Genomic DNA, 72,089 nt, shown 5'->3' with positions numbered 1-72,089 from the left:
AGTTATCATATAGAGTATAAAATTTGACTAAAAAATATATTATGCAAATATTCATTTCTTTTCTTACATCATGATTTATTATCTATTCCTTGTTATTTCCTTTTCTTGTAAGTACTTGTTCTTGACTACATAAAAATGATTATATTTTCAACATTTGAATAAATATCCAAAATGAATTAACTATATATATATTCTTACAAATAATAAAGCCATGAACCCATAGGATGATTTGGGTTTGAAGGGGGATCATTCTCCTCAAATGATTGTTTGCTCTTTTTTAAAATACAACATTATGAATTTAATTTACAACTAATTAAAGCTATGTACTAAATTCAAATAATTAATTGACAAATATAAAATATTACATATTTGGCTTTCTAAGTCAAGGGCAGTAGGACTGCTCAAAATGGGATAAACTCCTTTTACACTAAGCAATTGTCTAGCCTGCAACATAGTGAGCATAATGATAAAAAAATTAAGTTTTGAATTTTATAGCAATGAGTTTAAAAATGTTTGTAACAAAATGAAGCATTTTTCTTTGAATAATGCACTGATATAAAAAGTATGGCATGCTCTGATTTTCAATAAGCATATTAGTTTTAAGAGAGAGAGATGTAGGGAAGAAGGGAGGGAGAAAACATCTTTGTCTTCCCCTATAAAATTTCAAAACAAATTGAATCGGAAGACACATTTTTCTCACCAAGTAGAGGAAACTTTGAAACTTGAAAAGGTAAATAATAATAATAATAATTAAACAAAATGGCCACATATGATGCGCCCTACACTCACTCCTTTTCACACTGATTACTACTCAAAAAGAGCATATTTTAGATAATAATTCTCATGAGTTTCACATCTTTTGAGTAGTAATTATACCTAAACACTCAATTAACATGTTGTTGCCCTTGCAAGAGTTACTAACAAGTTTTATGAAGTTTTGAAGTCATTTCAATGTATGATTTTGATAAATTGGTGACAAAAGAAATGAATCAAATTGAAGAGAACAAATAAAGTTGATGATGATCCAAATGCACAATGAAAAAAGTAATGCAATTGGTTTGGACCGGGATTTGGAGTTGATTTGAAGGTAGTTGAAGTGGAATCAAGAGGAAGAAATGGAGGAAATGACAAAAAGGAGTTGAAAAATCAAGCATTCTCATTTCACATGAACATGCGAAAAATTCGCATAGTCGTGCGAAATGGAACAAAAAGGAATTTGACTACAGCTCAAAGGGGAAAAGTGAAAACTGATTTCGCATGATTATGCGAAAATTTCACACGGTCATGCGAAATGCTCCAGGAAGGCGAAAATGGTGTTGATGCGTTTTCCACTTCGCACAATTGTGCGAAATTGTTGGAACTCGTGCGAAATTGCATTTTTTCTAGATTTCTTGGTGAGGAAGCCTTTAGAAGACCTCTTAGATGATGTTAAGTGTCCATTTAACCTTGGCCTATAAATAGAAACTTGATTTACTCATTTGGAATTTTTTTTTTACATTTTCTAATTGTAGAATTTTCGAGATTTCCTCTCTCTATAGAATTTTCTATTTTCCTTCATTTTCTCTCATTTTCTCACTAGCCAAACATGCCTTGTGAGACCAAATCTCCAAGCATGAGTGGCTAAATCTCATTTTTCTCGGATGAGGGAGGATCTAAAGGCAAGATCTATGGTGAATTAGAGAAATGAGCTTGAATTGCAAAGGTAATTTGATCCAATTGATTGATTAATTGAAATTTGAGGATTTTTCCCTTCAAATTGTCTTAGATGATTACTATAATGCAAGCTATGTAGATCCATCAAATTCTTAATGCTGGATTTGATGAGATTGAATAGTTGCATTATGTGAATCATTGGAAGATAAATTAAGATAAATTGAATACATGATTTGAATTGATCTATTGGATTAAATGACCTAATTTGAAGAGAAATTAGATCTAGACTAAAGCTAAATCAAAAATTGGTTTAAATGAAAATTTAGGTTTTCAATCTAACTTGATGAAAATTAGATCTCAACATCTATTCACCATGGAAATTGTTTTCTAGAAAATCCTAACTCCGAGAATTGCATTTTCTATTAATTTTCTTCTATTTTATATTTCATTTTTCTTCTCAATTTTAGACCAATGTTAAACTGATTTTTCACTATGAATTCTCAAATCAATTTTACTTGATCACAATCATTTCTTATCCTCTCATTCAAGCCTTAATTACCGAGAATAATCTATCATAGTGGACGACACCTAAAAACCACTACACTACGGTAGTTTGTACTAAAACCATTTTTGATCAGGTACAAGCTACTCTAGAATAGTGAATTAGGTTATAAATTTTGCTTTGATCCAATAAACAACGAAAAAACAAGCGATCAAAAATGGTATCGTTGTCGGGGATGGTGCCAAGGTGATTGAGGCAATTTTTTGGTGAGGATTAGCCCTTGTGATCCACAACACCATATATGTTCATGGGATTACCCACGTGGACTGGACTGTTGCCAACACTATATATATATTTAGAGAAGTCAACACCTCATCACAACTCTATGAATAAGGACAAGACACGTTTCAAAGCCCAAGTCAAAAGCATGCCTAATCTATTAAACTATTCGATCAACTCTCCGCTAATAAACTCTAGAGATTGAGAGACTATTACGTTGCACCACAACATCTTATTTTTCAAAATAAATTATTATTATTATTAAAAAAATCTTCCCTAATTTTATTAAATAGTTTATTATTCAAGAGTTTTTTTTATAAAACAAAAAACAAAAAAATCTAAGTATTAAATTATATTTAGCTCTAAAAAATTATTAAGGTTAAGAAAAATTATATTTTCTCATTATTTTATGAAATATATCAAAAAAAGTCAAATATAATTAAGAGTATATTTGACAGTGATTTTAGAAAGCGTTTATAGCCTTTTTAACATTTAAAAATCTTTATCATTCAAACGTTCAAAAGTTTAGAAACATTTTTTTAAAATTAGTGTCACTCTATAACTAATTAGGAATTTATACATTTTAAAATTATTTAATCATTATATCGACGAGTTAAACTAATTAAAATAAATTTAAATTAGCAAATAAAAATAACTTATTTACTTTAAATCTTTTTATTTATTTATTTATTTTTTCTTTTTCTTGCATTTCTCTCAAATTTTTCAAACCAAATGTAGGCTTAAAATTTAATTTTATATCGTTGATGTAATTTGAGAGATATGAGGTGGTAAAATCCTTTACTTGATTTATTTTTATAGAGAGAAAAAAAAAAAGAATAAATTCATAAATAGGGCTTTGATTTATAAATATTTTTTATTTTCATATAACTTAAAAAAAAAACCAAAAATGATGTAAATAAATTATAGAGTAGGTAGGATGAAATGAACCTAAAATGTATTTTCTCAAATATGCTATTTAGAGGAAAGTTTTTCAAAATATCATTTTCATTCTCATCCTCAAAGGAACTAAATGATATGGCTTAGCAAAAAGGCAATTTTTATAATTATATCAATTAATTTATAGTTTTTTTTAATGTAATAATGTTGTGTTGGATTAGAAATAGAAAATAAAAAAGTTAAATTTGGAGTATGCTATTTTAATTTTTTTTATCTTTAAAAAAAATTCCACAATATATATATATATATATATATATATAAAAGAGATGTCTATAATGAACCTCACGATTAAAAAAGCAAACTTAACATGATTTCATAATCATTGATATCAAACACTGGCCTAGCTTAATTCAAATGCATCAAATTTATAAATATATCAAAATCAATTTCAAACTACCATATATGACATAGGATGAGTGAAGTACATGTTCTCTCTTTTTCAGTTCAACCTCTTTGGCCTGAAGTTCTCTCTCCTTTGCCTTTGTGTCCTATAGTTGAATGTTGAAGAACTAAAAACTTGAAATGCATGCTTGTATAGATAACAAAATGTAATATATAACTTAACATTTTTTTTTCTTTCACTTTTCATTTAAAAATAAATAAAGAAATAAATAAGAAACATCTTTGTCAACTTTGATCTACCTTTGCACCATTAAGAGAAATATCAACTGTTGCACCACGATAATCAGGAGGTTTAGGGGGGAGTGGTGAAAGCCTAGAGTTGGCTACAGAGGGGACACTATTAGGATTCTGGTAATCTTAGTAAGAATCAGAACCGATGATTCAATCTTCGATTGGTTTCTGATACTTGAATTTAACAACAAACCACCAAAGCCTGATTCTGCTATTTATTTAGAAATGAGATTTATTCCTTTCAAGATCAATCCTTTTGTATATTCATGGTATCGCCGATCCGAACCATTTTGGCGTTAAACAAAGTTATTTCCCCTAGTCTACTCCTTTCTTTTCTTGTTCACTCTTATTTCCCCTCCACAATCTCCACTCAGCTCACTCTCCCTGTAAACTATCTTTTCACCATAAAATTCCCTCTCCACACCCTCAAACGTTTTTCTGAAGCTCACCTCTCTAAAACCCAGGAAAAGTTATAAGATCCATCAGTTTACATTGGTTCTCCGTTGAAACGTGACTCTAATAACTACAAAATTAGTAGACCCATCAGTCTACATTGGTTCTCATGTTGAAACGTGGCTCCAACAGTTTCAGTACTCTTATTACAAGCTTTTGGACAAAATATAGCGGGAAAACAAGGTGAGACCGACAACCTGTAGCTTATTTCTTTTTTAAAAAATAAAATAAAATGCATAAGCCAGTTGGGCGGTTCGGATTAAACCACCTTCATCCAATGACCAAGAATGTTTTTTGGGTATGGTACCAAAGTGATAACGTAGAATTTTCCTAATTTAAATAATTCACGGCATCATTCCATTCAAGTTTTTTCATTGATCCATCCTCTCAAACACTTTTCCGATCTCATTTCCCTCAAAACACTTTTCCGATCTCTTTCCTTAAATCAAGGCATCTTGCTTTCCATCCCATGAAATCATGAAAATATGATAAATACGGATTACGGACATCGATAATTGGGTTCAACGAATATATAAAAAATATTAGTAAAATATTACAATAAAATGAAAATTATTCAAAATTATTAAAAATATTTAAAATAATAAAAAAAGTAAAAATACTGTGGACCCCATATTTCGGCTCAATGCATTTTCCACTCGATGACGAACTCGATTTTTATTTGAAAAATTGATTTTATTTATTGTTTGAAAATGACTTGGAGTCGTCACTTATTTTTGTTTTATTTTTAAAAGGGTAAACAAAATAAGAAAGAAAACCCTAAGTGTGACTCCTTGTTTTGGAAAAGGTTGGTCTACGAAAAACCGGATCGGGTTCGGGGGGTCAGGTTACTTATCAAGAAGGTACGATAAAGACCGTAGCACCCCTCTAAGTCCTTAAAGTCGGGTCTCTACTAATAAAATGAAGCTAACATGGCAATCAATGAGAAAATCGATGAATACTCAAATCGATCATGCACATATGAGTATCAAAATATGCATAGAGAATAACCAAAGTGGAAGTGGATGCGTACTTGATCAGCAAACGGCAACGCGCTATCACAAAATGGGGTTAGTGCATAGTAATGAACATAAAGTATATCACGCATATCATCCAACCAGATAAAGAAGCACCAATATCATGCCTGATATTATTTCAAATTCACTTTTATTTTGATGAAAATTTATTTGATGTGGGGCTCCCACCAAAGCCCGTTTATTTTTGTATGAATTAATCCCATAAATTTCCATCATTCGGAATTACGGGAATAAATTCATACTTATTTTAAAACATTTTTAAAAAATTAAAGGAAATTCGAAAGTGACTTGCCGGAAAGAAAATGGCGGCCAAATTTTATTGAAAATGGGATTTTGATACCTAAAACTCTAAGAATGAAAATTTTGGAGTTGAGATTATTTCTAAAAAAAATAAGGATTTGGACAATTATTTAAAAAAATGAGGTCTGAAAAATTATTGTCAAAGTCGAAGAGGATAAAAAGGGAGATGTCACGTGACCAAAAGTGGCCATGCAACTGGATACGTGCATGCATGGGACCGGGGTGGAATGAGGGGATTGGATTCTTCAAGATTGGAGACTGCTTGGAAGCGGTCTGTAGCATCAGTTATTCGTCCATCATCTTTGTGAGCCATTCCCAGGTAGTACCAAGCCATTTGGTTGGTAGGCTCCATCCTCAATGCATCTGAAAGTAGGTTTCTCGCAGCAGGAAATGCCTTCGAGCCCATCTTCAACAACAGAGCACCAATCAAGATCCTGCAAAGCACATAACCCGGATCTAGTAAAAGGGCATTGATATAAGCAGCCAAAGCTTCTTGGATTTGCCCATGACCTTCAAATTTAACACTTTCTGCATGCAGTAAGTCCACTAAGTATTCTTTCAACTCTCCAACTTTTCCACTGAGTATTCTTTCGACTCCCCAACTTTTCCACTGACCACCAGCATAGTTACTACCCGTGAAAAGAGCATGAGCAAGGGAATAGTCCTTTGCCATGTAATGCTCAAAGCTATGTACAAGCAAGGCATCTGTCGTAAGCTCATCATTATTCCATATGACTCTGTGTACTTCAGGTCTTTGCGCATTTCCCTGGCGTGATGGAATGGTGCTGCTAAATTCTTTCTCTCCATCTTCTTCTCCAAGAATATAGGCTAACAACCAAAGAATCACCAAAAAGAGCAACTTCTGAAGTGAAATAGCTGGTTTGAAATGATGCCACAATATCCACCTGGTTCATGCTGGACTTGGAAACATTCCTGTGAGTCCCACTGGTTCCATTGGACTGGTTTGCTTTTATTGAAGCAATCTTCACAGATGTTCCCCAACCAATGACCAAGAGAGTATCATCCTGCCACACTAAGTGGGGAACCAAAATCTCAGGACGTGGGCTTCTCGGTCTCTGAAACTTCCTCTTTCTGCAATTCAGCTATGGCTAAATCTTTGGTTTCTGCTTCTATTGAGTGCTCTTCTAATTGTTTCAAATCTGGAGCTTCATCATCTCATGACGTGATGTCAATTGCCTCATCACATTCATCTTGACTACCATCTGAAATTTTAGCTTCCTCTGCTTCTATCTTTTCATCATTCTCAGACTCAGAAACAGCACATATGGCGGGCTCCCCTTCTGTTACATGTTGAAATAGTGCTTCAAGCTCATGAGTTTCTAGATTTTCACCAATCGAATGTTGCTCTGATTCATTCATGTCTGGAGCTTCATAGTCTGCCATGGTGACATCAGTTGTCTTGACACAGCTAATTTGGTCACCCTCTTAGACCGTATCCTCTTCTGTTTCAATATTTCCATCCTTCTCCGACTCAGGAACAGCATTAGTGGCGGCCTCCTCTTCAATTACCCCTTGTAGCAATTCTGCACCCTCATTCATTTAATGATAAACCCACTGCTACTAGAACCATATTGCTAATTCCGCTGTTATAGTAGCAAGAAATTCGAATCTGTGTGCATGCAAGACACCTTCATCAATTTCGGTACCAATAGATTCCCCTACATTTCCTCACTAACCCAGAACCAAACTCTCACCACCTGAGTGATAATTGAACGAATGGAATCGAAGTGCTTCTGGAGGGTCAAGGCAGCCAAGAGTGTAGGGTATGTTACCAAGGATGGTTTACAGATTTCTTGGGTTTCAGAGATTGATGATGGAATAAAGCATGTATTAGACCAAGGGCATGGAGGTTTAGAAAAAGAAGTGGGTAGATGAATGTGAAGGATGCGTGGTGCAGGAGATGGGTATGAGAAGGTTGAATAATGAGAGCAAAGGACTTTGTGTGTATTAAGTGATGGAATGAAAATGGATGATGTGGGACATGGTGAGGAAAAAAATGGATGAGTTGGGTATTGGAGAGTAGGGTGGTGATTAGTGAGGTATGTGCATGAGAATAGGGATGAAGCATATGAAGCATATATATGGGTAGTGAGAAAATGGGTATAAAGGATATGGCTATGTGGAATGGATTGTAGCAGATGGGTGTAATGAATGGAGGTAATGGGCATTATGGATGGAATGGGTAATGACTATTGACACGACTATGAAGTTCCAATGTCTCTTGATGGTCAGGATCTACAGAGATGACACCTCCATATTCTCGTAGTGCACCCCGACACATCTCCAATGTGCTCATGAAAGGCTGCCCTTAGGTGTAGAAGATGAAGATCTGCCTTGAACGCTATTGCTCTTGACAATTTTGCTATTGCTTTCTTCTCTTTGTGGCTTTCCATCAGAACTGCAGCTCGATATCTACAAAGGTAAACCCGAAGCGGGTCTAATCTAGTGACCATCTCCAGACCTGCCTTTGTGAGTTCACGCTCACAATACTCGAACCTTTTCTCACAGGCAGAAGCATTATTCCTGGCCTTCTCAATCAGTTTAGTCGTTCCTAGGTATGCAACAGTCTTATCATTTTTGAGGAAATGAACCCTAGCAACACCATGGTGGGCTCGGGTGTACTGGATTTTGAGGGCATTGATGTAGCAATCAGCAGCCAAATCTAATATCCCACAGTCAACGTACACACTGCCGGGATTGTTCAGGGTCCGACCTTTGCGAAGCCTATTTGAGGGACACTTTAAGGCATCTTCAATGAGTGAAATAATAGTTGATGAGTAGGATGGATCTTGGCTAAAATCAGCCAATGCATGAGCTTTCAAAAAGAAGGCCTCAAAAGACCTTTTAAGGCAAATAGACTCATTTGCTTTCCAAAGCCCTTCCTCATAATGACCTGTATCATATAAGATCTCTCCCTCATATACTAGACATTCATGTTCATTAGATGCATGTTGACGGGCAAGCTATGAACTTCACATGGCTGCTTCTGGGTAGTTCAACCTCAGGAGGAACAAAGACTGTCTGAAAGTAAAGAATACCTTTTGCAGCATCAGATTTTAGCATCTGGTAGATAACAGAGAGGGACCCGATATCATCAACTGAAGACCACCGATCATACAACTGTAGCCAGCAATCTGCTGTTGTCTAATTCTCAACATGCGCATGTACAGACATGCGAAGTTGGGAGGCTGTGACCCGTCCCTCAAACACCTTATAGTCTAGGAAGAGCGTAAGAATTATCTGAACATCACAAAATGCCGCTTCATAATTCTCAACCGCCATATAGAAACAAAACCGGAGTTCCAATATTCTAATGCTAGCTTGAAACCAAGGACCCGATTGATTTCTGCCAGAGTAGCTTGAACATTTTGTTTCCTCATCAAGGACAGCTCCCTCATTCCATCATACATTAAAGAGGAAGTACCTCAGTGTTTCCATACCTTCTAAGCATTTTCATTCCTTTCCCACCAGTCCACCACATCCAGGATCATCATCTTCTTAGCACATGGGAACCTTCCAATCAAGGATGATTTCAAGGTGTCATTGACAAGCCTAAAGTTACTGAATCACTTGAACTCTGATCTATTCCTTTAATTTGTATCATCTCACCTGTGAGGGCGTGTATCCTTGCAGGACTTAGCAGATGAACCCAAACCCTCTCACTCACTCATAGCCCATGCATAGAACAAGATCCAAAAAGAAAAAAACGAGAATGTAACCACAACAGAGAGGAAACCATGGAGGCAAAGCATGAAAGAAAACTGGTAAAAATAGCTCCAAATGGGTCTTCACTTCACAGGTCGTCAGTGAGCCCTCTGTTTAGGTGAGAAAGACTACCTCACATGCAACTATGTGTGTTTTCACAATTGAAGCAAGGCGTCTTAAGGTTAAAAATGAAAAACATGAGTGCAAGATTATATCTCAACAAGCAACCAGTGGCCTTCATTATCCACCCCAAACAAATCAATGAATACTCCAATATTAACAATAAACACAGGAGAGTGATAAACAGGCAAAAACAATCAATAAACTTGTAGCCTTCATACCTGAGAATATCCCTTTCTAGCAAGACTAGTCTCGCTCCAAGTTTCCTCCGAAGCTGCTCACCTTCAAGTTGGTTTTTCCTTTCCTCTGCTACTCTCCTTTTTTCCACTCCCCCCAGCCAAAACAAAAAAAAAAAAAAATGCTCTGTCCAAAAAATCCCCCCTCTGAAAAGCAGCCTCCCTTCTCTCATACGCTCCTCCTACTCAAAAGGCACCCCCTCACCTGCAGAAGATGCCTCCCCTACTGCAGCTGGCTTGCTACCCCATAACGGCCTACAAAATCCCCCCACTCAAAAAGCATCCCCCCTAACAGAAAAAGATCCCCTCAAAATATCTCTCAGCCCGCAGAAAAAGCACCCCTCTCCTACGCTCCTCTCAACAGCCAAATATTCTTCTGATTCCCTTTTTCCAGGTGTCAATCTCTTATTGGTCCATCAATTCCACTATTTTGATCCCATATTGACTAATCCGGGAGTGACACGTGGCCATGCAAGATGGTGACACTTGTCAAGGCTGCAAGAATGACTCCCAAAAAGGGGGTCTACAAATACATATATTATCATAATTATCAAAATTATCAAAATTAAAAAAAATAATTCCTTTAATATATTTATAATTATTTATTTTAAAAATTAAAAACTATTTTTATTAAAACATGTTTTGTTACATTTTAAATAAAAAAATTAAATGGATTTATATAAAATATTTTATTTGAAATTTAATTTCTAAACTTTTATTATAAATTTATGGTGACAATTTTTTTTCTATTAACATTCATTTATTTAAATAATTATAATTATGTTAATAATTAATCTTATCAAAATAAATTTAATTTATAAACATGAGAACTTCGCTAATTTTTTTCTTTTAGTAATTTTTGATTAAATTTATATTTTTAACATATTAAAATAAAAACATTTAAAATTCAATAAAATTAAAAATATAAATATAAAAAATTTAAAAGTGAAGTGATGGTAATTTTTTAAAACAAGATTGTGGACCCCACATTTCGACTCATGTGCTTCCACTTGATGGCGAACTCGATTTTTATTTGAAAAATGATTTTATTTATTAGAAAATGACTTGGAGTTACCACTTATTTTTGTTTTATTTTTAAAGGGTAAACAAAATAAAAAAGAAAACTCTAAGTGAGACTTCTTATTTGGAAAAGATAATCTGCAAAAAACCAAATCGAAGCTCGGGGGTCAGGTTACTTATTGGGAAAGTACGGTAAAAACCGTAACACCCCTCTAAGTCCCTAAAAATGGGTCTCTATTAATAAAATGAAGCACGTGTGGCAATTGATTGATTAAACGTGGACACCAAAAGATGATCATACACTGAGAGCTAAAACAAAGCGTAGAGAATGGTCAGAGCGAGGGCGGATGCATACCTTGGCAGCAAACGAATAATGTGCTATCATGAAATGAGGTTAGTGCACAAGAATGAACGTAAAATATATCACATGCATCACCAAACAGAATATGAAATCACCTATGACACACATGACATTTCACTCAAGTTCATCTTTATTTTAAGTAAAACTTCTTTGATGTTGAGCCTCTCACCAAAGCCCAATTTATCTTACATGAATTGGTCTGATAAATTTCATTATTTCGAAATTATGAAAAAATCATTCTTACTTATGTAAAATAAAGATAAACAGAAGGTTATTTGAAAACCAGAGTGGAATTGAAGTTGTTCGAGAGAAAACTGGATTTTTGAAATTTATTTGAAAATTGGAGTCTTGGGAATTAAATTTAAGAATTGAAATTTTGGAAATTAATAGAAGGTGGAATTTATTTGAAAAATTGTTTAAAGATAGAATTTTTAAAATAAATAAATAAATGGAATAACAATAATAATATTTAAATGAATGAACATGAATGGTGGAATCTTTTAGATCGGAAATTAAATTTGAAAGTCAGAATTTTGAAGAATTGTTTAAAGATGGAATTTTAAAATAAATAAATAAATGGAATAATAATAATAATAATAATAACGAAAATAATACTTAAATGAATGAACGTGAATAGTGGAATTTTTGAAATCATAAATTAAATTTGGAAGACACAATTTTGAAAAATTATTTAAAAATGGAAATTTCAAAATAAATAAATGGAATAATAATAATAATAACGAAAATAATAATTAAATGAATGACCGTGAATAGTAGAATTTTTTAAATCGGAAATTAAATTTGGAAGACGGAATTTTGAAAAATTGTTTAAAGATGGAATTTTTAAAATAAATAAATAAATGGAATAATAATAATAGTAACAAAAATAATACTTAAACAAATGAACGTGAATAGTGGAATTTTTTATATTGGAAATTAAATTTGGAAGTCAGAATTTTGAAGAATTATTTAAAGATGGAATTTTAAAATAAATAAATAAATGGAATAATAATAATAATAATAATAACGAAAATAATACTTAAATGAATGAATGTGAATAGTGAAATTTTTGAAATCGGAAATTAAATTTGGAAGACGGAATTTTGAAAAATTGTTTAAAGATAGAATTTTTAAAATAAATAAATAAATGGAATAATAATAATAATAACAAAAATAATACTTAAATGAATGAACGTGAATAGTGGAATTTTTGAGATTGAAAATTAAATTTAGAAGCCGGAATTTTGAAAAATTGTTTAAAGATGGAATTTTTAAATAAATAAATGGAATAATAATAATAGTAACGAAAATGATACTTAAATGAATGAACGTGAATAGTGAAATTTTTGAAATCGAAAATTAAATTTGGAAGACGGAATTTTAAAAAAAAAATTAAAGGTGGAAATTTTAAAATAAATAAACAAATAAATAAATAGAATAATAATAATAATAATAAGGAAAATAATACTTAAATGAATTAGTGTGAATAGTGGAATTGTTGAAATTGGAAATTAAATTTGGAAGTCCGAATTTTGAAGAATTGTTTAAAGATGGAATTTTAAAATAAATAAATAAATGGAATAATAATAATAATAACGAAAATAATACTTAAATGAACCAACGTGAACAGTGGAATTTTTGAAATAGGAAATTAAATTTGGAAGACAGAATTTTAAAAAATTGTTTAAAGGTGCCATTTTAAAAATTAAATTCGAGATTGTGGGGTTTTTGGAAAATTAAATTTGAAATTTTGAATCCTAGGAAGTTAAACTTAAAATTAGAATTTTAGAAAATTATTTCGAGAATTGAATTTTGAAGAATTAAATTTTAAAAATGGAGTTTTGGAAGAGTGAATTTCGAGAATTAAGGTTTGTAAACTAAATTTAAAATCAAATTTTTTAAAAAATTATTTCAAAATTGGTATTTTTTTTAAATAAATAAATTCAGAGCTTTGGAATTTTAGGAAATTTTAAAGAGTTATTTGAGGATATAAAAAAAAAGAATAAATAAAATAAATAAAGAGAAAAACTTTTAACATTAAAAGTTTAAAAAAAAAAATGGCATGTGGTTACTGTACATGGTGAATTAAAGTTTGTTGGTTTTGCTTTAACATTGAAATGAATCATTTAAGGAATTTATATGTACAGGAGATAGATAAAATGGGTATGATGGTATTAATAGTGTAGGACATAAATGATGAGGGGTATGGGCAGCTAGTGGGACAGGTAAATTTCTCCATCTCGGGCAAGGTTCAAATGCATCCTGCCCATAAAAAAAATGAGAATGCTTGCAACCCGACAGAAATGAATCTTCTGTAATGGGAACTCCGGTAACTTTGGTTGTCGCGATGACGTACAAGGGCAGATGATCCGTCGGAAATGAGAGCTTGACCTTCATCCTAAGAATCATCCGACTTAAGTTTTGGACCCGTGCCTGGTATGTTTAGTCTAATCGCCATTCTCCAGATTTATCCAACAAGAAATTTCTATCTTTGGCTCGCTTAGACTGGTATTGACGACAAGGTTCCCCAATCATACAAGAAACCCATAGGTGCAGGTCCAAGTCTTACAAGATATATCACCTCATACCATTCATCTAAAGTTTTCCTCATCTCCTACCTCCTCTTCACTGGACCCTTTTGATTGCCTCCAAATTCGTACGAAACAAAACCAATACTATTCTTTTTTCCATTGCTAGTATCGATGACAACCAAGAACAAAAAACCAAACTACTAAATCTATAAAATAAGCAGTAGGCATTGCCAGTCATTATCTTAAAAAATAATGAAACTAAGAGAGGATTGGAAGACCAGGAGCAGAGAGTTAAAGGTTCCAAAAAAACAAAGCATCCATGATCCCAACCCGATTAACACCCCTGTTTCCTTCAAGTTGATAGTGGACTCCAGTTGTTTTATCAGTTATAAGAAGCCAATCTATATTTCCGGGTTTCCATTCATAGAAAGAAACTCAAGTACGAAAGCCAAAACAAAGACCTGGATTGGAACACTCGCGTACAAAATAGAGAGAAACAGAGGATGTAATTGTTGAGGCCTCGCGTCCCTAGTGTTCCACGCAATTGCCAAATGGATGGACGTACGTTCTCAACCAATATAGATTCCTGGATCAGTCGTTCCTGCAAAAGGCGTCCAAACAGGGTGTCCGGACGCACCCTCCGATGGTTTTGTCAGCCATGGTTAGAGAGAATAATCAGTTGGTCTTTTACTAGGTATAGCAAGCTTACCTTCCTCTTTGTGTGAAGGTTCATATATATAGTATCAGAAACTTTGTTTCCCTCTTTAATGGTAGGGAGATATTTTGGCTTGTCATGATGCCTCTAGGTGGTGACAGGGTCATCATCACACGTAGGGCGGCTGACAGAGATCATGGGAGGCGTCGCAGCTGTCAGAAATCGTAGGAAGTGACTTGCCATCATTCTTGTCCTTTCACTCTACAGGTGGCGGAACATGGGCCGTGACAAGCTGTTGGAATGACGTAGTAAGACTTGATTACTTTAGTCAACGATCCGGACAAACATATCCGGATGGGATATTTCGGTCGTCCGGATGTGACGTTTGCGAGTGTCATGTGCCTCTCCCTAAGGAAGTCCGGATAGGAGAAGCGCGCCACATGTCTTCTTTGGGGGAAATCCGGATGGAGCTTACCAGGATAAAAATGCGTGCCAGGTGTCATCAGGAGAAGGGGTCCCTACAATGCTCCCTTTTTAACTTGCCCATTTTGCCCTGGCAAAATGGGCGGGTTAAAAAAAATGATTGTTTCTCTGAAACTGAAGTTGACTTTTTTGCTTGATTGGGCCACGTGGCGAGCGGGGGCGAAGAGGTAGAAAAGCATTTATGATGAGCTGCCGACTCTTGGTATTCCCAGGCAGCGTGTCGTTTCAATAATGGCGCAACTGAACGGTTAGAATACCGAGAGGCTTTGTCTCGCTATAAATAGCAGACTGTTCCTTCCTCTTGCATTTTTTCTTCTGTGTTTTTCTCCTATTAGTGATTTTTTTTCTATCTTCTGCGTATCTTTGTTTTCGAGTGAAGCTCTAGGTTTTTCTACTGGCAATATTTGCGTCGTGATGGTGACTGCATTGTGGTTTTCAACCCTATTTTTCCAGTTTACACTCGGTACGTGCGCTATTCTTGTCTTTCCTTCGTTGTGTTTGCTTTGTGATTTGTTGTTGGTTTGTTGGGCAAGTTGCTTTGCGACTGGGAGTTGGTATTTGGTTTCTAGGGTTTTTTCGAGGGGTATTGACTGTGTTTAGGGTTTCTGTTGCCCCCCTGTGCCTTTTGTGAGCCATCGATTCTTCTTTGGGGTAGAGTTTAAGGTTTGTGGGGTTGGATTGCTGTGTTTGACTGTTGGCCTTTTTCCATGCAAATTCCATTTCAGCCCCAAACTAAAAAAAATGTCTGCGAACAAGGAAGTTGCCTCATCTAGCTCGTCCGGAGATGCCCATGCCGAGAAATCTGTGGATAAGTTGAGTGTGAAGGAGTTTCGTGAGCGCTTCTGCATCCCAAACAGCGTGTCTGTTGAACTTACGGATGGAGAGGTCGTGTCGACTGAGAAGTCGGAAGATAATTCTATCTTCTTTACCAAGGAGCAGTTCAATGCTAGGCTCCAGTTCCCGCTGCCGTCATTGTTCAGGGAGTTCTTTCATTTCACCCAGATTCCTCCGACTTATATTCATCCCAACATGGTCCAGGTGCTGATGGGGTGCATCATTCTGGCCATGTTGTTCAATCTGGATCTCACACTATTGGAGGTTCTCTTCATTTATTCGATCAAGAAGGTGAAAAATGACATCTTCAGCTTTGTGGCGAGCCTTCCATCGCTTCAGTTGGTGACCAGCCTTCTAGACTCAACCAAGGGGGCCGCCAAGGGACATGTGCTAGTCAAGGGCCTATGGATGGGTTTGGCGATGCATCCGGATAGGCCGTTTGGTCCTAACCAATCATTGAAGGTCCCAGGTATGACTAAATCACTTCCTGTCTTTCCGTGGTTCATGAGTTTTAGGTCAGCATTGTTAGGCGGCTAACATACTTTGCTTTCTTGGGTGCAGGCCTGGATAAAAGGGGGAAGCTGGTGGAATGGGTGGAGAAAACCTCGTTCGACCGCTTGAACAGGCTTTTTGAGATTGTGGCGGCCGAGCGGAGTTGTGAAACGCTTCTCTCCGCGCAGAATCTCTGCTCGGTCACCCAGGAGCCCCAGCCGTATGTGCTGAACATACTCCCGAGGCGGCTGCCCAAAAAGGTGGTGGCTGGGGAGCATTTTGTTCTTAAAGACTTTCCATTCTACGTAGCCATGCGGAAGGGGGATGCTCGGTCACGCAAAGCCCGTCTCAATAATCGAGAGGTGAAAATGCAAGAAGGACTTTTGCGGAAGGCTCCGAGTGGTAAACGCGCCGCGTCCTCTCCACCTGCTGGCGCTCCAGCAAAAAAGAAGAAGAAGAAGGTTTTAAATAAGGGGAAAGAAGAAAAACTCCCAACTCCCCCGAAGGAGTTTGTAGTACCTCTTTCGACTTTTGTAAAGGAAATAACAATAAGAGAGCCAGAACACCCCGTCTTGCCCTCTATCTCAAGCGGCTCTGGACGCCTCGTGGGTCTAAACCACTCAGGGCCTTCAATGTCAATGGCTGGACGTCTGGCTCTTCTGGCTGAGGAAGCGACTTCAATAAATCAGTCCGACTCTCCCCATCCGGATGCAGATGAAGCCGGGACCTCTTATGCTGCAACATTGCCTCCTTCGGCACCCCCAACGGAAGAAATGGAGACAGAAAGTCAAGGTTTGCCTCCTTACAAGCCAAGCCCCCTTGCGCTTATACCGGTGAAGGGGTCAGCTACAAGGAGGTCTCGTCCGGCCCGCAACTTAAAGTTTGGCCTCATCGGGCGGCTTCCGGATCACTTTTTGGAAACCATCGAAGTCAGCTGTTCGTCCGTCCAGGAGGATCACCCGGAGGGTAGTGAGACTGAGATGGCAGAAGAGAACCCAGCCGCCCCGGTGCTGGTCCCGGATAGGGGTTCACCCGGAGAGACCCAGCCGGCCAAGAATGATGGGGCCCCGGACCCGAAGGAGGAGTCACTCTCTAATGCCTCGTGAGGGGGGAGTCTTGTTGATAATGCAGCTTGCATCTCCGCTAGCCCTTTCAGCTATGCGAAGTTGGAAGAGAGACTGAAACGAATTCCATTCTGCTCAGATGTTGCTATGCCTTTAGTAAAAATGTTCGAAGCGGTGGAAGTGGTATAGTTTACTTCTTGATTTTTTTTTCTCGCCATACTGATGTGTTTGTCGCATGGTTTGTAACTTTGCTCTTCTTGTTTGTGTGTTTTTCTGCAGCTGGTGAGCGGTATTTGCGGCATTGCTTAACAACGTGATCTCTTTTCTGACCTGCTGCGGACCGCTGATTATACGAAGGCATTTGTCTCTCAACTCAAAAACAATGAAGAGAAGTTGTGCTTGCGACTGGAGCATGCCGAAGCCAGATTATCCGCTGCTCGAGAGGACAACGAGGCTCTCCGGATAGAGCTTGCTGAGGTAAAGAGTCGGGAGGAATCTACAGACGCCCGCCTGCATGAGGTGGAGGACGAGATGACCCAACTGAGAGGGGAGGTGAGGCAACTCCGGACAGAGGTGTCTATTGAGAAAAAACAAAGAGAGAATTTGCAGTTGCGTTTATCAGTGCAAAAAGAAGAGCTGGAGGCTGAGTTTGCTGCGAAAATGGAGGAACTTGAAGCGGATTACCAGAAGCAAGTAGACGAAATGGTCTTCTTTGGCTATCGTTGTTGTATGAAGAAATATGGTATCAAGCGGGATGTCCTTTCGATTCCCCCGGGTGAGGAGGAGAAGCTGCGCGGCAAGCCCTCCCAATGAGAGCTTTTCTTTTTGTAATTTTTATTGCTTATTTTCTCTCTGTATTTGTAGTCCGGAGACCTTTTGTATACAATTTCACAAGTATTAATAAAACATACTTATTCAAATTGTGTTTCGATCTCTCTTTCTTTCATTGGTAATACTACTTTAAATTGGACACATTTCATGGTCTGAGTAATGGGGTTCCGTCTAACTTTTGTAGATGATAAACTCCACTTTCACTTGCCTTAGATACTATATAGGGGCCTTCCCAGTTGACTTGGAATTTTCCCGCTCCTGTCTCAACAGTATTTTCGAAAACTTTTCTAAGAACCAACGTACTATTTTTGAAGCTTCCGGACATTACTTTGCAATTGTAATGACCGGATGCCCTTTGTTGATAGTCTGCCATCCGAATGGATGCAGTTTCCCTTACTTCGTCTGCCCAGTCCAAGTTTCTTCCTAATTCTGCATTTGCATCATCCTGTCTTTCTTCCTCAGTCCGGATAGTGGGTAGCCCTATTTCAGTAGGAATGATTGCGTCCATACCGTATGCGAGGGCGAAATGAGTGTTTCCTGTCGGACGTCCGGGTGTGGTTCGATAAGCCCACAGGACGTCGGGTAGCTCCTCCACCCATTTTTCTTTGGCTTGCTCGAGCCTTTTCTTTAAGGCAGTGATTAGAGTCTTGTTTGTGGCCTCTGCTTGCCCATTACTTTGAGGATAACGTGATGTGGAGTATGAATTTTGGATGTTTAGTTCCGAACAGAAATTCCAGAAAGCAATGCTATCAAACTATGGACCATTGTCGGCTATAATGGATTGGGGGATTCCAAAGCGGCAGATGATGTTTTTCCATACGAATTTGGTGACATCTTTGTCATTGATGTTAGTATATGCTTTAGCTTTCACTCATTTACTGAAGTAATTCGTGGTGACGAGCAGGAATTTTTTTTGCAGCCGACTTGAGGTTTGAAGATTTTCGTCATCAGTCTCTGATAAGTGGCGTCAGCGTTTTTTAGTCTGAATGACATGACTTTGTAGCAATAAAGACCGTGTGGCGTTATGAAGACTGTTTTCTCTTCGTCAGCCGAGGACAAATGGGCTAGACATTCATGTCAACCCATTCTGTGGGCTTGGGCCAGATGATAGCGTGGGGTCCTCGCCTTTCCTATTGGATGTTTGTTTCAAGGGAAAAAATAAATCTCAAATAATAATAAAAATAAAGAACTAGAAAAAAGTGGGTTTTGTCTCACTAACTTGAAAAATGATTTAAAAAAATTTAGTATTTTTTTATAATTTTTAAAATTAATGAGTCAAAACTCATTTTTCTCTATATTCTTTATTATTATTATTATTATTATTTAAGGATATTTTTCTTCTTCACAAACAAATATTTTAAGAAAAGATGAAATTTTGTTTTTTCATAAACAAACATTTAGAAAAGTGAGGTAGTTTAAAGAGTTGGAACATTAGAAGTGGTGAAACTCGTGCTCACCCCTTTTGCTTAGGAGGGCCGTCGACCATCCGTCCTTTCCCTCACGAGTTTGGCCATCTCCGGTGACGTCGAGACCCAAGAAGGGTCAATCATCATAGATTTCGATGTAGTCTTTCCATCCATGGGGTCGACGAGATTATGCTCGAAAAGGGTCGAAAATCGTGCTACAAATAAGGGGGAAAATTGGACTTTTTGGATACTATTTGCACTATTCATAAAATTGTAAATGAGTTTAGATTTTGTAAGGAATAAGATTTATGCTTTTTTTTTCGACTGTATTGAGTATTTTATTTTAGAATAAGTTGAGGTTAATTTCAAATATTTTAATTGTTTGAAACATTTTCTTTGTCTTTTTTTTTTATTTTACTTTCAATTAAGAGATAGAAGTACAAATAAAGTGTAATATATAACTATTTTTAAATTATTTTTTTTTCATGTAAAATTATTGATGTCATGATTGGTAGCGAAGAAAATCTGAAAAGAAAAAAAATCTGAGTCTTGGCGATTGACATTCTGATGACTATCAATTCTAAATGGATATGCATGATCAGAAGGAAAGAGAGAAAAAGAAAAAGAAAAAAAAAAAGGATTATTGGCTACCAATTATGCAAAGTTGGGGGTGGGGGCTGCTGCCTTACTCCCGCTTGATTTTTCAACTTTAAAACGAAATCAGGTCGAGAAACAAAAGGGTGGGGGCTGCCTTACTTCCACTTGATTTTTCAACCTTAAAACGAACTCAGGTCCCGAAACTTAAAAGTTGCCTTTTAACTTTTGTTGTTGAAGGGACTCGAATCCCCAATAAAAAAACTCACCTGAAGCTTGATCTATCAGTGGTTATATATAAGACATTAAACATATTTATTTTCAAATTCATCTTATAAACAAAATATTAAAAAAATATTTTAGAAAAGAAATTAATTATAATTATTTTATAATTAAATAAAAAATTCATTTAATTGATTACAAAAAATATAAAAATTATGATAATAATTTTCTTCATAGTATTTTTAATATCATTAATATATTAATTAAATATTAAAAAATTATACATATATCATAATTTATTTTATATTATTTAATACAATTAAATTAAATTATTCATAATTTTAATAATAAATATATTTTAAAATTAAACATATTATAATCAAATATAGAAATAATATTTGATATAATTTAATAATAAATATATATTTATACAATTCATATTTTTTTATTACAATATTATTATCAAATATGATAAATCGTATATATTAAATTATTTAACAAAACAACTTTAAAATATTTTATTATATTTCTAATTATATTTTTATAATGTTTTTCTTATGTTTTCATAAATTTTAATTTTTTTTTTCTAAAATATCCTAGATATATCCATTATTAACAATATTTTTATCCTTGGTGGAGCTATTATAATCTAGTCCCATGCTGAATTTGAGGGTAGACTGCCTCACTCCCACTTGATTTAAACCTTAAAACCCCTCTCAACTGCACACATTAATAAAAAATAATTCACTTCATACTTCATAGCCTGGATGGTCCACCCCTGTTCTATTTTTCATTTGGATATTTACACCCACCCATCCTTCCAATAATGCCGATTAATACACTACACGTAGCACTGTTAATATTAAAGGGAATTCATTTCCTTTTTTTTAATCCATTTGCAGATGTTTGATTCTAGAAAAAAAATATACATGTATTTTTGTTAGAACTTATTAACCCAAATTCTATTTGGTCCGATCTAAAAAAACTCGGGTTATGAATTTAAAATTATGAAATTTTTGAGGAAGTATGTTGTGGTAGTGGAGGGACTGGGTCAATAGAATCTAGGGTTACCCTTGGGATATAGATTTGCTTTGCAAATTAGTCTCCTACATATAATTAATATATAGTACATGTGTGATGATGTAAATGATTTAGGGTTATGATATTTATATTAGTTGTTTGCATCTCTTCCCTTTTATACCTATTTTTAATATAGTAGATTTTTTTTTTCTTTGTCCGTAGTTTTTCTCGTCCGGGGTTTTCCATATAAACTATATGTTCTTATTCCGCTTATGTTTTTTATTGTCTAATTCTCCTTATTGTGTAACAATTTTAAATTATTTTTGAATGGATAAAAATAATATCGATTTAAAAAAATTTCATATTGTTTTTTTCATATTTTTTTTCAAAATAACGAGTTAAGACCCATTTTTCCCATAAACAAATATAATCATATTGATTCTTTCAATTGACTAAAATTAAATGACAGGATCTTTTTAACATGAAAATTCATTACAATGATTTCGAAGAGTATAAACATTTCTCTATTAAATTCCTTTGTAAAAAAAAAATCATAATCCCGTCAAACAAACCAAACTTATTGTTTCTATCAAAATGAACCATAAACATTATTTTAATGTAACATAGTATTTGTTTTATTTTATTTTTTCAAATGAAGATGTATGTGATGATTTTGGAAAATATATCTTTCTCCATTGAATTACTTTATAGTCAAAATCCTGCAAGTAACTCTATGCTTTAAAAGAACTTAACTAAGAGAGTGGTTGATAAATCAATTTAATGACTTAATAATTTAATTTAAGTCATTAAATGAATTAAGTATATTTCATAACATAATTTAGTATTATAATTTAAAATTATTTAGTTTTAAATATTAAGTCAAAATAATTAACCTATTATTAATTCCATATCCTATTTATCTCATTTACTCCATACCCATGAGGTTATATTTTAGAATTATTATTTCATATCATGGGTCATTGTTTATAATAAAAATTTTATGGTTATCTATGAAATGTTTTTTTTTTCTTTGTGAATTGTCTTTCCTTGGAAAACATCATAGAGAGAAATATATTTTTTTTTCTTTCCTTAAATATAAAAGAAATATATATTTTTATTTTTAAATAAAAAAGTCATTTCTCGAAGTTTTTCCTATTTTTCTTTGTGAAAAAAAAGAAGTTAAAGATCTTATGTTATGAGAAAAGAATGATACTTGTAATTTCATTCATGATTTGAAATGAGAAAATTAGTTAGTAAAACAACCGGTGATGGTTCTGAGTATTTTAAAAGGTAACTTGAAATATTTATTTTTCACCATCTATAATATTTTTAATATGAATGTTTTATAAATAAAATTTTGCTCAAAATTAATGAAAATAAATGAGTTGAAATTTGTAAGATAAATATTAATAAAAATTCATGAAGGTAAATGTGACAATATGATGATAGAATAATTATTAAGTTAACTTCATCAAACAATCTTAATACTTAAAATAAAAATAATTAATAAATTTTAAATGAATAATTAAAACAATTTAACTTAAAATAATCAATTTAATTTATTAAATAATAAGTATTAATCTTTACCAACCAGCCAAAGCTTTGCAATATAAAAGTTCAAATTAGCTTAGGATAAATTGTTTTAAAGGTTTTGGTGAGAAGGTGAACATGGATAATTGGTCAAAATTTAAATTTATATTGATATGTTTGTTGACAATTGACAGACAAACACATTTGTTGTTTAATGTGACCCAGGCCTCCAATTTTTTCAGGCCAGCAATTAATCAGATTGAATCCAATATCTTATAGATGATAATTGTTCAACTAACAGTTCTGTGGAGGTGATTCTGAAACCATTGGATTCATCACCAAATTCCAGCCATTTCCTGCACTTTCTTGTCTTTAAACACACAGGACCACATGTGCTTCTTTTCCCAATGCCTTAACTTCCCACCTACCTTAAGATTTTCTTCAGCAGGACCACCCCCCACCCCCCCAACAAAAAAAAAAAAGGGCATTCAAACCAACTCCACCCCAATTTTAAATCTGTGGGTGAAGGTGGATGAAAAGTTTTGTGACAAAAATTTTGATTTCAACCGTAAAAATGTAAATAAATGAGACACTTAAATATAGATATGATATGTTCAGATTTATCACACTTCTCGATAAATATATTTTCCATCGTTGAATTCTTTTTTAATAAATATTTATTTATTTCATTAATTTCATATGAATCATTTCTATTTTTAACAAATGACAATGAATTAATCATAAAACTTTTTCTAGTTTGGTTTTTTTAAAAATAAAAATAAAAAAATAAATAATATTTAAACAACTTCTATTTTCTTTGTAAATAAAAACACAAAATAGATTAAACCAACATGCTGATTTTTTTTTTGTACAAATAAATTCCTTTAGGTTATGCTGATTTGCATAAAATACTATGAAAAGAAAATAATATTATCATATTCAATTATCCTATAAATATATAAAATCAAATCAAATATAAAAAAATAATTAAAAATTTTTAAAATTTTAAATTATTTAATCTCTATATCAATAAGTCAAATGAGATTAAATTAGTAAATATTGACAACATGCGATTTTGTAGCTTTGACTCTATTTTTAAAAAAAAATTGAAAAAAAAAAAAACAATTGTTTACCTTTTTAATTATTATTTTTGACTTTTTGTATTTATGGTTGGGCTTTATTTTGATAGTCAAAATTAAGGTAACATGATGATGATGTTAAAGTCAAACATGATTTTCTCGCTTTTATCACTTAATTATATTGACTAATTTTCATCTTTGATAATAGTTGTTAATATTAAGAAAGATAATTTGTTTTGAATTCTATGATGCATTACAAGAATTTTGAAAAGGGATTGATCGAATACAATATCTCGAATACGATGGTTATTCCTACAAAGCCGACATTATTTTATTAACACAAGAAGGTATAGTTTCAAAAGGTATCGATAGTTATTATAGTGGGTAAGGTTTACCTGTCTTACTTACCAAGAGTATGCTGGATCAGTCCTAACTATTGATTAAGACAACCTCCATGAATCAATAAGGCTCCTAAAATATGAACGTGTGACCCAAAAAGTTAGAAATTGCCTAGCTAGTGGTAGCTCAAAAGGATGCCTCAAAAATCATGAGATCAACTGGGATTAGACAATATCCAACGATGGTCAAGGTTATCTAGGAAAAGGGCAAGTTTGTACGTCCCCTTACCTTATTCAGCCCTCATCCATTAGGCCTTGTGCCAATTGGTCCTTGTCGGTTTCTTCTTCACAATATCACTTATACTAACTTGAACTTGAGCTTCAAATAGACATAGTTGGGATATCCAAATATCAATTTTTTTTGCAGGAGTTCACCAAGCTGCAGATGAACAATTCATGTGGACTTCAGCTGAGGTGTTGTTGGGCTCGCCCAATAACCAACTCAATCCAAAAGTTCGTCAAAGAGGCATAGTTGAGCCCACCCAACTATCCTTTTCTGCAGAAAGTTTACCTCGATGCATAAGTATATGATTCATGAGGAAATCAGTCGGCCGAGGAGTTGTTACTTGTTATGAGTCGCCTCACTATCCACTCTAACCTATTCAACGTTTTCCCACTGCCCTAGGCCATAGCTACTTTCCCTACAAAGGATAGGTACATCATATTTCACGTGCAATTTTCAGGCATGGACACATCACGTCCCTTGAAAATACAAATTCAACTACTATTTTACTTAACAAATGGAGTTTTAGGGCATAATAACCCTTTTATGTAAAAAAAAAATTTATGTTAAAAAATGCCCCTTTCATAATTTTTTTTTTTTAAATTTAAGATGAAGTTCAGTTGCTAAATGAAGCTTCATTTTTTAACTAAAGCCTCAGTTAGTAATTGAGACTTCATTTTTTAACTGAAGTCTAAGTGTTAATTGATACTTCATTTTTTTAACTAAAACCTTAATTGACAATTGAGATTTCAGTTATTTTTTTTTATTTTAAAATTTAATTAAAAATATTAAATTTTAAATTATTATTAAAATTTAAAATATATATTTTAATAATAATAATTTATATATTTAAACTTAAATATCTAATATTACTTCAATAAAGATAAATTGATAAATATAATAATAAATAAATATTTTATTTATCAATAAATTAATAATCTTAAAATAATAAAGTTATATGAAATCTAAATAAGATATAAAATTATATAATTTATTAATTTAAAATATTTAATTTGTTGTATTTTTAAGATATTAATTTATTTATATTTTGACAAATTTATCTTTATTAAAGCAATAGTATATTCTTAAGTTTCCATATATAGATTTTTTATTATTTTAAAGCATATATTTATAGTGTAAGATAAAAAAAGACTATTATTTGTACGCATAATATATATGCCTTGAAGATACATTTTGAAATTAGTTAATGAAATTAATTAGAAAAAGTCTACTACAAAATGTAATTTTTAGTAGTTTCATCAAAGTCACAAAAAATGCCCATTAAATATTTACATAATGGAAAAAAATGCCCCTCCCTAATATTACATGTGATATAACTTAAATTAATAAATTATATAATTTTATATTTTATTTATATGTCATATAATTTTATTATTTTAAGATTATTAATTAATTGATAAATAAAATATTTATTTATTATATTTATCAAATTATCTTTATTGAAGTAATATTAGATCTTTAGGTTTAAATATACAAATTTTATTATTAAAGCATATTTTTTAATTTCAATAATAATTTAAAATTTAATATTTTTAATTAAATTTTAAATTAAAAAAATAAATTAATTGAAGCCTCAATTTTAAGATTATTAATTTATTGATAAATAAAATATTTATTTATTATTATATTTATCAATTTATCTTTATTGAAGTAATATTAAACCTTTTAAGTTTAAATATATAAATTTTTATTATTAAAATATATATTTTTAATTTCAATAATAATTTACAATTTAAATTTTTAATTAAATTTTAAAATAAAAAAATTTAATTGAAACCTCAATTATCAATTGATATTTTAGTTAAAAAATAAAATCTTAGTTGACAATTAGATTACAGTTAAAAAATGAAATCTTAGTCAGCAACTAAGGTTTCAATTCAAAAATGAAGCCTCAGACAACTGAGGCTTCAACTTAAATTTTGAAAAATAAATAAATTATAACATGGTTCCTATTTGGTAATAAAGGGGTTAGTTTTGTAAAGGGACTAAAGCTTATTTTTTCTTTTTATATAAAAGGACTATTTTGCCCCAAAACTCTAACAAATGTCCTAAAATAAATCTGTATTCGTTTTTTTTGACTTAATTTAAAATAAAATTTAAAATAAAATAATGTTTAATATCAAGTATTAAATTATTTAATTTTTTTATTAAATATTAAAAGGTAAAAAAATCAATAAATTTACTTTTAGTATTTAGAAAAAATTAAATATTTAATTTTTTAACTTAATTAATAAGTCTAAAATTAAGTAATAAATTAATAAAAAATAAAATAATAAGTGGTCTTAAATCTCAATGTAAATTATTTTTAATAAAAAGTGAAAAAAACAAATATAACTTTAGCGTAAAAATTATTTAAAGACATTCAAAGTCAATGATTACTAAATCTAACTAAAATATGAAATATTTATCCAACCTTTCGGGGAATACATAAAAGGAAAAAAAAAAAAAAATTCAAAGAAGGCCCTTTGTTTTGTAGAAGAAGGAACCTAGCTTGCACGGCTGGAGGAAAGACTTGAATTAGCACTGGGAAAATAAAAATTGAGGGCATTGAGTTGTTATCCTCTGCAACCCAACCTATATGGTTATCAAAGAGACACATTCGTTGACCCAAAGCCCATATTCAAATGAGGGCATTAAAGTCATTTGAGGAGATTGTCTGGTCATGCGTCAGGTTCTCATTTGAGCAATCCATACAATTTTATATACCAGTGGGTGTGTATCTTGGGAATGGAGAAGCATTGCATGACCCTTCTCACCTGAACGCCTTCGTAGAGAGAGAGGGAGAGAGAGAGAGAGAGAGAGAGAGCGTGGGTGTTTTAGGGAGTCAAAGCGAGCATTGGAGTTTCCTCCAATTGGGTTGGCATAATCGCCCCTCTTTCTTCTTTGGGGCCTCCGAAGATTGATTCGTTTTGCTCACCAAATATCTATTGATTTCTCTCTTTCTCTGCATTCCCATGGGCTCTATATACTCATTTTTTACATCGTTGTTTTTTCATTTATGAGATAGAGATCCTTTTTCCACTTCGTCTTCTCTGTACACTGATCTTCTGTTCTAAGAGCTGGTGTCAATGGCCAATGCATCTGGGTTCTTTTCTCCTTCAGTTCCGAGTCTGAGACGGAGGGTACAACCGTCTATAGGTTTTTACCGATCTGGGTTTTGCTTTCAGGCGAAAATCAGCAAAAGGGTGTTCTGCTCCAGCACAATCGAAGGTGCGGAGAAGCTTTCCCCTTCTCAATCTCGGGTGCCCAGGTGCGTTTTACCTTTGATTTCTTCGTATTTTGGTGTTTTGTCACTTTAAGGTTTTGAAAATAGGCGCAATTGTTTTTTTTTTTTTTTTCAATTTTCTAGTGGAATGGGTGTTCAATGCCATTGGTTTGTACAGCTGATTGGTTTTTGGTTGAGAAGACGTCAATCTTATTTCTTGATCTGAACATGCAGATTGTATCGATTAGGCTGAGCTTGTTTGAGGTGTCATTTTGAAGCTTAATGGTTTTTCATTGTTGATCTTTATGTAGAGATGCCTTGTAGAACACGTGGGTCGATAAAATGGTATTTGTTTTGGCCTGTGAAGTGGGTGTTTGTGTTTTCTACTTGATCTTAAGTTTGCATTTTATATATGATCGACTGTTATAGGCAATCTAGAAACGACGTGCTCGACAACTTCGGTGTTGTGCTGTCTACTTATTGGTTTCCGGAGGTTTGTGCAAAGTTTTCAATTCTAAGTCTTGTTTCTTTGTTGGGTTTGTTGCTTGTATTTTACAAAAGAAAATATGCTAACTTGATTATTGATGGATGTTTATTAAGGCGAAATTTTATTTTTGATGAATAAGTTAGAAGCACTAGCTATCTCCAATTGTCACCTGGTAATTTGAGAAACATTTCAAGAGGGGTTAAGTGCATGAAAAGTTTAAATGTTAGTATAGGTCAAACACTCTGTAAAGTGTGGTCAATCCTGATTCTACTAACAGGGTTGTGTGGGCAAAGATTGTTCCAAATAGTGGCTAACAGCCATAATAAGGTGTATTAGTTCCTAGATGTATTGATGAGGCCACATTGGGTTGTAAGTCTATAAGAGGACTAAAGATGGAAGATTTGTAGGAGAAGCATATTTTGGAGGGGAATGTGGCTAGATAAGCTTTATTGGAAAAAGGTTTCAGGTTTATGGGTTTTTATGTTGTTTCCTTCTTAAAGTTATGGAATTTCAAGAGATTTGATCTTATGAAGGTAAGGAGAGCTCCAAGCAGAGCCTAGTTGGAGACATGAGCAGATGCTACTTCCGTCTCCTTATCTGAAGGAGGCAGGCATCGAAGAGGTGTCTGTTTTGCACCAAAACATATATGGAATTATTGCAGAAGTTTTGTCCAGCAGATATAAGAGATCATTGCCTCCTGTTCTTTTCATTTTCATAGTGCATTGCAGCTTGCTGGAAATGTTCTGGACAGTGGGTTAACATCCATAAATGTGTTGGTAAGAGGATTAACAGATGTAAGGGTATTCTTACCATCACTCTATTCTGTCCTTTTTCATCATCCTCCAGGGTTTCCCAATAACAGGCATCTCAAGTCATGTTTAAGTTATGCATGAGCCAAATGTAGCCTTGTCTTAGTGCCAATCTTGATTTGTGACCTGTAAGATGCATCCATTTAAGTTCCAGCAAAAGCAGTTGATGAGAATTGCTTCAGCAATTATTTCCATGAAGACTGTATGGTAAACCTGTTGAGGGGTCATCAAACAAATGCATATTCAATTTCAGTGGTAAATAGAAGTCATTCCATCTTCCAACACCCTTAAATATTCCTTACATGAAATATAATTAATATTCAAGTATAATTAAGAAATGCAATTCCTAATTACAGATTGCTAGATGGTGCTAAAGTCGATGGACAATCTAAGCATAATAAAGATGACAGTGTTTTCCCCACTAGTACCTTACTTCTTTCAAGTCTGCTTCACAAATCTATGCCTGAAATTGTACTTTAGGCTTGCTTAAGATTTGTTTCACATTTTGACAATTAGGAATCTTTGTGGAAGTTATTTGATGGGTTTTCTCCTTTGAAATTCCTGCTCGTTTTTTTTTCCTATATATTTGATTTCTTTGAGACACAGATGAGTTTCTCAGAAGTTTGAACTTCTCTCAAGGTAGTTTTTCATGATCGAATCATGGTTTGTCATAAGAAAACTTCTTACAGTACAAGGTTATTAGTAGGAGAAGCAAGATGGATTTTTGGAGCAGTAGTTCACCTATAGTGAAGATTCCTTTAATGATCAAAGTGCAAGCACCATTGCCTATTATCTTGACTGTCATGAAACTGTTTCCTTCCTGTGTATTAAATTGGATGTAATAAGAAAACTTCTTGCAGTACAAGGTTATTAGTAGGAGAAGCAAGATGGATTTTTGGAGCAGTAGTTCACCTATAGTGAAGATTCCTTTAATGATCAAAGTGCAAGCAACATTGCCTATTATCTTGACAGTCATGAAACTGTTTCCTTCCTGTGTATTAAATTGGATGTGAGTGGGAGATGGGTCAAAACAACAAGGGAACAATTGCACATCTCTAACAAAATATCTTGGGAGCAAAATATGTGATCCCATGAAACAATATGGGAGGAACAATAACAGAGAGATTTTGATGTGGATAGGGTCACTTCATTCCTGTTTAGGGCTTGTTTTGGGGGCACATGGCTACCCTGACATGTCATAATAGCGTTGAGATGGAAGATCCCGATCTTCAGTGTTCTTTTTTAAAGTTAGTGCTTTTACTGCAAACCTATATTTTAAGTTCCTCTTCACCAACAAACAACTGAACATTTCCTAGCAAAAGAAAATAAGAAAGAATTGTTGGGGAAGGATGGATATCTTAATTAACTGGTCCGTACCATTCCTAATACCTGGATAGAAGGTCGTGACAACTACAATGTTAGGTTTCATTTTTATTGCAGCTAGTTGAATGAAATAACTAGAAGGCTAACTTTTATTTTATTATTATTTTTTTCAAAATAATAATAGATGCATTTGATAATATGAGAGAATTTAGTATATGAAGGCTCTAAAATATTCTAATATGGCAAAAGTGGCAGATGGATTATAATCTTCTTAACTCTATCTTTTTTTAAACAAATAAAATTAAAAGGAATGAGACTTTAGCATTTAAGATAAGCTATTGTCACTGTTGAATGACGTTGGAAGGAGAGAAATAGAAGAGTGTTTAACGATGTTGAGCAGTCCGACCAAACAATTAAATTTGTTTTTTATATGCTTTTGAGATCTGGGCTAGGGTGTATATAAAGGATCACACTTTGTCATTATTAGATTTTATAGATTGATTGAGCTTAAAGTAAGGAATGAGTTTTTTGTTCCTTTCCTTGAGTGCTACTAGGCGTTTCTTTTGTATACTTTGTGTGTATTTTGCTATGCCTCCTTTAGGCGCTTTTAGCACATGTTTTTCCCATTTGCCTATAAAAAAACAAACAAATAAATAACTAAATAAAATTGGTAAAGGTAGGAAATTGGTGGTAATCTTATTCATGTACTATGATATGCTTTATCATATTCATATTTGCTTGTCCATCAAACTGAGATGTACCTTTGTCGCATTTGAAATTGCTTTGCTGTTGTTTTTTGTTGTTATTTTAGCACTCATAGGTCTGGATTAGCTGTATCTGTGTGTATATTATTTTTCTAAATTTGCGTATATGCATGGATGTTTACTTATATGATGGTAACTAGAAGTTGAGTGGAATTTTAGAGCTGTTGCATTGCTTTTGAATGTTAAGGCTTTATATCTCTGTCACTAATATTTTTTGGGATTCTTCAATCTTCATAACCTTAAAGTGAGGCAGACTTGGGTTTTGAAAAGTCCCTTAGTTTAATCATGGTTTACTCACCCTAAACCCTAACAGACCATGACCAGGCCCCTGGACATGGATGCTATGTATTATAAGCTTGGCCTAGTCATTAGGCATCACTGATGCTGATTTTTCATTTATTTGACTGGAATGAGACTAAATTGGAAATGGCTATCTTTGAACTTGTTCTCCCTTTTCCATTCCCCTGTTCTGAAATAATTTCTACAGGATTGTAAGTAAAGGCTGCAAGCTAGTTGGATGTGGCTCAGCTGTACCAAGCCTTCAGATCTCTAATGATGATCTTGCAAAAATTGTTGAAACTTCTGATGAATGGATATCTGTTCGCACTGGCATTCATAATCGACGAGTTCTCTCAGGTTAGTAATTCTTTGTGGTCCTAATTAACGCCAGGAATTTGGGTTTGTGAACGGTTCAAAATTGCTTTGCTTGCCCTGAGCTTTGCCTGAGGTTGAATGCAACAAGTCTCAGAATCTGAGTCCATGCCTTAACAAAGCTGTTTAGCCTGATAAGTCTCTGCCTAGCTAGGCTTGGGCTTGGATTTGTTGAAGCTTGGCAAATTGTATTTGCATATGGGCAAATTGGTCTGAATGAGGATTTAACTTTTTCTGACTTCATAAACCTGTAGTTCTCAGGTTTGGGCTTTAATCGCCAAGATAATATCTCTGGGCTTAGTGTATCTGGATACGCCCAACTTTGACAAGCCTAGGCTGATCCAAATCCATCTCAATATTAACTCCCCTGAGACAACCCAGAGAAAGCTAGTTCCATAATGGTTTAGCTCCTTTTCTGGCTTCTGTGGGGTTCAAATACTAGATATCAGGAGCATCAGTACCTGCTGAAAATGTTCCAGGCCAAAATTTTGTTCTGTACTTTAATCCTCGAAGTCCAAAAGGAGGCATGGTTGGGTTTGCGCCTGGTTGACTTCTTGTGAATCGAGATGTGCAAGAGGGGGTTCATCTGATGGTGGTACAGAATCACCTAAATTTCTGGATCATTTTGTTCTAAAGCTCAACATGTAGTTTTTAAATGCCGAGCAGTTTTTAGAATTCTTTTGGTCTTATATTATCTGTTACATTGTTGATTTCTATATCAAATAGACAACAGGTGTGTGCAACCTAAAATTATCTCTTCAATTGATTCCTATGTCACTTAAATATTTGAAAATGAGTGAATTACACATGTTCAAAACACTGTCAAATATAGCTTAAAGTGTAGAAGAAGAAATATTGGACATGATGACAATTCAGCCATTCTCCCATGCCCTAAGATTCAGAATTAGAACACCTAGGTGCACATCTGAACATGACATGTGACCCAAGCTTGTGTAACATGGTTGACTTTAGCATGTTGGAATTGTTTTTCCATAAATGGTATCCTAAATGTACAGATAATAAATAGCTTCTCTTTTAATTGTACGTTGACAGGGAAAGATAGCTTGACGGCTTTGGCTGTAGAGGCAGCGAAGAGGGCTCTTGAGATGGCGCAGGTTGATCCAGATGAAGTGGATCTGGTCTTGATGTGTACATCTACTCCAGAGGATCTTTTTGGTAGTGCTCCTCAGGTATAAGACTAAATAGCCTTGGTAATTGTCACCACTCAAGTGAAAAGATCAATGTAACATCAATGTACTTGCAGTTGAGCTCCATGGATGTCTTCAATACATAGAAATGAGTGGACTTTTGAGTTCTAAACGCTGTTGCATGGACATGGACATGGACATGGGAAACAGAATAGGACAATTGTCCTTCCTTAGGTCCTTAGTGGGACTTCACTAAGGACTTCACTGGAAAATTCATTTTCTGTATTTTCTAAAGCTGAAGCTCTTTGAGAAATCAGTAGCACATTATAAGGACTGAGGATTGCAATACTGGTTTTCCCTGAAAAAGTTGTTGCTTAGAGCATTTAGCTAGCTATATTCTTTCTGTTCTGAATGTAATCATTATCCATGCCATAGTTGAAGGCTTCAATTATTTTCTGTAACTACACTGAGCTAGTTTGAAATACACAACTTGGGCTTTACTAACTCTTAAATCATAGCTTGATCTTCTCAAGCGGATTATTAATGAGCTTCACACCTTCTGGGAATACACTTCCAGATCTTCATCTTCAAAACTCTAATGTTTTCCACTTCAGCTTCCATTTTCTTATTCTAACCATTCGAGTGCCTTTTTATGCTCATGTTCTTATGTTTTGTTTCATACATCAGATCCAAAAAGCACTTGGCTGCAAAAAAAATCCTTTGGCTTACGATATTACAGCTGCATGTAGCGGATTTGTGTTGGGTCTAGTCTCAGCTGCTTGTCATATTAGGGGTAACTAGTTTGTTTGCTTGGCTGTAGTAAGGTTCCCTTTCTTGCTTCCATGGTTCATACAACTGAACTCTACTTGTGCAAATTGCAGGAGGTGGGTTTCATAATGTTCTTGTGATTGGAGCTGATGCTCTTTCTCGCTATGTTGATTGGACTGATAGAGGGACCTGTATTCTCTTTGGGGATGCTGCTGGTGCTATACTGGTTCAGGTAGTGTTCTTTAGCGTTAAAATATTTATAATATTTAGTAGAAACATATTTTGGGAAATATTTTGTGTATTGATAATAAATATATGTTGGAATCTACTATTCTAGTTAAGGGTGGTGTGCTTCTTTTTTTGTGTGTATGCATATGTGCATATGATTGTCTGTTCTACTGGGAATTTTCCAGGTTGTCTACATCTTGATAGGTTTCGTCATAAATATTGTCACTAAGGGCATTATAAAGTTTATTAATACCTTCCATCAACTTCTAGGATCCTTTACTATGAACTCTACCATAAGGCTTCCTCATAGAAATTTAGTAGCTGAACAGAAGGTTTTGGTACATGTTTGTTTCTTCTTAGTGGAGAGTATTTTACTATTTTAAACTTCTTTACATTTACATACTAATGGAAGTTTATCTTGATGGACAAAACCAAATAGTTATTGTCCTCATTTATAATAGAAGGAAGCTCATTCCACGTATGAGAAACATCAGTACAAGATTAGGCAATACCAAGGCTAAAATTGGTCTCCTTCCTAAGGAAATGGCCCTCAAACTTCAAAGGTTCATATTTGAATAGCCTCACTATATGTGTACATCTATGATGCCAATTTCACATTGACTTGTAATGAAGCTGAGAGTTACTAAAGTTTTTAACTTTTTATTACTTTTTCATGATTAATCTAGTGTGTGTTATGGTGATGATGATATAGTTCTTAATAATGTTTGTGGCATCTTTCATGTTCTTGTGGTGTTTATCATGCTTTGTTAAGTATCCTTTTTTCTTTCCAGTAATTCTCATGTTTCTTCTCAGGCTTCCCATTGCCTGATATTTCTTTCCTTTTTTGTGTTTATTTTCTTCTTTGTTACCCCTTCTTATCCTGTTTATTTGTTGTTTTTCTTTCTGCTTGTTTCCTTGGTCATTGAAGGAACTGCATTATTCTGTTTAATTTGGTGTCAATTGTTATGAAGTTTTTTTATACCATGCTATCAAAGTGTTTGTATGATATGGGATGAATCATCTTGCGTGGCCAATTTATTTCCAAAATGGAAGCCCCGGCCACACAACCAAACGCCCAGGAATTAATAAATAAATAGAGCATGAGATTTCTTTCATTTTGAAGTACAAAGGCCTAATAGCACATAGAAATGGCCATAGCCAGATAGACAAATCTCCCCCATGCAATTTGATTAAGCATGATATCATGGTTGTGTCTAGTGTCCACATCACAAATGAGATCATCATATATCAAAATTAGTGGGTGAAAAGAAAAAAACTTGGATGGCTCTCATCTGTGATGCCAGGGTGACAAATATAGTCTGAAAGCTATCTGGACCTACTTTTCTTTGATACCAAACTTGGTCCCACAGAATTATTAGAGCAATCTAAAACACTGTTTCTTGAAAAAATGCTAGCAATATATATATATATATATATATATTAATCTTGTTTTTAAAAAAACCCTCAAAATGGAAAACATAATTTGTGAAATCCATAGGTTTCACCTGGAGTGAAATAGTTTGCTCCTCGGGACCTGATGGGGCTTTCAGTGATTTTTTGAGGAATTGGGAAAGAGGAAATTTTAGTGATATTTGTGGTGGTTGGGCTAGAATGAAATTCTAGGGGTTCAAAGAGCAGAAGCTTAAATGTGGAAGAAAATGAGATAGGTTTAGGGATTGGGGTGGGGATGTGGGAGATTCAGTACTGAGTTCCATCAGGGGAAAAATTTGGAAAAAGAAAAAAAGAAAAGAAGAATTACCTATCAGAAGAACTGGGATAGGGCTTTTGGTTTTTTTTGATAGGTAAGAACTGGGATAGGGTTTCATTCCTCTTAGCCTTGTGAAGTTCTATCACTAAAGAATTTAAGGGAGTCCCCTTAACATCTTGTTATGGGTGATTAGATATTAATAATGCTCTTCCCATCAACCATGGGATTCTTAGAACTTGTTGTGAAGGCCCAATCCAGAAGGGAGAGAAGCTTAAATTTGATGGATCTTCTCTTGCAAACCCAGGTTCATTGAGGAATTAGTGGTTCATTCTGGATGCACATGTCCATTTTCTCCCCTTTTAGGCCTTCCGTAGTTGGATTTGGTTATTAAAGCAAAATCCTTGATGGTGTTGGAAGGGCTGAAGGAAGTGTCCTACTTGGGGTTTAAGAGATTCCATTATGGAAGGGGATGCTTTGGACTTGTTGAATGGACCAGTCAAAGTAGTTTTGGCTCCTTGGAATCTCAGCCAATTGTTGTGGAAGCCTAGAGATCTCATAGCAGCCTTGAGTGTCAATACAAGTTTGGGTATATAGAAAGGCTAATCAGGAGGGGGAGCATCTTGGCTGAAAGGGAAGCCACCACATTTGAAGAGTTGGAGATGGAAACGTTACCTTCCTTGATTTGAGTTGATAACTATAGTGGGGTTTTCTTTGTTGTTTTTTCCTCTTCCATTAGGAGTTGCCATTGAGGAGGCCTTAGGTTGGAAGGACTATTTGTCCTTCCTTTCTGATTTTATTGTTAACAGTAAAATCCTGTATCTGTTTTTTCATAAAACAAGAGGGAAAACTCCAGGAAAGGCCTTTAAATGTAGGATACATCTAGTTCAATGGAAAAAAAAGATCAGGAAATCTCTGTCCAAAAGAAAGAAAAAGAAAAAAAGTAAAGGAAATGAGCTGAAGCTGTTGAACTTGATTGCCTAATCATATGTTTTGATGCCATCTTAATGAATAAATTGCATATCAGCTAAATAAGGTCAATTTTTTTGAGTGTATTGACTGATGAAAGACACCCCAAATATAAAAGGGGTAGCTACTTCTCAGCTTGTCTAAGAAGCTTAAATTGTTAGGTCATATGACTCTGCTCTGGCAACAATGAGGAGCCAGATTTCTGATACCTCTCTGTGGATCTATCCTCCTGAAATGCCAAATGGATCCATAATTCCAAATTCTCCTTATTTCTTGTTCCAACATTATGGTAATAACTCCAGTTACTAGATGTTATTATAATGTGGTTTAGTTCTGCAAGATGAAATGTAAGGGGTGTTCCATACATCAAACCTGCTTTCTTTGTATCTGCAGGCAAACCAAGAGGTTTAAAAGAGGATAAGCACTGGAAACTCAAACAAAAATCATGAAAGGATGTGAGTCAAAGCTATGGAATTAGGATTATATGATGATGATTGCAAATGCTTGAAGCCATGTTCATCATATATTCATCCTATTTTTGGGCAGTGGTATCCAATATGGGTTAGCCACTTTCCAGCCTTTCTAAAAAGTCTGGAATTGTGTTTATCCAAGTGCTGATGATATTGCCTGGCTGCAAGAATAATAGTGGGGATTTTCCATTATGGAGCCATAGACTCCCCATACATTTCCTGCTACAAAAATATAAATTGTACAATTTAACAAATATGTGTGTTGTGATCTTGTTCCCTTCCTCAAGGTGAAGGTCCATCTATGTTCTTTATGACCTCAGCAGCAATCAACCCACACAGGACCTGTCCATTCCTTCTATCTTGGGGCAAACAAAGGGTCAGAAAGAGGATAAACACCCCAAACTTTGAGTTCTTTTTCTTGTTCTTCCTTGGGAATTGTCTCTTAGCCCTATCTATATTTTTATGGAACAAAAACTCAACAACAGATTTCCTAGATCTTTTCCTTTGTGACAACCTATAATTTGTCATCTTTGTTGCTCTTTTTTTTTTTCATCAATCAAAATATCAAGTACCAGTTCATGCTTAGCACCAAATCTGATCTGCATTCTTTGTAAGGGAATATGACTTGGTTGTTTCTTAAATGCAATCCTTATCTGTTTCTCTTCCAAAATAAGAGATTTATAGCAATCGAAAATGAATTCTTGCTGCTATGCACTTACATTACCATCATTCTGCAGGCCTGTGATAGTGAACAAGATGGTTTATTTGCTTTTGACTTGCATAGTGATGGTGATGGCCAAAGGTATGTGTTCTCTTCTTTTCAAATAAAAATAATGTGCATCTTTTTATGAGCAATGAAGTTGGAGCCCTTACCTGCTCTTTATGCAGGCACTTAAATGCTTCGATGAAGAATAATGAAACAGACAGTACATTGGGTTCTAATGGTTCAGTACTGGATGTTCCCCAAGCACGCTCCTCTTATTCCTGCATCCAAATGAATGGTAAAGAGGTCTTTCGCTTTGCTGTTCGGTGTGTGCCACAGTCTATTGAGTCTGCCCTTGAGAAGGCTGGTCTCAGTGGATCTAACATCGATTGGTTACTGCTCCATCAGGTATAATTGATAAAAATCTACAAAATAATTATAGAACCTTTTGTTTTGACTTAAAATTATATTGCTCAATCATTTGGTCAACCTTGGATGTCCACGTCAAAAATTTAGCTGATTGAATGTCATATATGATCAGCTTTAGTTTATTCTTTCCCTTGTCTTTACTCTTAACCTTATGCTCATTAACTTGAACCTCAACTGAATTATGAGTTGTCGAATGGTAAAGTTGAATGGTCAGATAGATTGATTGTCAAGTTTAGCAGAATATGATATTTTAAATGGTTCTCAAGAAAGACAGATCTCCTTCCCATATGAACCTTTGGCATGTTTAATGACAACTTAAAGAAGAATGATTGCTAGTGGGCATTAGAGTAAATATATAATGTCAATTTGCACCATGATCAGCAGAAAGGTGAAAAATATAAACACCTTGGTCATTTACTTTTGACATGGTGATGCCTTACAAATATAATTCTACACTTGGTTTTGAAAGCTATGCTGCTTCATTCTTGAGATTGATTGAATCTACTAAGACGAACATGACCCTGTGACTTGGGGAACACCTCCAAGCAATTCTTGCTTGGTTTCTCTATAACAAGGCCTCACTTGTGTTCATATATACATGTTAAACCTTGTATTCATGTATTTATGGTGACAGTAATAAAAAGTAGTGGTAAATGCAGGCAAACCAGAGGATCATTGATGCAGTTGCAATGCGTTTAGAAGTTCCACCAGAGCGGGTCATATCAAACCTGGCACAGTATGGTAACACAAGTGCAGCATCCATTCCATTGGCATTGGATGAAGCTGTTCGAAGCGGGAAGGTACAGTCTGGCCATACTATTGCAACTGCAGGTTTTGGGGCAGGTCTCACATGGGGTTCCGCCATTGTTAGATGGGGATGAACCCTTAGGTTCTCCTAAGAATTCCCAACATAGAGAAAAATAGTTATAAATTGCTGTTTCCCAATTCTTGTTTCCTATTCCATGTGTATTGCAGATGTTTCCAGGAGGTTTTATTCGCATAATCTTTCATCAGCTCTCTTTTTAATTTATTTGGACATGTTACCGTTTAGTTTTGGCAACTCAATAAATTTTATTCTTTTTCCTCATCCACAAATTCCTTTCTTTCTTTTTTCTCTCCTCTGAGAGTCTCTGCTTCACAACTGGATAATGACTAGTGTCTCTGAAAGATGGTCTTATTTTTATTGCAGCATTGTGCAATAAAATCACTCCATCAATAAATTAGTAGACTCAGACAGTGAAGTGGGACAAAGCTGGTGCAAAATTAAATGATTTGTTATGAATGAACTACAAAATGTCTCATATCCACTGCAACTTATCAGTGAATAACTTAGGAAGAAGTGGAAAAACAATAGCAACAACTTCAATAATTACAGCAGCAGGAAGTATAACAGAATTCTCAGATCATTGAAGTGAAACTTTTTCAAGTCTAGATTTGATCCTATCGATAGTACCATCAACAGCAATATCAAATGCATCCTTTCTGGTCCTCAACCCCAGTGAACTCCCATGCTTCCTGTAGAGAATTTTTGGCATCAACTCCATAACTTTTTCTCTCATTCTCCTCACTTCTGCTCGTGGTATGCCCATCAACACATCCAAAATCCTCTGTCCACCGAACACCACATCCTCCTTGGGTATAAACACTGAAAACTCCCCAAACTCCTCCCTGGGCAGATGCCACCCGTACTGAGATTTAGCTGTCAAGTCCTCGAAGAAAACTGGTATGCAACCAGCAAGAATTCCATCAAAAGTAGACCTCCTGGTGGGTGTGTCACCTGGAGGCTGCAGGCAAAAGCTGGCCTGCAACATTGGCTTCATGTACCGAATTGGGTCGTGCTCGCATATCCCATTAGAGCAATCCACAATGTAACACAATTTGGAGTACCCACCTGCGATTCTAGTACTATTTTCAGAATTGCTACTATTTTCGCATTCACTTCTAATGCTCCGGCGAATATTCGGCAACAAGGACGTCCCTCCTCCGCCAGCAAACAGCATCAGCGTGGTCCGCCGTGAGCGGCGGACGCGTTGCACCCACGAGTCCAACAGCACGAGACTTACTGGGTGAAACGACGTCGGATAAGGAATCGCTTGTTCCTGCCACGGCCATGGCCGGGACTCCAATGTCAGCACCGTTATATTATAAAACTCCGGCAATTCCAGAAACGAAGTGCCCCATATCGGCGGGTCATTGTCAAGCGATTGCGAGAAGTCCCAGGCTGGGCGTGCCAAAACTGTGAAATGATCGTGGCCACCATTACGGCTCCACACCTCCGGTGAGTCTTGCTGCAGAAACTCATACAATTCGAGGCCGTGCTCGAAGCTGGAATTGACTTCAGGACCAAAGAGGTACCGAATGGCGTCGATGCCGCCATAGTAAGGGAGGAAGATAGCGTCGGCGGCGCTGGGATCGGAGGTGAGACATGGGTATTCAAGCATCCGTCGATGGAAAACGAGCTCAAGCATCAAAGGATCGGTGCGGTACCAGCTGTGAGAATTGTTATGGGTCTTTTGGCCGAGACCATGGTTGGCTAAGTAAGGGCAGAAGTCATCAAAAACAGGGTATTCAGAGCAGTTGGTGAGTAGATCAAGATTGAAGCGAGTTGGAAGCCGTCTGATGTGGATCCAGCGGTTGGTACACTCCGGAGCATCTGGGTCAACAACAGATTCACAAAATACGAACTCAAAGAAAAAAAAGAAGGCGACCCAGATAAGAATTCTGGGTCTGGACGCCATGGAAAAAAGAAAATCTGGGTTTAAGGGAAGAGAGATAAAGAACAAGGAGTATGAGGATTGAGGAAAGAGAAAAGTGCAATTCTCTCAGTTTCACTATCAAGGCATCACCACTACAGTCCCCTGGGCATCCGGTGTTTTTTCACTGTAGATTTTTTATAATCCTAATTCACGCTGGAGATGGATTGAAGAGGAATTTTCCTTTGTTTTGTTGTGGTTCGTGAATGGAGAGAGATGGAAATGGAAAACGGAGAGGAATGGATAGTGGGGTTTTATTTAATTAACTGTATAACCCACTTGTCATTTGTGGGAAGGTTTGACCCACCATTGTCGGTCGAGGTAGCAACGGCTCTGCCTGACTCCACCTGTAGTGGCCCTGATTCTCACTTTTTGATCAAGCCAAAAGCCCTTTGCCCACGACTTTGTCTATATGCTATATTTACAGCTAAGATCTTTCACTCTTCGGAGGCAGAGTTAGATTTTATATATATATATATATATATATATAGATATAATTTAATTATTATTATTGTTATTGTTATTTATTATTATGGATTACTATGGGATTTTAATTATGACCAGGGGTTAACATATTGTGTGACGTGTCATGTCTCTCTCGATTAAAAGCATACGAGGAGTGGCAAACAGTTAAAATAAAAATAAAAAATAAAATCTGGCCAATGAAAATCAATCACTTGGTGGGGCCAGTTACCTAATGGGAATGGTAACCGACTTTTCTAGCATTGCGCCTGTTTCAATTAATTCCGGAGGGTGGTTATGTCATTAAATCCAACATGTAGATTGGCCTACATACTATTTTAAAACGATTCTTTCCCTATTTTTTCCCAAAATATTCGCACCACGTTTAGGATAAACTTAAATCATAATTAAATCCACAATTTTTGTATTGTAGAGCTTCTCCATTAGTGGAAGATGATGTCTTAAGAATTTTTCCTTTATTTTTTATTTTTCATTTTTCCTCCCTCCGATCCTTGCCTGCTTTGATGTTATTAATAAGAGTTACAACCCACTTTCCTAGTATTCTTCACATCCATATTTCTAAGTTTTTAAGGAAATGGAATGACAGGGAGTGTGTGTACACGTGGCTTTAAGAGGACAAGTATAAGAAGAGATTACAAAAAGAAAGATATTTAACTTCACTGCTTAATTAAACTCATGGGCCTTGCATCAATTTATAAAGGTCAACTTCTAGGTCCATCCTATTCTCCATGGGCCTAGCAATATTTTTAGCATCCCTTTGCATGTATGGCTAAAAGTACCCCTTGAGAGATCGCCTTGGTGGTTACCCTAAATGCCTTGGTGGTTTTATTAAGAATGTTCTAAGCTTGAGCTAGGGAAAATCATTTGAAATATAGTCCATGTAAGGACCATATGTTAATTAATTAAGTTGACCATTGACAATACCAGCTTGGACATTCCAAATTAACAGATAGTTCAACAAGTTGACGGTTTCCCATTCTTTAGTGGGCGAGAAACTTTCTTGCTTCTCCCTCCACCTGCTATAATTGCAATAATTCTACACTCCAACTGGGGCTTGTCTCAGAGAAATGTAGGTTTGTCCGTGTTCGAGGCAGCTCCTTTTGAGGTATTGCTTTAAGTATTAAAAGAACACTTGTAAAAATGTAAATGCTTATTGGTAACCGAAACCAAGTATATCATCAAGGAGTTCTTGATATAGTGGAGTATCCCGAAGCTTAATTGAAGCTTGTGGTTGTGTACATAAGCAGGGTTGTTGTGCCAAACCACCTTAAAATCAAAATTTATATTTCCTTTCCCTTTTATTATTTTCTTGTTATTGTTTTTATATCCTTATAGCAAATAATTTTGTATTTTGACAAAAAATTTTCAGAAGTGACCATCGTAATAACCCTCTGCTTATAGCAACGTTGCACCGTACATATTCCAACGTTGCATCAAATGGTCAATTAGGTCACCTGTTCCATCATAAAAATGGAATATAGACAAATCGGCGATCTTCAAGTTCCTATTTTTAAGGAGGTGGGATAATGGGGGAATATCCTCCGAAATATGCAAGTAAATGCTTGAATTACCCTGACTGGTATTTAAGGACAGTATCCTCCTATCAATCTTTTTATATAAGCTCTTGAAATAAGTTTTGAATGAAATGGAAAACATAAATGTTGGACCTGCTTTTCTCTCCAACCGTGAAACTTGAGTTGAAGAGAGCGTCTGATTCTCTACTTGCAAAAAGATGTCCGGTAATGGCAATGGGTCTATGTTTGTTTGGCCTTGAAGCACTCGATCATGGACCCAAGAAATTTGTTATGGGGCAAGTTCTAGCCTTTAAGGGCTTCTCCCGAGCCCATTGTTTAGGTCCGCCCTTCAGTGGGTATCATGACTGTGTCCGTCCGTGTTTTTTTCTCTCTCTGAATAGGCTGATGTCATGTTTGTGTTTGTGCGAAATACTGAGGAATATGTTAATGTAGTTAGAAGAGATTTAAACAAAATTCCCAGTTCAATTTCTATAAGAATAATCTTGAAAGGATTGAGTATATTTGTGGGGTGGGAGTTGGATCCCTTTAGGGGCTTTGAATTTTGTATTGGATTTGAAGCACAGTAAGCTAGAGAAGCCGTTAAAAGCAACTGCCCTTTCAAAACCTTCTCCCTCCAAAACCACCCTCCCTGTCTTTCTCCTATGCAGCAAAGAAACACACCCAAGAACACAGCCACACACTCCCAGAAGAAGAATTGCACCTATCTACGATGAAGAAATCACTAGGTAAATCTCTCTCTCTCTCTCTCTCTCCACCTTCTTCTTCTCCCTTTGTCTTCTTTTCACATTCTTCAAGAACCTCTAACCTAAGCTTTATTCCTTTCATCTTCCATTGATGAACAGCTCTCTTCAGCCGCAAGAAAGCCTGTCGCCCATTCAAGGACTACTACGCTCAATGGATCCATGCCCTCAACAACACTCTTCTTCCACTTCTTCGCCGCGCCATGCTGTCCTCTTCTCCCAGTAATCTCTCCACCCACGTGGAGATGGTTCACCACCATTTTCAGGCCTACTACGAAGCCCTTGACCTCGCCGCCTCCAACGATGTTGCACAACTGCTCTACCCCGAATGGCGTAATTCCCTCGAGAAGCCTTTCCTATGGCTCGGCGACTTCCACCCCTACCTCTTCACCAACCTGCTCCGATCATTCCTCGATGATGGTGATGACGACGATGATGATGGTGACCATGAAGTTGGAGAGACTTGTAGTTTCTGCGACACACCATGGCAGATTTTGATGGCCTGGAAGAATCCTTCAGAAACCCTGATGGCCCGGATCGAGCAAATCGAGTGTGCTTTAAGGCTTATGGTTCCAGCGCTTGTGGCTCGGGTGAGGAATGCACAGTTGGGGCTATTTGATCGGGTTGCAACTGACTGGGGGCTGTTTCAGGGGAAAAGAGAGGGGGCTAAAGCCGTGATTGGAAAGGCAGTAATGGGTCAGATGGATGAGATGCTGGGAGTGTTCTTGGATGCCAATAGGCTCAGAAAGAGCGTTCTTGCAGAGATCATCGGCGAAACGAATGTTTATCAGGCGGCTCTGTTTCTTGAAGGGCTTGCCCAGTTCTTTGTGGGCTTCAGGGATCATGAATTGCTCAGTGAATTTGAACGCTGCACGGTTCCTATCAACTGAAAATTTTACTTGCGAGTTCAGATTTTTCCCTTTTCTGTTCTTGCTCCGCAATGTGAGATTCTTGGACACTCTTTTGCTGGGTCCTTCTCTTGTCCTCTACTCTGAGCTTTCTTGCATGTCTTGGAGTAGAAGGTTTCTGTTTGGATTTTTTGGGTAAGAGTTTTGCTTTTCCCATTCAATTCTATTTCAAGTTATTAGTCATTTTGTGTGATTATCGGTTGTTTTGATCACCAATTACACTGAACCAGCCTGGTGGTACCTTTTTCTTTAGGGAATTTTCAAATTCATAGTTCGGCATAATTATCTGGGAATGCCTTGTTCAATCATGTCTTGTGTTATTGCAGTGGGTTCTTCAAGAGAGCGAAAAACTATGTTGTCAACTTTCATCTTTTTAGTAGTTATTTGCAATTCTGGAATGCTGCCAACTGGCGTTCTAGAATCTGTTCTGTTTTGAATGTAAGAATCGATGCTCATTTGATGATAAAAATCAGTCTGTTTCTTGCTACATCATCTTATGTTAATAGTTTCAGTTATATTGGCATGGAGAAATATTGTTTTTGAGGCTTGAATAAGAGATTATTCTCATGTCATTAAGCTATTATATAGACTGCCACAACATTGCCAAACACAGATGCAAACTTCAAATTCATTTTTATTCTCATTTTCGTTTTCAAGAACTGAATTTTAATCTGCCTTAAGTGTTTTTAAGGATAGAAATTAGCAACTGTATGAGAAATAACATGCTTTTATCTAATCATTGTAATGCCACAAAGGTTCCAACTTCCAAGAAAGATTGTGTTTAAGTGCACAACTCAGGTTACACTTTGCACTGTAATTTTAGGGTTCTTACCTTGTAAGTACATAAAATAAATACCAAGCGATGACGATATCACATATAAATCAATTGTTTGAATTAGTTTCTTTGGAAAATATTTGAGCAATGGTAGCATCTCTGCTAAAAAATCTTCGGGTTCCTCTACATGTGCTTTGTTTTAAACCTCAGAGATTCATCCTTTATTACAACATTGTTCCTAGGAAGAATGGTATTCTGTGGTTGATTTGAGGAATCACTCTTAGTCAAAGTCTTGTTATGTAAAGCCTCAGTGGGAGAGTGATCAGCATACAGGGAGAATCTATGTTGCTGATTATCTAGCCAATCAGGATATTGGGGAGGCCTATTCCCTGGGGTTTTTTTTTTGTGTTTCTTCCCTTTGCCAATGCTGATTGATTACGCGTATCACTTGAAGAAATCTTGGATATCACAGCTTAGTTGAAACCGTTGTTAATACATTCATGGAATGACCAAAATTGCGAAACTAGAATGGAGTGCAGAGATGCAGAGAAACAATATAGCTGTGTGTTATATGGGAGATTCACTTGAACTAGCAGGAAAATTTTGGAGCTAAGGATTAGATTTCCATTTTTCATTTAGCACCTCCAATGGACTGGGCTTCTCAAGGCACCTTCTCTGAAGTATAAACCACTTGCAACCATGTCCTATCTTGTACCAATAATGTAACAATCATATTACAATAGAAGCAGTAAAAACACGAAAAATAATATGGCAGCTCTCACGTTCTTCCCTTCCTTACTATTAACAGCTGTGCCTTATGCTGGACTATGTGCCTTCTTTTTTTCCTTTTTTTCTCTGTATGTTCTAATTACTGGATGGAGCCGATCAAATTTCACCTGAACTTAGTTATTTACACATTACTGTATTTTATTGCCTTGAAATTTGAAGCTGTTGCCTGAATGGATGCATTGCATGGAAATTTAATAGTCATGATGCTTTGGCCATGCCAATCTCCACATAGAACTAGGCATTGTTTCTAATAAGGAATACTTTAAGATTTTGTGGAGAAAGAGACATAGGGAGTTGCAGAGGGACTCATTGGAGAAGATATTTTAATCATCATCTATATACTATGTTTAATTAGTTGGCAACAAAATATATTATTCCCACTTCCTAATCTTGTCACTTGAGTTCTCCTTATCCACAATGATCACTATTAAAGTACAAATCTAGAACAACACATGGGAATGTGCGTCATTTCCTTATCTGTTCCAAGCCACCACACATGCTTTAGCCAATCTATTAAGACCCTAAAATACTTGACTCTAAGCATAAAATAAGGAGACTTCAGTGCTGTCATGGTGCCAAAGCGATCTCTAAGTATCTTACAAAACGTTAGGTTTGTGGTTTCTGCTAGGCAGGAGACACTGATACTGAAAAGAGGTCTTTTAATGTATGTAAAGGAACATGTGGGGTTGTTGATACAGTCCATGAAAGCGGTTTTTCTGTAAGTGGAATTAGTGATAACACACATGAATAAATACATTGGGACCCCGTGTTCTGCAAGTTTAGTTTCCCCCAACGTGGATTCCAACTCATCCCCATGACAGAGATTTGTGTCTCCACAAGCCAGTCTTCTCAATTGTGTCCAGACCATCTGCAGGTCAACTTGGACAGACCCAGATCAAGATCTTTAATACTGTTTGTTTCTCCATTGGAAAAAGGAAAATACAAGAAACTTAATTTCAATCTCTATGTCAATAATCCTGTTTGACAGTCACAGTTTTGCTCATCAATTTAAGCAGTCGTATCATTCCTAGTAAATCTGTTAGTAAGCAGATTCCAGCTCTGTTCTGCTTGTGATCAAGAAATTTCACTGCATAAATTCATCTGGTTTCCATGTAGAGACAAAGTCTGGAAGGCCGGAAAAGGAAAAAGTGAAATGATATTTTAGTAGCCAAGATAGTGAGGGCCACCATGTTAAGCATTTGAGGAAATTGAATGAATAGTTCAGGCACTGCTGAGAACATGGTGTAAATGGAATCCAAAGCCAAAAGTATAAGGTGGCTCTTGATGCTGCCTAACGCTGGCCCCACCTCTTTTCCTTTGAAGGTTCATGAAATCCTCGTATGTATCAGTCCAGAAGACGGTATAATTAAAAAACACTGTCATTCTACTCACATGTGAGTTTGACAAATCGCCAAGTGGCCGACAAGAAGATATCTAATAATTGATCAAATTAGTTGATAACAAGCTAGGACCAGCCTGTCTATTTCTGAATTGTGAATACTCCCTTTGTATATGGTCAGTATGCTAAATAAAACCATGTTCCTCCGAAAGGTCACATGTCCTTTCAACATTTTGAGTTTGATATATAAGAACTTGACAGATGCACAGCAATGAAAGAAACACAGAAGACGTAGCAGCTTGATATTGTGGCTCTGACCCTTGTGCTACTTTCTTTATGGCAAGTGTGAAACAAACAAACGAACAACTTGCTTTGGACCACTGGGAGAAGCCAACAACAAAAAACCAGGACTTGCTAATTATCGGGTTATTACAATGAGCACAATACAGAGACCCCACTGTTGAGGAAAATGACTGGCTCTGTCTCAATAATTGGCAGCAACTCCATCTATGATAAGCTCCAAGAGGGGCTCAGAAGCACTATGCATTACCTCATATTATACGAAGGGAGATAATTCTACTATTATGAAGTACATGCCACGTTAAAAAGGTGTAAATTTGTTTTTTATTTTGTTGTTTGTGAAAAACTTGAAGTAAAAAAAAAAAACCAAAAATTCATAAAGCGTACAAATCTTTTAGTACTTTCCGGGAGCCCAACATAGCTTGTAAAAGTTACAGAAGGAGCAGTATGTGTGGCATTTTATAACTTTTCTTTGAAGTGACCGAGAAGAAAATTGACACCCGATTTATTGGGAGGAATGAGTCAAACGTCTGTGCGATGCTGAAACAATTTGGATTCATGAAAGCTACTGGATACAAACTTGATGCATTTGAATCATTTGAATAATCTTACTTTGAAAATCAAAGTCTACTGAATTGAAAGACCAAACTGGCTCAAAACATAACTACGAATCTGGCCAATGATAGCAAACATCCATGGAAATTGAAATGTTGGGCACCGACGTATTTTATGGGATGCGGTCTATAATTCTAGATGTTGTTGATACCTCGCGTCCCTGACGATCCACGTAGTTGCCAAACTGGATGAACGCATGATCTCAATCAATATAGGTTCTTGATTCAGTCGTTCCACCTGCAAAAGGCGTCCGGACGGGGTGTCCGGACGCACCCTCCGATGGTTTTGTCAGCCATGGTCAGAGAGAGAGATAAATCAGTTGACCTTTTACTAGGTATCACAAGCTTACCTTCCTCTTTGTGTGAAGGTTGACATATATAGTATCAGAAGCTTTGATTCCTTTTTTAATGGTGCGGAAATATTTTGTGCTGTCATGATGACACTACGTGGTGGCAGGGCTATCATCACCCTACGGGCGGCTGACAGAGATTGTGTGAAATGACTTGTTGTCACTTCATCTTGTTCCTTCTCTCTGCAGGTGGTGGAACGTGGGTCGTGACAGGCTGTTGTGATAACGTGTGAGACTTGCCTACTTCAGTCAATGATCCAGACCATTATATCCGGATAGACTATGCTGGTCATCCGGATGTATCGTGGAAGCCGTTCGGATGTTTTATGCTTATAAGTGTCGTTTGACATTTCTTGAGGCAGGCCGGATATGAGGGTGCGTCATGTGTATCCGGATGGGATGATCCAGATGGTATGCGTGCTACGTGTCACTATGAGGTGTGTGGCACGTGTTTTCAGGAGGAGGGGTCCCTACAGATGCCTAGACTCAAGGACTTGGTCGAGGGCCATGTTGAAGCGCCCATTAAGTCTAGAAAATTGTGTCACTCATAAATATTCAGCTCATTGTGAGGTCACTGATGATGGTGATGGAGCATTGCATCCTCTATGCCTCTGCATGCATAACCTGTTTTCACATTTGGAGCAAAATCCAATCATCCATGCCAACATAAGTCAAAAGCTAAAAAATACAAATATTAGCTTTCAAATCCAATGTTATAACTTTAAAACATATTTATATAAATAAATAAATAAATAAATATCACATTCAAAGTACTCAAGGGTTGGAGCTCTTGTACCAAAAAAAAAAAAAGATTATCAATGAATAAACTCGAACTTATTCTTTGCGTGTGAGCAAGGGCATACCCTTCAAAGATGCTGGAAATAGCGTGTTGGAGGGTGCAATGTATAGTTTTGAGCTGATTATTCTCTCCAACGCCCTAGCTCCCCCGATTTGACTTGCATACCCTAAGAAATAATTCATTTACCCTAGCTCATACTATTTGATATTGTAAACCCTCATTTTTTGTCTAGGTATTATTATTATTATTATTATTATTTTTGAAGCATATTTTTACCACATTTTAAGAAGTTTTGGCAGCATGTGTATGAAAGAGTGGGCTGGAAAAGACATTTTCTTGAAGCAACCAGCATATGATAGGTGGCATAAGGATTCAGAGGCCGTTGGGAGTGAGCTTGGATGGTAAGAAATCTGAGCAAAAAAAGAACCATAAAAAAAAAATTGATAGCTGCAAACCGGTGCCAGAAGAGATTGGGAGGAAAACCAACAAAGATCAGGAGAGTTTGAGATAGATGAGTTGAGTATTTTGGGAAGGGGAACCAATCGTTTTTCTAGGGAGAGTAAAAATGGTGAACTGAGCATTAGGTATAGAGTGCGAGGGATGAAAACCAGAATTGAAGTAGGTTCAAAGGGAGATAGAGTTGCAGGAAGAGATACCTGGTTTTAGGAGGAGGAAACACATAGAGGAGTCGTCTTGAAAGGGAACAACACAGGTATGATGTCTATAAGCTATCAATTCCTTCGTTCTCATACCATTTTATTATGTTTTCTATGTATAATGGGATTTTATTTTGATGCCTGAATGTAAGCATTGGGGACTTTTGCATATTTTTATAGAATCTGAGTTTGCTTGCACTCATTTTATGCTTGATTTCTAACCTGTTTTATGGGCTCTGTTTTGAGATTTTATATGAGATGTTGGCAATCATGTCTTGATTTTCCTTTGAAACCCATTTGAAATCCATTTTGGCCCACCCCTTGCATCTAAGCTCGTTGATTGAAACATGAAATTTGGCTTTTATGGGTCCATTTTGTTCCTACCTTTTGTGCTTTGTTTTGCTATCTTCCTCTGTTCCTAGTACTTGGACATGGTGTGCGTCGGATTTCCCATCTCTACATGAGAGAGCAAGGAACTGCAGGAGATATATTCTCAGGCTATGGGTATGAAAAGTTACAGCATGCCCATCTAGTTGTGGGAATGCTAAAAATGGCTCATGGATGCTGAGGACAGTTGAGATTTATTTGGGTGGTAAGGTTTGAGAAGCTGAACAGAGAGGAAGATGTTAAAGGAACAGGGAAATACTTTGGCTAACTTAGTTACAAAACATCTAGACAGCTAGAGTAGAGAGTCAGAAGAGAGTCCTATGAGGTGGGAATCAGAGCATCATGGTGAAAGCGCTAAACCAAAAGTCATTTCTGATGGTATATATACTCCTGAGGATGAATGGGTTTCTGCTTCAAGGACAGGAAGGTCATCTACTGTATAAGATTCCGCTATTGAAAAGAGTGAGATAGAGCAATGTACCAAGAAAGTTTCTGCTATTGAAAAAAATTCAAGGGAACGAAAAACGGGAAACTCGTCCCATAGAATAGGCTGCTTCATCATCTAGAAGATCTCCAAATCCTAGTCCTCATCTTGCTCATCCTATTGCCCTTGAGCATATTGTCCCACTTTTGGAACTTGCTTTGCATAAGGTGTACCAGCCTCGAGTGAATGGAACCACATCCCAGCTTGCTCATAAACTCGGGCAGACTCCCTATAATGTTGTCATGGCTCAAATCTTGTACAGACTTGGATTGGATGAACAACTACAAGAGAAGAATGAAGGCCATGTTGGTGCCTTCGGCTTTGACCGTGTTAGTGCCATGACTGAGCAGCTTGAGGCTGCAAGGCAGTAGCCCCTCAATTTCTCTTGCACAATCATGGTTCTTGGAAGGACAAGAGTTGTGTACAAAGAAAGTTCAGGGTGTTATGGGAACAGTTCGGGGGAGTAAGGTAATGATCATTGACACTCCGAGTTTTCTACCATCTTGGTTAGACCAACGCTAGAATGAGAAGATCCTTCACTCTGTTAAAAGTTTGATTAAGAAAATCTCTCCATATATTGTTTTGTATCTTGATACGTTGGACAAGCATAACAATGATTTTGGTGACATGCAACCGTTGCCCACAATGACTGAAATATTTGGGCTATCAATATGGTGCAATGCAATTGTGGTTCTCACTCATGCAACATCTATTCCACCACTCTTACCCCAATTCTTTGTACTCATCATTGGCAATTTATCCCACACAATCCCACCATTTTCCCATCTTATATCATTCATATCCTCATCTTTCATGTCCATCAAACCCAAATCTCAAACAAAATTCCCCCTCGCATACTCACCCAACCTATCTCCTCCACTATTCATTCCCCACTCATTTGTTTTCTATCCTACCTTGGTGTAGGCGACTCATGCGTGCATGACCTCCTAAACCCTTTTCAAAGTCCTCCATCAAATCTGAATCCCCAACCTATTTGCTCCACGCTTAAAGCCTTATGACTAGCTCATCATTTTCCTCATCTCCATATCTACTACCTTCAACCCATCCATCAAACCCATCACTACACTCTCACCTTCAACCTCATTCACATGCCCAACCTGTTGCCCCGCTACTCATTTCCTATCCATGTGCACGGGAATTATACATCTATGACCACCCTTCATACCCACCGAACCCGTCTCCATACCACTGCTCACTTCCCATTTGACCACCACCCTCAACATCTTTCCTTCCTCATATTGAGCACCTACCTCTTCTCCACCATTCATATCTCCAATCCACCATACCCATCACCATACCCACATCTCCATCTTTCATACCCACTAATCCCACTTCTCCCACTACCTGTAGCTCCACCCAACACCTAACCCTGTAAACCCATTTCTCTTTCTACCTCTTCCATTCATCCCACATCCAAACCCATTTTTCTCACTATTTTCTCTACTTAAACTTCTTCCCATTCTTTCCCATAGGCGCGCAGCCCACATGCATGACCACTTCAATGCAGACATGTCATGTTTCTTCTTGTTCTTAATCATAACATATTCAATACTTGGAACCTCTCCCATATTATGATGAGAGTTCAAGTTCTATAGTTCTCACACAATTTTCCAATCAACCATTCCATCACGGGCTCGCACACACATGGGTTCAGTTTGCATGGCCACCTTGCAATACTTAGAGTCACTACGCGGGCTGGTAGAATGATATAGTTCCTAAGCATGTTAAATTGCCAAATTTCCATGTGAATGGAGGCACTTAGAAGCTTCACTGTTGTGTCTCTTTCTCTTCCACTTCCCCATTGCTCCAATATTCTTCAGACTCCATCATAAAACTCACTACCACAAAGAATTGGACAGCCTCAACAGTGGAGTCCCTTGTTATGTATAAGCAAAAATGGTATTGATAGGCAAAAAAGTTGCAATCTAGTTGGAAATTATGAGGGAAATTCCAAAGTCAACTTCTTACTTCAGCCAATGGCAAGACTCAATGAAAACTCTTCATTCCGGTGCGGTTTGTTTTCAGTAAGTTATGGATTGCGTCCTAAATTGAGAAAATGTACTACCATTCTTCAGAAAGAATTAAATTGTTTAGAAGAGTTTAAGCATCATGATTGTTCATTTTGTTCGATTAGTTGTTGGAGTGATGCTGGTTATGTCAGTTTCTGTTGACGTTAGTAGGACATCTTTCTGGGCCCTCACTGAAGAAAATCTCTTTTTTCCTTAGAGGCATGGAAGACAATTGACCGTGCATATGTTGACAAAGCATTTAGTGGTCACAAGTGGTTTCACTACAGAGAAAATGCACTACGTAATGAGCCAATGAACACACAAGAAACAACATATATGGCAATAAGGAAGATGTTTGCCACACTTGATGATCATTTCACTCATTTTCTAGAGCCTGACAAGTTTAATAGTTTGTGATCTGCAACTCAAAGTGTTCTTACAGGTGTCGGGCTATCAATTGAATACCCTAATGGATTTGATGGATCACTTGATGGGCTTCTTGTTATTTCAGTTGCTTCAAGAGGTCCGACAAGTAGAGTTGACATTTTGTATAGAGGTGGAAGATGTCATCTCTATGAGTTTGACTGCTATTGCTTTCCTCCTTGAGAAATGCGAGATTGATTTAAAGCAAATTGGATGGCTAGAAATTGGCAGTGAACTGTGATAGACAAAATAACCATGGAGAATATGGTTTTTTTGTCATGATGAAGGCTCTATCGGTTATGATTCATGTTCCAAGTCGCCAAATTCGCCCCAAACTTCATTTATACCGAGATTACATGTTGTTATTAAAGGAAATGGCACGCCAACAGTGCAACCCCAGTGACACCCTAGGCCTAGGGTCATGCATGGCCACCCTCCTATGCTCATTTTTAAAACTCATATGTTTCTTCATCCATCTTCATGCATGTATTTGGAAATTGGTTTTCAAAAAATCTTGTTTTGACTCTACAAATTTTCATCATTAGAATTTTTAGGTCCCAAAAGTCCCATTTTTAATAAAATTTGTTGCTATTTTCTTTTCGGCAAGCATTTTTCACATCTTCCTTATTTTTTAAATGTTTTAAAATAAGCGTGAATAAATTTCATAATTTCAAATAATGGAATTCATGAAATTAATTTGTGCAAGAATAATCTAGGCATTGGTGGGACCCAACATCTATGATTGAATATCGATTGACTTTGATTTGCTCTATGACACATGCGATTATTCTGTATTCGTTTATTAACCCTTGTTTTCCATGAAGCGATTAGCTTGCTACTTAGGTACACACCTTGCCTTTCTTGTTTATTTATTTATTTCTAGAATAATATTCGTTTGGTATCTATGTTTAATCTATCAATTGCTACACTTGCTTTATCTTATTTAGTAGAAACCCATTTTAGGAGCTTAGAGGGGTGTTATAGTCTTTACCGTACATTCCCAATAAGTAACCTGACCCTTGAACCCAGATTTGGTTTTTTGCAAACCATTTTTTCCAAATAAGGAGTCACACTTAGGGTTTTCTTTCTTATAAGTGGTGACTCCAAGTCATTTTCTAAAAAATAAATCTTTTTTAAATAAAAAGTGAGTTCATAATCGAGTGAAAGTGCATGCGCAGAAATACGGGGTCCACAAAATGGCAACTCCACTGGGTCAAGCTTAAACTTAGTTTAAGACAAATGTGGCGTTTGATTGGTCGATCAATGGGTACCCACCTCTCTTTGTGCATGTGTTTGCTTGACTATTGATTATACATTGAGAGCTCTTAGTATCATTATCATTGATGCATGTTTGGTTATTGTATTTGTTTTTAAGGCATTGGCGTGTTGATTATATTGATTGACCTTTTTTACTATCCTCATATATCGACTCTTCTTAATGTATGATTACTCTGCTCACCTTGACATGTACATTCTTCTTGTTGCTTATCTCATTCATCTTGACATGTTTGATTCTCTTGGTTGTATATTATCATGATTATCATGGAACATGTTATTCTTGCTAGATATTCATCGCGATTATCATATTTCTTGTTTAGCTTATGTGTAGATTTGGATGATATGCATGTACTTTGCATGATTGTCTGTTGCATGACTTTTCTTATTTCGTGTGATTGCATGAGTTGCTTGTCTATGTGGGACACACACCTATCCCCTTATCTTTAAGCCCCTAATCTCGATTGACCTTGTTTTCCTTGATCTCGTATTTGATATGAGACCTGTTACTTTATTTGCTCTTCGACTGAGCTAGTGATTAGGAGTAGGGTCTAGTTATGGGTTATATCTATGTTTGGGAGCATTTTGGAGCTGGCCAACACGTTGATGTTAATTGGAGTCCAACCTTTGAAGACTTATATAACTCAGAGCTAGGTTTCAGGACATTTGTGTGGTCGATGTGTTTTCTTTTTAGTTTTATAGGATTTTCAGATGCACTCATACCACTCATTGTGTACCTTAGATCGTCGATGAGTAACCAGAGTTATGAGATACGCCAACCATTACAAAAGCCTTCACCATAAGAGCCCTTCTAGGATGCGAGATAGTGCATGTGTGGAAATGATGATCGTCTTGCATGGAAACGCCTCGTCTCTCGGAGGCGTGCAGAGGGTTGTGTACCACCGAAGGGTATGATCGCTTCGACTAAGGACCCCTGAAAGCCTATATTTCTCTTTTTAGAGCCACCTTAACCTTGTAGGATGAGCTTAGATCCTTTTATTAAGATTTCTTCCTTACACGTGGGTGCATTTGAGAGCCTTTAGGGCTGCCTTAGTCACTACTTGGATTGAGTGTTTTCTCTTTTGGTTTCTAGTTAAGAGTGCTTAGAGATCTCTACTAGTTTCAGTATCGATTGGATCACCTTTTGTCATGTCGCCTTAGATTATTCTTTTCACTCGATGAGTTTAGCATGTTTTCTCATAGGGCTTTTGTCCCCCTTTCTTAACTTGGCACATCCTTTCACTTTGTTGTCACTTGATGCTTTGAGATATGTTCATTGATCATGATCATCTTTTTACATCATACACCTATCATGAGCCCAATACCCCATTCTTTATACAATTCTTGATTCGATTTTCGACTTAATGCTCATATTTTCATTACAGAAATGTGAAAGGCAGGTTTTCACATTTACATTTTTTTTGAGAGATTCGTCTTAATCACCTTATCATTTTTTCTCTTTATAGAGCTCAAGTTGAAGGTTGAGTCAAGGATATGCGGTTATAGATGGAGTATCGATCTCGTGATAATGTGTTTCTCACACCTCTTTCATATTGGATTATTAATAAGAATTATCTAGTCACATTTGTAGTCATCTCACAGTGGACACCTTTATGACTCCAGAGTTCTCATCATACATCCAGATTTTGGATTGCCACCTAAGGACCATATGATTGCATGTTATATAATTGTCTTTTAGGGTTTTATCTTGTGTCCTTCATCCATTTTGTTTGCATTGTAGGGAGTCAGTTTAGGAGTTGGTTAAGTCTAGAGTCACATTCTTGGAGGAGAGTTGGAGGTCGATTGATCAGAGCATATTCATATCAGAGTTCAGATAGTTTAGTTGAGATGTCAAACAAGCTAGCTTCTGCACTTGCTTTTATTCAGGAGTTCATGGTATGAGTTAGTAGACATTTGGATCAGATAGAGAGTTCTCGCCAAGATCCTCATCTAGTTGGCATGGTCACTAATGAGACAGTTCCTCATGCATCTCAAACAGCACAGGCTCTTCCACCTAGGGCTTTACTTGGTATTCCATTCCATCTGGCAGATCATTATGAGACCATTCCACCACCCATTGTCACAATGCCACCTCCCATTGTAACTGTGAAACCAATGTTTGGTTAATCTTGATTTTGATGATAACAAAACAAGGTTTATAACTAATGATCATATTTCAAGTGTGATTAGGCAAGACGATTTCCAAAGTGGCAATCATAAAGACAAATCAAGCCAATGAGAAATCATGAAGAAGAAGACCACCTCAAAGATAAGAGTTTTTAAAGACCAAAGCTTCATAAGATCTCTTTGTAAGGTTGTTGGTGTACTAGGACTTTCATGCATTTCATTCTTTATTTATGCACCAAAATCATCCAAGAGTAATATTGTTTTAAATATCTTAAGAATTAGATAATTTCATGTTTTCAACTAAAACCTTGTGTTAAATGATTTTCAAACTTGTGTTAAAAGGTTCTAAGTTGAAAAAGGTTGGGTATTGAGCCAAAAAATGGCTCAACCGGTTCAACCGATCGACCGGTTGTGCTCGTTCGGTCGAGGATCAGTTGAGAGAGACCAAAAAGTTTCTCTCTCTCCCAGTGGTCTTATCTTCCCTGTCAAGGTTGAACCTCAACCGGTTGAGGTCCAGTTGAGGCCCAACGGTCACCTGCCAAACATTTAATGCTAACGACTAGTCAACCGGTCAACCCCTAGTTCTACCGGTTGAACCCCAAACGGTTAGTTTGACTTTTCTCTTCTATAAAAAGGGTCCAATCTTTATTGTTTCAAGAGCTTAACCTTCCCAAATATTTTTTGATTATATTTGAGCCTTTGAAGAGTATTTTTTAGTGCACCATTATTTCAAAACTTACATATCTTTAGTGCACCATTCAATCCTAGTTTTTCTTGTATTATTTGAGCTTAAAGTTCTTGTACTAGGATTTTTGAGAGATCATTCATTTTTAAATCTTTGAGAGGAAGTTTCTCAAGTGTGAGGTATCACTTGAGAGATTGTTCAAGAGTGAGATATCTCTTTAAAAGTGTAAAGGGTGCTTGGAGCCGAAAGTCCAAGAGAGTGAATTGGAACCATAATCCAATTGTATTGCTTGAAGGCTTGGTTTGGAAGCCTTGGATTAGTGGAACCTCAAGCTTGGGATTGAATTTAGAGGAGAGTGGATGTAGGCCAGGTTGTGCCGAACTACTATAAACTCTTATGTTTGCATTCTCTCTTCCCTACTCTTTAATTTATATGCAATTGTCCATATATTGATTATTATAAACTTGCATATAATTTTCTCTTGCATTCACTTGTTTAAATTTGCGAAAAAGACCATCACCCTATTCACCCCTCTTCTAGGGTTATTGCCATAAGTTGGATTAGCCTCAAATTTCCTAACAGTTACTACTACTGATAATACTAGATTGGTCGAGCAGGAGGCCAAGGTTGAGAGACTTGAACCCATGATGAGATAGATTAGATTGCATGATGGATGTTTTACTTGGGATAATAGGGATTGCATATCAACGGCTAGCTTGCCCGCTAAGTTTCGCATGCCATATATTGAGCGTTATAATGGGATTGGTTGTCCTAAGATCCACTTGAGACTATACAACACAATCATGAGAGCACACATAATAGATGATGCACGGTTAGTGGCCTTCTTCCCCATGTCACTTAGTGGGATAGATCAAAGATGGTTTGCCTTAGTCAAGCCTTCGAGACTCCGCACCTGAGAGGATGTGGCTCATGAGTTTCTAACTTAGTTCGCTTTCAGTGCTAATATTGATGTATCTAGACGAGAGTTGGAGGCCACCAGACACAGGTCAGATAAGTTTATTTCTTCCTTTGTCAGTCGTTGGAGGGCAAAGGTGGTTGGTATGGTAGATCGGCCAAAGAAGCAAGATCAGATTGAAATGGTTTTTTAGAACATACAATCGAGGTTTGCTAGACGCCTTGTGGGCATTCCATTTTAGGATCTTAAGAGTTTAGTTCATGCAACTTTCAGTGTTGAGGAGGCCATCACTCGAGGATTATGGACATATACTGTTCTTTCCCCTAATAGTAAGGAGAAGAAGCTGATTGGTTCATCTAGTAAATCTAGAGAGGTTGACACTATTAGCTATCAGCATCAGAGGCCTGCACATCACTCACCTTATAGGCCTCCTACAGTTAGAGTTCATTCATCTCATCCACAGTATCAGTATCAATCGGTTTATGTTCAACAACCTTACATTGCTCAGACTAGCATGTAGCCATGACTTCCAAATTCAAGAGCCACTACTCTCCCACCACCTAGACCATATGCATAAAGACCCACGAGACAATTCACTCCATTGGGCATGACTTTGACTAGAGCTTTTGAGAAACTCAAAAACACTGGTTTGATTGTTCCTTTGGCGCCACACCCCTTGCCACATCCTATTCCTCATCATTTCTGCTTACATGAGCATTGCTTATATCATCATATTCATGGGCATGATACTGAGCATTGTGCGACACTCCATCATGTAATACAGGACTTGATTGATTCAGGGTTGGTCAACTTATCTGGGCCAAGTGTGACCACCAATCCCCTACCTACACATGCAGTTCATCCTCCTTCTAGTCTTCAATAGATTGATTTGGATATTAATGGTATTGATGGTCATATGGTATTTTGGGATATTCTGGGTTAAGGACTTGGTTCAGTCGACATGGGTACATCACTTGGCAATAGTTCAGCTCAAAACACCCAACAGTAGGCATCTTGTTTATGTCTGAAAAAACCGCTTTCTTCGCTTCGGATTCTTGGAATGAAAATCTCTCGGGACAGACAAAATGGAAAGTTGTGGTTATGTGCCAATTTCAAGTGAGGTAATGGATCCTCTTTCAGAGCTTGTTACTCGTAAGTCAAAAGCCACAGGAGCAGCGGGGCGAAGAGCTGAGCTCAGGGTTGAAGCGCAACAATTAAATGTCGAAGAGTCACGAGCTCTATCTATGAGAAAAGAACTGGGCTTTGCCAAAGACATCTTCATTTTGATTATGGTCCTCATAAGAGTCATTTCCATTTCGTCGAGTCCAGTTTTTAGTTCATCAGAGTTATTTTTGTTTTGTTGAGTCTAGTTTTGGTTTAGAGTTGTTGTTTTTAGTTCATGTTGAGAGTCTAGTTGTTTGTAGTCTTTTATCGCTTCACACATGGTGTACCCATTGGTTCATTTAGTGATGTGATCTTTTTATTCTAAGTATGTGTCATTGTCTTTCTCATGAGTATGCTTTACATGTCTTGTTTTGATGTGTGTTTTGCTTTTGATATGAGACATCTTTTCATTTATACATCATGATCACTCTAGTTTGACTTATCATAGAGGATGTTGAGCCTATTGACCTAGAGAGTTTGAGACTGTGACCTATTTCACATCCTGATCATAGCAGTACCATATCCATATCCATACCTTGCCTTTGTAGAGTTGATGACCCACCCATTTTGAGCTTGATATGACACTACCCTTTGGTACCACTATACGACTTTACCATTCTTATTCTTAGCACACTATAGTACCATTGTCTATTCTTTCCATCATTTTCTTCAATCTGACCAGGTAGAGCCAGAGATGGTTAAACCTGAGGTGAGCTTTGCATGATGATAGATGGATCATGATGAGAGAGTGGTTTGATTGCTTGATAATATTGCTGAGGCAGACAGGTCGTCATGGAACATCCAAATCTAATCCATTGCACATGACTTTAGAGAGTTAGGATGACTAGAGATTGATTTTATGAGACGATGGTGAGTGGATTATGATGATAAAGTGACGTGATTGTCAAAGGACATTGATGATTATCACAGAGCATCAGTGGAAGCTTTCACAAGATCTTAGAAAAGTTGCCATGACTATGTTGGATGGATGTCAGTCTTTAGTAATGACCATGTGAGATTCTGAAAGCACGATGTTCGAGGTTGTGGTCAAAGGATGGGTGGTCATCATTTTATGAGCCTATTTACTTTATCACGACCGCATATAGAGTTACCTGTTGCTAGCCCTTTAAGCCTCACATGAGCACCATAACATTTTCTTTCATCACCTCATTTACCTATTACACTAGGTTAGGGACCCTATAGTGCTTGCATACTTTGATTAGATACCTCATGAGTTTTTGGACCTAACATACATATTCGGGCCTCAACTCTCACTCTTCACTGTGATACTTTCCACTTTGACATCATCTCATCACTTTTTTTGGCATCACATATCACCACTTATTATATTCATCTTCTTTCTTTTTCCTCATCATTACCTACTTGACACTATTCTTGTTGCACCTTGAGTGGTGGTTTTTCACATGTTACTACATGGAGGTCAGTCACATCCTTCCCCTAGTTCACCTTATGGGAGACGATTCAGAGTTCTTATTTTGAGAGGTTGTTTTGTCAGTATGGATTCATGTTACACTAGTACATGGGGAGAGTTTATTCATTTGACTGTGTATTTCATGAGGGGTCATTCATTATTGATCAGAGTATGCGCAAAAAAAAAAACCATAAAAAATAAAAGATAGCGTGTTCTTCATTGTATCATTCTCCATTAAGCACATGTATGGATGTGCTGGTTTACTTCATTGAGTTTATGTGTTAGAGAGAGTTCATATGGGAACTTCTTTCTGAGATTCTATCTTAGTATAGATTTTGGGTAAGAGTATGACTTGCCCATTCGATTTTTATGAGAGATGCAAGCGACCTTTCTTTAGGATTTCTAAATCCTTGCCATATTCGTCATTACATCAATTTTTATGTGACTTACCTCCATTCATTGAAGCAGGTTGATCATCACTCACTTTTCTATCTCTTTGCTTTCTTCTGTCATTATTTTATTACTCCATTTCACTCCATCTCATTTGATTTCTTTCTTTTCTCATCCTACTTGATGTTTGAATTAGGTTCAACACCCATACTTTATTCTTGCTTAATTGATATGTTTATTCCTTTATCGTCATTTTTCGTGTGGGAATCCTTAGGTCTACAACTCATATGGTTTCTACTCATTGCATCTCATGCATGAGGGGTTATGGGATTATATCATTGGGATTATTGAGCCTAGTTTCCTTTCGTTTCTTTCACCTTATTGCCTTAGCTTACTTTACGTCCCGTGTCTTAAGACCACCCTAAGGCCATGACTTCACACATTATGCTTGACAACTCACACATGGGCAATACTTGAGATTGGTTGGGGATTATTTCTTTGAACATGATGGATGGAGAGTTGAGGTGATGGATTACATTGGGGTATACCCCCTTCATCGATAATAGTTTCTTTCAAGATGATACCTTGCATTGGAGCATAGTTAGTTCACCTCTTCACTTGGGTTATGATGGATTAGGAGTTGTGGGATGATCCTACACTGGGGCATAGCCATTTCAAAGAGCATTTTTATTGGAGATATAGTCACTCTACTCGATATTCTGCATTATGACACACTCCACTCGTCAATGGTTGATTTTTTTTTTTTTATGATGGCTTATTTTGAGACACGGTTGCTTTAGAGATTGTGCATGGTAGACACAACCACTCTATTATTTTTTTATGGAGCACGAGGTGATTAAGGTTTGTTGAGATTATATTGGTATATTCAATTTTGGCATTGAGAGATGAGATTGACCTTATTATGATTACACATACTAAAACATAGTCTTTTCATTGGCGATTGACTTTGATTTATCTTGGAGCATAGGCACTTCAAATGGATTATACTGGGGCATAGCCATTTCATTCACATTCATAGAGCACAAGAATTTTGATTCATATGGGTTATGTTGAGATGTTTCCATTTTTAGCACCAAGAGTAGAGATTAATTGATTTGTTGACACACACTAGGCATGATCTTCCTTAGTAGTTGTTGACTCAGATATACTACTTTATACTGAGGCATAGCCGAGATGGAGAGTATTTTTCATTGGAGCATAACCACCTTATTGGATCCTTTACACTAGGGCATATCCATCTTTTGGAGGGAGATCAGATTGGTTATTTACGTTGGAGCATTTAACGAGTGATATGGAGATCATTGGATTATTTCAGGTTGTCTTTATTGCATACTTGGGCATAACCACCTTGTTAGATGTTTTGACATTGAGACTTGACTTTCTGTTTATGATTGCTGCTTTGATGGATTATGGAGCTATTGACACCTTGGGTTTAATCTTCTTGGCATACTTGAATGATCTCATATATACCTACTGATCGCTCGGATTTTGTCGTTTGTTGGATTAAAACAAAATTTATAACCTAATTCACTATTCTATAGCAATTTGTACCCTATCAAAAAGTGGTTTTAGTACAAACTACGATACTATAGTGGTATTTAGGTTTCGTCCACAAGGATGGATTATTCTTGGTAATTAAGACTTGAATGAGATGATAAGAAATGATTGTGATCAAGTGAAATTGACTTGAAATTGCATGATAAAATCTCAAGATAACAATGTATTCAAATTGAAAGGAAAATGAAGTGTAAAAGAGAAGAAAATTAATAAGATGTGAGATTCTCGGAGTTAGGATTTTCTAGAGAGCAATTTCCATGGTGAATAGGTGTTGAGATCTAATTTTCATCAAGTTAGATTGAAAACCTAAATTTTCATCTAAACCGATTATTGATTTAGCTTTATGTTTAGATCTAATTTCTCTTCAAATTAGGTAATCTAATCCAAGAGATCAATTCGAATCATATATTCAATTCATCTTAAATTATCTTCCGATGATTCACACAATGCAACTATTCAATCTTATCAAATCTAGCATTAAGAATTTGATGAATCTGCCTAGTTTGCATTGTAGTAATCATCCAAGATAATTTGAAGAGAAAAATCCTCAAATTTAAATTAATTAATCAATTAGATCAAATTACCTTTGCAATTCAACCTCAATTCTCTAATTCACCATAAATATTGCCTCTAGATCCTCCCTCCTCCAAGAAAAATGAGATTTAGCCTCTCATGCTTGGAGATTTGATCTCACAAGACATGTTTGGCTACTGAGAAAATGAGAGAAAATGAAGGAAAGTAGAGAATTATATAGAGAGAAGAAGTCTGAAAAGTTCTACAATTAGGAAAAATTCAAAAAGTTCTTAAATGAGTCAATCACATTTCTATTCATAGGCCAAGGTCAAGTAGACATTTGGCATCATTTAAGAGGTCTTTTGAAGGCTTCTTTAATAAGGAATCTAGAGAAAATACATTTTCACACGAGCCCCAGCAATTTCGCATGATGGTGTAAAGTGGAAAGTATATTAGCTTCATTTTTGTCTTCCTAGAGCGTTTTGCATGACTGTGTGAAAATTTTGCATGGTCATGCAAAATCACTTTTCATGTTTTCCTTGTGTGCTACAACTAAGCCTATTCTGTTTCATTTTGCATGACTGTGCGAAAATTTCGCATGGTCATGTGAAATTGAAAAACATGATTTTTCGACTCTTCTTTGCAATTTCTCCCATCTCTTCATTTTTAATCCACCTCCACCACCTTCAATTAAGCTCCAAAGCTTGGTCCAAGTGCATTTCATCTTCTTCTTCATCCACATTGTGTACCATTCTCCATTCCATTTTTCATTTGTCACTCCATGCTTCAAAAATCACCTTAAAATATCTCCAAAACTCAACAAAAAAAACCATTAGTATCTCTTGCAAGGGTAGAAATGTATTACTTGGGCATATTAGGCATAATTACTACTCAAAGGGTATGAAACTCATGAAAATTAATATTTAAAATGTGTGGTTTTTTAGTAGTAATCACATACCTACCTTTTATTTTGTACTCAGACATGTCAGCATTAATACTTTCATGATTTCTATTTTACCAAAGCCCGATCATTACCTTCTTCTATCCCACACATATCACCATGACACATGACTTCACACCTCTCTCTTGATTAGGAGAAGATGTAGACCAGTCCTCGATTTCTTTGGTTGTACTTTCATACATCTTTTGAACTTTAGGTTCAACATCTTCCATGATGGCAATACCAGATTGTTGATTTATTATGATAATGCTTTCATTTTGATAGTTGGCATGTTGAGTGTTGATTTGCTTACTCTTTGCATTTTGAGCACTAGTCATCATTGTTTTTATCCATCAGTTAGTTTTGTTTTGTTAGCATGGTATCACAATACATGGTCCTATTTGGCATTACCTATTTGAGATTGGACATTTTCATTACATGATGGATGAGCATATTTCATAGTACAATAATTTTGAGGCATTTTGTATCTCAGTTTATTTATCGTTACATACTGTGGCATGCCCCATTCTCTGAGAGCACCAAACCTTTCAGTAGACTTTCATTCACCTTTTGATCTAGTTGTTGACCTTGGTGAGTTGCATATTGGGGGCATTCCTCCTTCTTTGAGATCACCAGACCTTTCAATAGACTTTCATTCATCTTTTGATCTAGTTGTTGACCCATGCAAGTTGCATACTGTGGCATACCCTCCTTCCTTAGGATCATCAGACTTTTCACAGGTTTCATTATCTTTTAACCTAGTTGTCGATCCTTATGAGTTGTCATACTGGGACATATCCCTTTTTACCAAGTTTGTTTGCATTGTTATCTTAGTTATCCTTTGGATTTGAGCTACTTGATCAGATCATCGTCATGTCAATTCAGTTTAAGTTTTTAGGGTCGCACCTATATCGATCGACCATCTTCCTATCAGTTCAGTTCAGCTTGAGTTTTGGGACCACACTTATATCGATCGGTCATTTGTCTTGTCAGTTTGTGTTCAATTCGAGTTAGGATCACACCTATATCGATTGGTCATTTCCTATAAGTTTAGTTCAGTTTGAGTTTTTTAGGACTGCACCTATATCGATCGGTCATTGTCTCGTTAGTTTGAGTTTGAGTTTTTAGGGCTACCTTCATATCGATTGACCATCTTCCTATCATCTTGTGTTAGATTTCAGTTTTTAGGACTGCACCTATATCTATCGGTCATTCATCTTGTCAGTTCAATTTGAGTTTTCGGGACCACACCTATATTGATCGGTCATTGTCCATATTAGTTTGAGTTTAGTCCGAGTTGGGACCACACCTATATTGATCGGTCATTGTCTTGTCAGTTTGAGTTTTTAGGGTCGCACCTATATTGATCGGTCATTCATCTTGTCAGTTCAGTCAGAATTTTGGAGTCGCACCTATATTGATCGGTCATCTTCCTGTCAGTTTGTGTTCAGTTCGAGTTGGGACCGCACTTATATCAATCAGTCATTATCTTGTCAATTTGATCTTGAGTTTTTAAGACTACATCTATATCGATCGGTCATTCATCTTGTTAGTTCAGTCAGAGTTTTAGGGTCGCACCTATATCGATTGACCATCTTCTATGTCAATTTGAGTTCAGTTTGAGTTTAGGACCACACCTATAACGATCGGTCATCATCTTGTCAGTTTGCATTTGAGTTTTCAGGACCGCACCTATATTGATCGATCATCTTCTATGTCAGTTTGAGTTCAATTTGAGTTTAGGACCACACCTATATCGATCAGTCAACGTCTTGTTAGTTTAAGTTTAGGTTTTTGGGGTCGCACCTATATCGATCGGTCATATTCTTGTCAGTTTATGTTCAGTTTGAGTTAGGACAGCACTTAGATCGATTGATCATTTTTGTATCAGTTTGAGTTTTTGAGGTTGCACCTATATCGATCAACCATTTTCTTGTCTTGTTAGCTCAGTTTGAGTTTTTCGAGACCGCACCTATATCGATCGATCATTGTCTTGTGTTTATTTTGAGTTTTGAGTCCATACCTATATCGATCAATCATTGTCTTGTCAATTGAGTTGAGTCTTGTTCGTCTTCAAGTCGCGCCTACCTAATTGAGTCTTGTTCGATCTTGAGTCACACCTCTTTCTTTGAGTTCATTATTTATGAAAATCGATCATTTCTTACTTTGTTTATCATTGAGCCATTCATTGTGTCATAGTCTAGTGCTACTCATTATACATGCATTATCATACACTCCTCGCGTCATCCACATCTTTGGCTAGAGTTTCCCTTCCCTAGTATGTGCCTTTGATCTTGAGCTTATCGTGTTATGTGTTTAGACCAAAATTCGGGATCTTTTCAATTCTTCGATACAGATCACTTCATTCCATTCATCTCTCACGTATTCGTGATCCATTCATTACACTCATGATCTCTACCGAAGAGGGACATATTTGTAGATCCTCATTTTTTGTCTAAGTTTTTTTTTTGGTTATTTTTTTGGCACATTTTTACCACCTTTTAGGAAGTTTTAATAGCACGTGTATGAGATAGTAGGTTGGAAAAGACATTTTCTTGAAGCAACTAGCATGTGACAGGTGATATGAGGATTCAGAGGTCGTTGGGAGTGAGCTTGGACGGTAAGAAATCTGAACCAAAAAATAACCACAAAAATTTTTTGAAAGTGTTGCAGACCGGTGCCGGAGGAGCTTGGGAAGAAGACAAATAGAGGTTAGGAGAGTTTGAGATACATGAGTTGAGTATTCTGGGAGGAGGAACCAATCGTTTTTCTAAAGGAAGTAAAAATGGTGAACTGAGCATTAAGCATAGAGTGAGAGAGATGAAAACCAGAGTTCAAGTAGGTTTAGAGGGAAATAGAGTTGGAGGAAGAGAGAGCTAGTTTTCGGAGGAGAAGACACATAGGGGAATCGTCTTGAAGGGGAACAACACAAGCATGATTTCTATAAGTTGTCGATTCCTTCGTTCTCATACCATTTTATTATGTTTTCTATGTATAATGGGATTTTATTTTGATGCCTAAATGTGAGCATTGGGGACTTTAGCATATTTTTATAGAATCTGAGTTTGCTTGCACTCATTTTATGCTTGATTTCTAACTTGTTTTCTGGGTTCTATTTTGAGATTTTATATGAGATGTTGGCAATCACGTCTTGATTTCCCTTTGAAATCCATTTTGGCTCATCCCCTACATCTAAGCTCGTTGATTGAAACATGAAACGTGGCTTTATCGAGTCCATTTTGTTCTTACCATTTGTGCTTTATTTTTCTATCTTCCTCTATTCCTGGTACTCGGCAATGGTGTGCATCAAATTCCCCATCTTTGCCTGAAAGAGTAAGGAACTACAGGAGATATATTCTATTCTTAGTCTGTGGGTATGAAGATTTACAACATGCCCGTCCAATTATGGGAATGCTAAAAATGGCTCATGGATATTGAGGGTGGTTGAAATTTATTTGGGTAGTAAGGTTTGAGAAGCTGAACAGATGGGAAGATGATAAAGGAACAGGGGAATACTTTGGCTAACTTAGTTACAAAACATCTAGACAGCCATAGTCAAGAGTTGGAAGAGAGTCTTGTGAGGTAGGAATCAGAGCATCATGGTGAAAACGCTGAACTAAAAGTCATTTCTGATGGTATGTATACTCCTGAGGATGAATGGGTTTCTGCTTCAAGGATAGGAAGGTCACCTACATAAGATTCCGCTATTGAAAAGAGTAAGACGGAGCAATGTGCCATGAAAGTTTCTGTTATTGAAAAAAAAAATCAAGGGAATAGAGAATGGGAAACTCATCCCGCAAAACAAGTTGTTTCATCATCTGGAAGATCTCCAAATTCTGGTCCTCATCTTTCTCATCCTGTTGGCCTTGAGCATGTTGTCCTACTTTTGGATCTTGTTTTGCTTTAAGTGTAGCAGCCCCTGAGTGAATGGAACCATATCCTAGCTTGCTCATGACTCGAGCAGACTCCTTATAACGTTGTCATGGCTCAAGTCTTGTACAAACTTGGATTGGCTGAACAGCTACAAGAGAGGAATGAAAGCCATGTTGGTGTCTTCGGCTTTGACCTTGTTAGTGCCATGACTGAGCAACTTGAGGTAATAGAACAAGAGCCCCTCGATTTCTCTTGCACAATCATGGTTCTTGGAAGGACGGGAGTTGGGTACAAAGAAAGTTCAGGGTGTTATGGGAATAGTTCAAGAGAGTAAGGTAAGGGTCATGGACACTCTAGGCCTTCTACCATCTTGGTCAGAACAATGCTAGAATGAGAAGATCTTCCGCTCTGTTAAAAGTTTTATCAAGAAAACCTCTTCATATATTGCTCTGTATCTTGATACGTTGGACATGCATAGCAATGATTTTGGTGACATGTAGTTGTTGCGCACAATGACTGAAATATTTGGGTTATCAATATAGTGTAATGCAATTGTGGTTCTCACTCATGCAGCATCTACTCCACCACTCTTATCCCCTTTCTTTGTACTCATCACTGGCAATTTATCCCACATAATCGCATCACTTTACCATCCTACATCATTCATATCCTCATTTTTCATGTCCATCAAACCCAAATCTCAAACAAAATTCCCCATCTCATACTCACCTAACATATCTTCTCCACTGTTCATTCCCCACTCATTTATTTTCTACCCTACCCTGGTGCAGGTGACCCATGCGTGCATGGCCTCCTAAACCCTTATCAAAGTCCTCCATCAAATCTGAATCCCCAACCAAGTTGCTCCACGCCTAAAACCTTATGACTAGCTCATCATTTTTCCAATCTCCATATCTACTACTTTCAACCCATCCATCAAACCCATCACTACACTCTCACCTTCAACCTCATTCACATGCCTAACCTACTGCCCCGCTACTCATTTCCTATCCATGTGCACAAGAATTATACATGGTCACTCTTCATACCCATCGAACCTGTCTCCACACCACTACTCACTTCCCATTTGACCACCACCCTCAACGTCTTCCCTTCCTCATATTGACCACCTACCTTTCCTCCACCATTCATATCCCCAATCCACCATACCCACATTTCCATCTTTCATACCCACTAAACCCACTTCTTCCATTACCTACATCTCTACTCAACATCTAACCCTGTAAACCCATTTCACTTTCTACCTGTTCCATTCATCCTATCTCCAAACCCATTTTTCTCACTATTTCCTCTACTTAAACTTCTTCTCATTCTTTCCCATGGGCGCGCAGCCCACATGCACGACCACTTCAATGCACACATGTCATGTTTCTGCTTGTTTCTAATCATAGCATCTTCAATACTTGGCACATCTTCCACATTATGATGAGAGTTCAAGTTTTGTAGTCCTCACACAGTTTTCCAATCATCCATTCCATCATGGGCTCGCACACACATGGGTTCAACTTGCATAGCCACCTTGTGATATTTGGAGTCACTACGCGGGCTGGTAGAATGATGTAATTCCCAGGCATGTTAAATTGCCAAATTGCCATGTGAAGGGAGGCGCTTGGAAGCTTCGTTGTTGTGTCTCTTTCTCCTCCACTTCCCCATTACTCCATCATTCTTCAGACTCCATCATGAAACTCACTACCATAAAAAATTGGACAGCCACAACTGTGGAGTCCCTTGTTGTTTATAAGCAAAAATGGTATTGATAGGCAAAGAAGTTGCAATCTAGTTGGAAATTATGAGAGAAATTCCAAAGTCAACTTCTTACTTCAGCCAATGGCAAGGCTCAATGAAAGCTCTTCATTCTGGTGCAATTTGTTTTCAGTAAGTCATGGATTGTGTCCTAAATTGAGAAAATGCACTGCCATTCTTCAGAAAGAATTAAATTGTTCAGAAAAGTTTAAGCATCATGATTGTTCATTTTGTCCAATTAGTTGTTGGAGTGATGCTGGTTATGTCAGTTTCTGTTGACGTTAGTAGAACATCTTTCTAGGCCCTCACTGAAGAAATTTTTTTTTTCCTTAAAGGCATGGAAGACAATTGACCATGCATATGTTGACAAAACATTTAGTGGTCATAGTTGGTTTCACTACAAAGAAAAAGGCACTGCGTAATGAGCCAATGAACACGCGAGAAGAGACATATATGGCAATAAGAAAGATGTTTGCCACACTTGATGATCATTTCACTCTTTTTCTGGAGCCTGGCAAGTTTAATAGTTTGTGATCTGGAACTCAAGGTGCTCTTACAGGTGTCGGGCTGTCAATTGAATACCCCTAATGGATTTGATGGATCACCTACTCTAGGAGGTCCGACAAGTAGAGTTAACATCTTGTATAGGGGTTGTTCTATGGTACCCACTCTTCATTTTGGGGGTACCTACCCACATTTGACCCCAATAAAAATATGACATGTGTAAAGTACATATCATTAAAAAATTTATAAAAACTTATCAAACCGGTAAAGATGACTTGTTGGTGAGAAATAATCACATGCATTTCATATATATCTAAATATTACAATTATTTATAATTTATTATTAAATATTAAATATAATTTGTTATTTAATGCTTTACCTAACTCTATCTAAAAAAAGAAAATTTTACCTACTACTCTTATACTCTCATTATTCATATATAAAAAAAATGATAGTAATTTAATATGAAAATTAAATAATTTCAACTACCAAATTACAAAATATGTAAGATGTATTTTGATGAATCAAATTTCAAGATCAAGTTCAAAACTTTTTGAGAGAGAAAATTTAAAATTTGTATTATATGAAGAAGATGAAGGATTTCAAGTGATTACAAGTGTCAAAGGTAATATTTGATATTTTTTTATCCAAATATAATTGTTGTAGGAAGAAATGTTATGTTAAATAATGATTTTAGAATTTTTTATGAGTTTATTATAAAATTTTGTTATCAAATTGTTATTAATATTTTTTTATAATTTTTTTTTTGTTCATAAATTAAATTTGAAGATGAAGCTTTATATGTCTTGAAGGATGTCAAGTGATTACAAGTGTTAAAAGGTAACATTTGGTTTTTTTTTTTCCATTTACATATACCTATTGTAGGTAGAAATGTCATGTTAAATGACATTTAAATATGTAATGATTTATAATATCTAGATTTTTTAATTTTTTTCCGAGTTATTTTTAATCAAATTGAGAGCACTTAGTAATTTGTTATGAAATTGTCATCAATATTTTGTAAGAGAGGATACGAACTTTCTAAGTGAGGGTACGAACTTTCTAAGGGAGGGTACGAACTTTCTAAGGGAGGGTACGAACTTTGTAAGGGTGGGTACGAACTTTCTAAGGGAGGGTACGAACTTTCTAAGGGAGGGTACGAACTTTCTAAGGGTGGGTACGAACTTTCTAAGGGAGGGTACGAACTTTCTAAGGGAGGGTACGAACTTTCTAAGGGTGGGTATGA

At 36.3% G+C, this 72,089-nt stretch overlaps 3 protein-coding genes and 1 pseudogene across 3 annotated transcripts; 2 read left to right on the top strand and 2 right to left on the bottom strand.

The window, feature by feature from the left end:
• Positions 1–7,999: 7,999 nt before the first annotated feature.
• Positions 8,000–10,103, bottom strand: LOC100853553 (ETO1-like protein 1; annotated as a pseudogene).
• A 17,168-nt stretch (positions 10,104–27,271) lies between these two features.
• Positions 27,272–39,403, top strand: LOC100245497 (beta-ketoacyl-[acyl-carrier-protein] synthase III A, chloroplastic). The gene is made up of 8 exons (XM_019218208.2): positions 27,272–27,907; positions 31,733–31,881; positions 32,950–33,086; positions 33,732–33,837; positions 33,926–34,044; positions 37,922–37,986; positions 38,073–38,295; positions 38,976–39,403. The coding sequence occupies exons 1-8, from the start codon at positions 27,726–27,728 to the stop codon at positions 39,195–39,197; spliced, it is 1,203 nt and encodes a 400-aa protein (XP_019073753.2). The 5' UTR covers positions 27,272–27,725; the 3' UTR covers positions 39,198–39,403.
• Positions 39,404–39,569: 166 nt separating this feature from the next.
• LOC100854486 (probable xyloglucan galactosyltransferase GT19) lies at positions 39,570–41,505 on the bottom strand. The gene has a single exon (XM_003631389.4). It carries the CDS (start codon positions 41,052–41,054, stop codon positions 39,720–39,722), a length of 1,335 nt encoding a protein of 444 aa, XP_003631437.2. The 5' UTR covers positions 41,055–41,505; the 3' UTR covers positions 39,570–39,719.
• A 1,726-nt stretch (positions 41,506–43,231) lies between these two features.
• LOC100250621 (protein INAPERTURATE POLLEN1) lies at positions 43,232–45,257 on the top strand. Its single transcript, XM_010648242.3, has 2 exons — positions 43,232–43,812; positions 43,930–45,257. Exons 1-2 carry the CDS (start codon positions 43,797–43,799, stop codon positions 44,715–44,717), a joined length of 804 nt encoding a protein of 267 aa, XP_010646544.1. The 5' UTR covers positions 43,232–43,796; the 3' UTR covers positions 44,718–45,257.
• Positions 45,258–72,089: the final 26,832 nt, after the last annotated feature.

The sequence above is a fragment of the Vitis vinifera genome, chromosome 2 (genome assembly GCF_030704535.1).
Source record: "Vitis vinifera cultivar Pinot Noir 40024 chromosome 2, ASM3070453v1".
Classification (NCBI taxonomy): domain Eukaryota; kingdom Viridiplantae; phylum Streptophyta; class Magnoliopsida; order Vitales; family Vitaceae; genus Vitis; species Vitis vinifera.
This window is presented reverse-complemented; position numbering and strand designations above follow the sequence as displayed.

What these genes read in the sequence shown, in the direction of transcription:
- LOC100245497 (XM_019218208.2), top strand. Translation starts at nt 27,726, where the DNA reads ATGGCCAATGCATCTGGGTTCTTTTCTCCTTCAGTTCCGAGTCTGAGA. An exon ending in TCTCAATCTCGGGTGCCCAG is followed by an intron (nt 27,908 to 31,732) that starts GTGCGTTTTACC and finishes TAATTTCTACAG; the next exon opens with GATTGTAAGTAAAGGCTGCA. An exon ending in TTTTTGGTAGTGCTCCTCAG is followed by an intron (nt 33,087 to 33,731) that starts GTATAAGACTAA and finishes TTCATACATCAG; the next exon opens with ATCCAAAAAGCACTTGGCTG.
- LOC100854486 (XM_003631389.4), bottom strand. Translation starts at nt 41,054, where the DNA reads ATGGCGTCCAGACCCAGAATTCTTATCTGGGTCGCCTTCTTTTTTTTC.